Below are 72,089 nucleotides of genomic sequence, written 5' to 3'. Positions count from 1 at the left end.
TGTCATGATGAAATAAAGCAAGAATATATTATATAAACATGAAACTAGAAAAGGTTACTTACCAAATAAAACACAGCAAAAAAAGAGAAAGCTGAATGAGCAAGGATGTCTAGGAGTGGAAAAAACAATTTTAAATATTATATAAACATGCAAAACAAATATAGTTTTACTCACCAAAAAAGAGAATGTTGTAGAAAGAGCTGTAGTGATGGAGAGAAAATGAACGTTATATAAACATGATAATAAAGAAGGTTGTACTTACCAAAAAACTGAAGAACACAAACACTTAAGTGACTTTCAAAGGCTGGGAGGTGCCTTCTTATAGTAGAGTAATGAAGGGGGGCGTGGGGTGGGGCGTGACAAGGGGGAGGAGTGGGGAATGGGCGGAGTTAGAGTGGGGGTACTTTTTTTCTGGCTCTACTTTCCTGGCAACCGGGGGGGGGGGGGGAATTTTAGATTTCCCCCACTCCCATCCCCACTCTTCCATCTCCACTTTGGGAGGAGCCTGAGGAGGAGCATGGGAGGAGCATAGGAGGAGCTTCAATAAACAATCCTTTTCCCTTTTTCTTTTCTCTTTTTTTTTTTTTTTTTTTTTTTTCCTTCCTTTTTTCTTCCTTTTTTTCCCCTTTTTTTCTTCCAATTTAATACTTTTTCAATGTACAAGTCATACCCAATGCATACATACCATGTATTCATTTTGATTAACTATTTTTTCTTTTAAATTAAAACAACTTTTTACACTTTTTACAATCTTTTATTATTATTAATTTACAATCTATAACTGACAATGTTTATATACTAAACCATACATAAAGAACAATCCTTTCTTGCCGATGGTGGACCATCAATATGCGTTTCCCAATGAGGCAAATTATAATGTTCAAAACAGGGCAGCTTGCTTTGTAATCGCTCATCGTTTCTATACTTCAACGGTAATTTAAACCAAACCGCCGCCAAATCTAATGGCTTTACTTTATTGATATAATAATCGATTGGTAAATAACATAATTCGTAGTTTTTAATATTCGCAAAAGATAAATCAGATTCGTATCTTTCCATAATATCCCACACTTTATTAATTATAAAAGTTGAAAGTCCCAATCTGGTAACTAACCGCCAAAGACGTTCCATCTTGAACTGCTCTACCGCTACTACCCGTCTGCCTTTCTCAATTCGTTTACATATAGTTATAGATGTCTGAATACGTATGAAAATAAATAAAAAACATTCGATAAGGAGCACATACTTGGTCTCTTTTTATGATAGGGACACATCGGCGCACCAACCTCCAATTTGCATTCATTTTCCGGCAATTCTTTTACCGGTATTGTTAAAATTCTTCTTAAAAATGTAGCTTTCTCACGTCCTTTTACGTACGCTACTTTTGTCGAACGACACAAATAATAAACAATCTCATCGAAACGAGACGCAGGAACAAACCCGTCGTTCCAATCAATACAATGATGATGACTCATTAACCAATTCGCCGTATTGCGAAATTTGGTAGATAGTGAAGAAAAGCTTCGACTAGGTTGAAACACGTAATGACTTATACAATGATTACTGTCGTAAGAAGCCAGTTCCTTTGGGATAAATTCTTCATCGTTTATCGTGAAACCTTGAATGTCCAAAATAATAAAATCCCTTTGAAAAACCATAATATCCATAATATACCACTATATGCAAACGTTTCCTTCGATGTTTAGAGATACACTAAATGACGTTGCTTCAACAGTACCACTATATTAATTGCTTAACCATTTTCGTAAGAGGCGAATACACAAATGCTCTGTCATGCAGAATTAATGCGTAAGCTGTCGTACCTTCCGGAATTGGATTTTTCGTTGAATACTCGATTTTTATTTCTACTCCGCTTTTATGTATTGCTTCCTGTTGATACGTGCAATCGATTCCAATTAACGGCGCGTAAGTTTTAAATTCTTCCGGTGAAAACAAAGGTTCGCTTTCTTGATAGTAGTATGCTTGCTGAAATCTTGAATACATATCATACAAAATCGCATAGTGATTGTTATCAAAATCCACATTCAAATTATCGTACGGAAAACGTTCTCCATTCAAGAAAACGGTTACGTTCGTTAAGTTTATATTATCAAATAATGCCATGTTTCCTTTAAATATACCCTTTCGATTTGTTTGAAATCCGATGATTATAAATCTAGGCGTTTCCAATTGTGGAGCAGTTTTGACGGCCCAAGATTGCTTCGTAGTTTGAGGTAATTGAGGGTACTCGTGTATTTCCCACGATCGAAAAGGAACGTGAATGTCTACGTTTCTTTCTGATAGTTTTGTTAATGCCAACTGTTCGCGTAATCCCACCGCCACGTGAGGAACTCTCCATATAATTTTATTAATGATCAATTTCAATTTTTCGTCGTTCGGAGCGGCTGCTGGTTGAAAGATGACGTCCGTATCATCGTGTCCGCGAATTAGCACAAGTTCCTGTCGAACGTTCATCATGATCTTTCTGAAATCTTCTGCGAATCCTAGCAACGTTTTTAGCGGAACGCTAAGACCGAAATTTCCATTTTTATCTAAAGCCTTTGAAACACCCGCTATATCATCTTTCCAAGGTTTTATGTGCCAACCGGCGTTCTCTAATTTCACCACCTCGTTCTGCGTAGATGAGAAATAACCCTTCATGCATGAGCTTATACCGACGTTCCGCACACCATCAACATGTACTCCGTTAATAAGATATCGAATATCGCTAAACATAAATGCAACGGGATTGTTAACCAATTGCCCCGTTGCGCTGGCATCTTTTGTTATACTTCCGTCCGCGGCTAACTTACGAACGCTACCCTCGACGTATAGATAACTCTCGCTCGGTAAAGTATAATTATCTATTTCCGGAATTGAAATTCTAATTTCGTCATTGTTATCGAACGTGGTCGATCCAAACGGTTGATGCGAATGGAATTCATAACTTACGATAGAGTGATCTGTTTTTATCTTATCCGTTACTTTTAAAATGTCCATTACTTTAACACTTCGTATCCTAACTGAACTAAATACCTTCGATTGACTGGTGATAATCGATGAATGGATCGTCTTCTACTGCCGCTACGTTGACTGATGACGCGCGCTTTATAGTTTTCTCCATTAAACAATTTTCTCGCTCTGTCTCTTCTTGACCACCGCATTCTTTTGTTTTGATATAACACTGTCATAACGTTAGTCAAATTTAAATAATTCAATTTATCGATCTCAGGTGAACTCTCACTGTTATTTCTTCTTCTCTGAAGTCTACCAAGTTTCCGTCCTGATCAAGTATACGTACTGTTAAGCTACTAATCACGTTCGTTAAAACCGGTAAATAAATAGGTAGTTGTGGTGATTCGATTATTTTAAAACCTGCCGGAACGTTTGGGAAAAAATGATATAAAACGTGCACGGGAACTCCGTTATTATACGATCCCGTCACTAAATTACAATAAATTTGTAAGGCGTTCGTTTTATTTATGTTTACTACGAAATCGGATTCCACTTCCGTATCTCTAGGTAATATTTGAGGCTTGAAGCCAAGTAACGGCCCTATAGAATTATCGCATGCAAAATTAATTCGACGGGTACTTTTTATTAAAGAATGTTGTGTGTTATTATTCCCCTTAATCCTTATTACGACACTTTTAGCGTGTCTTTTGTCTAGCTGTTCATTCACGAACTCGGTAATATCATCAATATCGTACGTTCCAACAGGTACTATTATATTGTTTTTAAAATGTCCTGTCTTATCTTCGTATTGGATTACGTTGTTGTTTTTATTAACGTTTGCTAAACTATTAAACGTTTCGAAATTCAAAAGAGCCAACTCGTAACTACCAAATTCGTTCAAATAGATCGGAGGATTAAAATTACAAGTCAATTCAGATGACTTTCCAGTCAACGTAAATGTATATGTCGTGTGTATTGCTTCTTTCTCCATTACTTCTGAACGTCTAAACGTCTCTAGACTCTAATAGGTTCTTTTATTACTTAGAAACTTCAGACACAACTGTCCGCAATTTTGATCTATTTCTCTTTGATATCGACAGTAATTATACTTTACTTGACCACCCCTACCGTCTGACAGCAAATATTGTTCAATTTCTAATGGCGGTCTTAAATCACCGTAACTGTCAAAATAGTATATGTCCTTGTCGTCTTTCTTATAGGCGACCCAATGAGTCCCTCGTCCTTTCAAGTTATCCAAGTTAACAATACCTCTTTCCTTCTTTTTAATCTTACTCGGGAGATTGTCTCTCATAAATATACCCCGAAAATGTGGAATTTTTAGTACTTTCGCAAACTTTTCCAACTCGACGTTAGTTAACGCACGACGAGGTATTCGAACTAGTTTTTTGAACTAGTGGTTATACCGCAACCTTTCTTATAGGGCTTATTGAAGTAACCTGTGCCGCCAACATTATTCCCCTTTCCTTCAATAAACAAACCGCAACCTTTCTTATATGGTTTTATATAAAATCCGCTACCTACGGCCTTTGCTTCCATAGCCTTGTTATGTCTTCGTTCTTCATCTAATTGCTCTCTAGCTGTTTTCGCGTTGTTTATAGTTCTTGCAATAGCGGCAGCACCACCGCCGATACTACCTAGAGCACCTAAAGCTGCGAACAGGGGAATTAAAGGTAAAAATCCTCCCGTTTTCGGAATTCGAATAACTCGACCTCTAGGTTCGGAAATTCTTTTTCTTATCTTTTTCAAAGCTCCGTACGCCGCTTTAACGTTTGTCAACAAATTCTTAGCACCTGATCTCGATATTGCGTTGCGAGCGAATCGAAGTGCATCTACAAAAGATATAGCTCCACCACGCTTTACACGCGTTCGGACTTTTTTTAAAGGTCGTCGACCCGTACGATTTCTTTTTCTACCTACGCCCATACCGACCGCTACTTTTGTTTTCATTAAGGCGGCAACTGCGGACGATGCCACTTTTTCTCCAAGAGTAGACTCTTTATTTCGTATTCGTTCTTTCGCTGCTTTATATAATGCTCTGTCTGCGTCGTGTCTAAATTTTAAATTTGAACTGACCGTATATGCTATATCGTGTTTCTTACACGCTTCGTCTAATGGATTCACGCCTCGATCTCCTCTCGATAATCTCTTTTCCAACTTGGTACCCGGTCCACAAAAATTATATCCTGGCAAATGAAGTTCTATCGGAAGTTTATCTATCAACTTGTTAAAAAATCCTCGACCAATTCGTTTGCCTGTCAAACGATAACTGTTACGATTAGGTTCTAACAAATTCATTTTATAATTTCACTCCTTCTTCCTTTTCTTCACAGTTAAAAACTAGAAATGAAGCTCTGCTGTTGTGCTTTAAGCTTTTATTCCTTTTAAATATTTTACAAAAACAGTTTTGCTCTTAATTTATACTTAAATCTATTAATATTATTATTATTCAGCTACACTTAAATCTACTAATATCCTAAAAATTAATTGTTACTCAGTTAAAAACATTTCGATTACTCTACAATGCTAAAACGTTCTTGATATATATTTAATCTATAATCTACATCTAAATATTTTTCTAATAACTTATTTACGTTTCTTATCCTAGTCTTAAATCTAATTCCGTCCAACATCTTTTCTTCCCAGTCACTTATCCTTGATTGTCTGTAAGCAAACGTCCAAGTGTGCATTCGGTACACTCTATTTTTCGATTCGCAAAACGTCACTTTTTTTTCCATTTTATTCACTTCACATCTTCATTAATGCGTGCAAATCTAAATCCAGTAATACCTTATCCATACCGTATACGAGCAGTTCTTTAGTTACGCACAAATGTTCACTTGGTGCACCGTTTGAAGCAACCAATATATTCGATTTTATATCACCTTGCATTGTTGATACCACATCGATCACGCTATCGTAATAATTTTTATATTCCATACACTTTAATACTTCTACCCTACTCGAAACTAAATCGCTAAGTTTCCACAATTCGTGTAACGAGTCGTAAGCCAGGTAAAATATTTCTGACCCCCTTTCCATTTTCAACACTTTTCGTACATTTTCTATCCATTGGCTGCTGCAGGTCACGCCGCTTACAACGAAATGTGGTGGTGTCGATAAATCACCAACAAAACTATTCATAATCAATTGTCTGCTATTAATCACATTTTTCCATTCGTCTTCGGTAAAAGTTATGCATTGTCCTTTTCCCATTAATCTTATAACCGGATCAAAATGTAGATTGGCAGACATGCCAACCGATATCCATTTCGTTCGACTTTTATTTAAATAATATGTACTCTCGGAGAATAATGGCGCTTGATTACCTTTTTGGAGATTATTTTTCACTGCCTCATTTAATACTACGTTACTTGTGAAAGGTAACTTTCCACAATTTTCTACATAATGTTGTTGATTGCTAGGAAATACGTACTCCGCTAAGTCGGAAGCCAACAAATTAATTCCATCGAATACCACATCCTTTTTTCTTTGATTATCACTTCCTACCGACACATTTGTTGCAGTTGTCTCATTACAATTACCCTCCATTTTGATGTTTCGGGCAGGTTTTTTATTTTCACCCTTTTCAAATGAATTTACAGCAGCTCTCTTAGTTGGACATTTGGGGTTCGGTCTGGTTGCCACTAAACATCAATATTATTGTTTACATTAGTACATTATCTACTTGTATTACATTTGAATTACTTACTCGTTACGTTAAAAATCCTCTGTACTAAATGCACCAAAAATCTACACGATATTTTTAATATGTACTAAATACACAAAAACCTTACTCTGAAGCACAACACTCTGCGGTACAACTTCGACCAACGTTTGTATTTATAGCAATACATAAGGTTGCTGGTGGGGGGAGTAATATTTCACATCATTACCGAATATATCTATTATACATGTTCTAACACGTCATTATATCGTGAGACGTCAGACAAAACGCATGACAAATTTATTAAGAAGCTCTTAAAAAATATCTCGCAGGTGGATCATGACTCATCTACTAACAAGTTAGTTGACCTCCTCCTCAAACCTGTCCTCCCAAAAAATTTGCCGATTCAAGAACCTCCTCGCATATTCTTAAATACCCGTACACCTTTACATAATAAAATAAAAAATATCTCGCAGGTAAGTTATGACTCACTTATTTGTATACCTACATATCTCAAAACCGTATACCTTTGTGTATAATAATAAATTAAGAGATATATCGAAAACATTAACAGTTCATTGAGAAGCGTCGAAGGATAAACATAGTAATTGTTTTCATCTAGGTAAACAGGTTACATATAAAGATAAATTTTTAATAACATAACCTAAATAAAGATACATTTTTAATAAAGATAAATTTTTAATAAAGATAAATTTTTAATAATTTCGTCAAAATAACATGACCTTCTCAAGTTAATTGACCTCCTCCTCTCTTCATCGAATCTCCTCCGACCCTCAAAAGAATCGCCGATTCAAGAACCTCCTCTCCTCATCGAACCTCCTCTGACCCCCAAAAAATTTGCCGATTCAAGAACCTCCTCCTAGAACGCAGGTTCGAGGAGGAGGTTCTTGAATCGGCGAATCTATACTACTGGCACATTTTGTTTTTTATCTCCAACATGCTCCAACATGTCATTTGGCGCCTGAATATCACAAATATGGTCAACAGAATTATCGGAACCAAAAGTGATAGAAAGTTCAAACATGTCTCAGAACGGCGTATAACGTCATAATATCACGTTTTGGGCACATTTTGTTTTTTATCTCCAACATGCTCAAAGATGTCATTTGGCGTCTGAATATCACAAATATGGTCAACAGAATTATCGGAACCAAAAGTGACAGAAAGTTCAAACATGTCTCAGAACGGCGTATAACGTCATAATATAACGTTTTGGGCACATTTTGTTTTTTATCTCCAACATGCTCAAAGATGTCATTTGGCGTCTGAATATCACAAATATGGTCAACTGAATTATCGGAACCAAAAGTGATAGAAAGTTCAAACATGTCCCAGAACGGCGTATAACGTCATAATATCACGTTTTGGGCACATTTTGTTTTTTATCTCCAACATGCTCAAAGATGTCATTTGGCGTCTGAATATCACAAATATGGTCAACAGAATTATCGGAACCAAAAGTGATAGAAAGTTCAAACATGTCTCAGAACGACGTATAACGTCATAATATCACGTTTTGGGCACATTTTGTTTCTTATCTCCAACATGCTCAAAGATGTCATTTGGCGCCTGAATATCACAAATATGGTCAACAGAATTATCGGAACCAAGAGTGATAGAAAGTTCCAACATCTCTCAGAACGGCGTATAACGTCATAATATCACGTTTTGGGCACATTTTGTTTTTTATCTCCAACATGCTCAAAGATGTCATTTGGCGTCTGAATATCACAAATATGGTCAACTGAATTATCGGAACCAAAAGTGATAGAAAGTTCAAACATGTCTCAGAACGGCGTATAACGTCATAATATCACGTTTTGGGCACATTTTGTTTTTTATCTCCAACATGCTCAAAGATGTCATTTGGCGTCTGAATATCACAAATATGGTCAACAGAATTATCGGAACCAAAAGTGATAGAAAGTTCAAACATGTCTCAGAACGGCGTATAACGTCATAATATAACGTTTTGGGCACATTTTGTTTTTTATCTCCAACATGCTCAAAGATGTCATTTGGCGTCTGAATATCACAAATATGGTCAACAGAATTATCGGAACCAAGAGTGATAGAAAGTTCCAACATCTCTCAGAACGGCGTATAACGTCATAATATCACGTTTTGGGCACATTTTGTTTTTTATCTCCAACATGCTCAAAGATGTCATTTGGCGTCTGAATATCACAAATATGGTCAACTGAATTATCGGAACCAAAAGTGATAGAAAGTTCAAACATGTCCCAGAACGGCGTATAACGTCATAATATCACGTTTTGGGCACATTTTGTTTTTTATCTCCAACATGCTCAAAGATGTCATTTGGCGTCTGAATATCACAAATATGGTCAACAGAATTATCGGAACCAAAAGTGATAGAAAGTTCAAACATGTCTCAGAACGACGTATAACGTCATAATATCACGTTTTGGGCACATTTTGTTTTTTATCTCCAACATGCTCAAAGATGTCATTTGGCGCCTGAATATCACAAATATGGTCAACAGAATTATCGGAACCAAGAGTGATAGAAAGTTCCAACATCTCTCAGAACGGCGTATAACGTCATAATATCACGTTTTGGGCACATTTTGTTTTTTATCTCCAACATGCTCAAAGATGTCATTTGGCGTCTGAATATCACAAATATGGTCAACTGAATTATCGGAACCAAAAGTGATAGAAAGTTCAAACATGTCTCAGAACGGCGTATAACGTCATAATATCACGTTTTGGGCACATTTTGTTTTTTATCTCCAACATGCTCAAAGATGTCATTTGGCGTCTGAATATCACAAATATGGTCAACAGAATTATCGGAACCAAAAGTGATAGAAAGTTCAAACATGTCTCAGAACGGCGTATAACGTCATAATATAACGTTTTGGGCACATTTTGTTTTTTATCTCCAACATGCTCAAAGATGTCATTTGGCGTCTGAATATCACAAATATGGTCAACAGAATTATCGGAACCAAAAGTGATGGAAAGTTCAAACATGTCTCAGAACGGCGTATAACGTCATAATATAACGTTTTGGGCACATTTTGTTTTTTATCTCCAACATGCTCAAAGATGTCATTTGGCGTCTGAATAACACTAATACGGTCAACAGAATTATCGGAACCAAAAGTGATAGAAAGTTCAAACATGTCTCAGAACGGCGTATAACGTCATAATATCACGTTTTGGGCACATTTTGTTTTTTATCTCCAACATGCTCAAAGATGTCATTTGGCGTCTGAATATCACAAATATGGTCAACAGAATTATCGGAACCAAAAGTGATAGAAAGTTCAAACATGTCTCAGAACGGCGTATAACGTCATAATATCACGTTTTGGGCACATTTTGTTTTTTATCTCCAACATGCTCCAAGATGTCATTTGGCGCCTGAATATCACAAATATGGTCAACAGAATTATCGGAACCAAAAGCGACAGAAAGTTCAAACATGTCTCAGAACGGCGTATAACGTCATAATATCACGTTTTGGGCACATTTTGTTTTTTATCTCCAACATGCTCAAAGATGTCATTTGGCGTCTGAATATCACAAATATGGTCAACAGAATTATCGGAACCAAAAGTGATAGAAAGTTCAAACATGTCTCAGAACGGCGTATAACGTCATAATATAACGTTTTGGGCACATTTTGTTTTTTATCTCCAACATGCTCAAAGATGTCATTTGGCGTCTGAATATCACAAATATGGTCAACAGAATTATCGGAACCAAGAGTGATAGAAAGTTCCAACATCTCTCAGAACGGCGTATAACGTCATAATATCACGTTTTGGGCACATTTTGTTTTTTATCTCCAACATGCTCAAAGATGTCATTTGGCGTCTGAATATCACAAATATGGTCAACTGAATTATCGGAACCAAAAGTGATAGAAAGTTCAAACATGTCCCAGAACGGCGTATAACGTCATAATATCACGTTTTGGGCACATTTTGTTTTTTATCTCCAACATGCTCAAAGATGTCATTTGGCGTCTGAATATCACAAATATGGTCAACAGAATTATCGGAACCAAAAGTGATAGAAAGTTCAAACATGTCTCAGAACGACGTATAACGTCATAATATCACGTTTTGGGCACATTTTGTTTTTTATCTCCAACATGCTCAAAGATGTCATTTGGCGCCTGAATATCACAAATATGGTCAACAGAATTATCGGAACCAAGAGTGATAGAAAGTTCCAACATCTCTCAGAACGGCGTATAACGTCATAATATCACGTTTTGGGCACATTTTGTTTTTTATCTCCAACATGCTCAAAGATGTCATTTGGCGTCTGAATATCACAAATATGGTCAACTGAATTATCGGAACCAAAAGTGATAGAAAGTTCAAACATGTCTCAGAACGGCGTATAACGTCATAATATCACGTTTTGGGCACATTTTGTTTTTTATCTCCAACATGCTCAAAGATGTCATTTGGCGTCTGAATATCACAAATATGGTCAACAGAATTATCGGAACCAAAAGTGATAGAAAGTTCAAACATGTCTCAGAACGGCGTATAACGTCATAATATAACGTTTTGGGCACATTTTGTTTTTTATCTCCAACATGCTCAAAGATGTCATTTGGCGTCTGAATATCACAAATATGGTCAACAGAATTATCGGAACCAAAAGTGATGGAAAGTTCAAACATGTCTCAGAACGGCGTATAACGTCATAATATAACGTTTTGGGCACATTTTGTTTTTTATCTCCAACATGCTCAAAGATGTCATTTGGCGTCTGAATAACACTAATACGGTCAACAGAATTATCGGAACCAAAAGTGATAGAAAGTTCAAACATGTCTCAGAACGGCGTATAACGTCATAATATCACGTTTTGGGCACATTTTGTTTTTTATCTCCAACATGCTCAAAGATGTCATTTGGCGTCTGAATATCACAAATATGGTCAACAGAATTATCGGAACCAAAAGTGATAGAAAGTTCAAACATGTCTCAGAACGGCGTATAACGTCATAATATCACGTTTTGGGCACATTTTGTTTTTTATCTCCAACATGCTCCAAGATGTCATTTGGCGCCTGAATATCACAAATATGGTCAACAGAATTATCGGAACCAAAAGCGACAGAAAGTTCAAACATGTCTCAGAACGGCGTATAACGTCATAATATCACGTTTTGGGCACATTTTGTTTTTTATCTCCAACATGCTCAAAGATGTCATTTGGCGTCTGAATATCACAAATATGGTCAACTGAATTATCGGAACCAAAAGTGATAGAAAGTTCAAACATGTCCCAGAACGGCGTATAACGTCATAATATCACGTTTTGGGCACATTTTGTTTTTTATCTCCAACATGCTCAAAGATGTCATTTGGCGTCTGAATATCACAAATATGGTCAACAGAATTATCGGAACCAAAAGTGATAGAAAGTTCAAACATGTCTCAGAACGGCGTATAACGTCATAATACAACGTTTTGGGCACATTTTGTTTTTTATCTCCAACATGCTCAAAGATGTCATTTGGCGTCTGAATATCACAAATATGGTCAACTGAATTATCGGATCCAAAAGTGATAGAAAGTTCAAACATGTCTCAGAACGGCGTATAACGTCATAATATCACGTTTTGGGCACATTTTGTTTTTTATCTCCAACATGCTCAAAGATGTCATTTGGCGTCTGAATATCACAAATATGGTCAACAGAATTATCGGAACCAAAAGTGATAGAAAGTTCAAACATGTCTCAGAACGGCGTATAACGTCATAATATAACGTTTTGGGCACATTTTGTTTTTTATCTCCAACATGCTCCAACATGTCATTTGGCGCCTGAATATCACAAATATGGTCAACAGAATTATCGGAACCAAGAGTGATAGAAAGTTCAAACATGGCTCAGTACGGCGTATAACGTCATAATATAACGTTTTGGGCACATTTTGTTTTTTATCTCCAACATGCTCCAATGTGACATTTGGCATCTAAATATCATATATATGGTCGACAGAATTACCGGAACCAAAAGTGATAGAAAGTTCAAACATGTCTCAGAACGGCGTATAACGTCATAATATCACGTTTTGTGCACATTTTGTTTTTTATCTCCAACATGCTCCAAGATGTCATTTGGCGCCTGAATATCACAAATATTGTCAACAGAATTATCGGAACCAAAAGTGATAGAAAGTTCTAACATGTCTCAGAACGGCGTATAACGTCATAATATCACGTTTTGTGCACATTTTGTTTTTTATCTCCAACATGCTCCAAAATGTCATTTGGCGCCTGAATATCACAAATATGGTCAACAGAATTATCGGAACCAAAAGTGATAGAAAGTTCAAACATGTCCCAGAACGGCGTATAACGTCATAATATCACGTTTTGGGCACATTTTGTTTTTTATCTCCAACATGCTCAAAGATGTCATTTGGCGTCTGAATATCACAAATATGGTCAACTGAATTATCGGAACCAAAAGTGATAGAAAGTTCAAACATGTCTCAGAACGGCGTATAACGTCATAATATCACGTTTTGGGCACATTTTGTTTTTTATCTCCAACATGCTCAAAGATGTCATTTGGCGTCTGAATATCACAAATATGGTCAACAGAATTATCGGAACCAAAAGTGATAGAAAGTTCAAACATGTCTCAGAACGGCGTATAACGTCATAATATAACGTTTTGGGCACATTTTGTTTTTTATCTCCAACATGCTCAAAGATGTCATTTGGCGTCTGAATATCACAAATATGGTCAACAGAATTATCGGAACCAAAAGTGATGGAAAGTTCAAACATGTCTCAGAACGGCGTATAACGTCATAATATAACGTTTTGGGCACATTTTGTTTTTTATCTCCAACATGCTCAAAGATGTCATTTGGCGTCTGAATAACACTAATACGGTCAACAGAATTATCGGAACCAAAAGTGATAGAAAGTTCAAACATGTCTCAGAACGGCGTATAACGTCATAATATCACGTTTTGGGCACATTTTGTTTTTTATCTCCAACATGCTCAAAGATGTCATTTGGCGTCTGAATATCACAAATATGGTCAACAGAATTATCGGAACCAAAAGTGATAGAAAGTTCAAACATGTCTCAGAACGGCGTATAACGTCATAATATCACGTTTTGGGCACATTTTGTTTTTTATCTCCAACATGCTCCAAGATGTCATTTGGCGCCTGAATATCACAAATATGGTCAACAGAATTATCGGAACCAAAAGCGACAGAAAGTTCAAACATGTCTCAGAACGGCGTATAACGTCATAATATCACGTTTTGGGCACATTTTGTTTTTTATCTCCAACATGCTCAAAGATGTCATTTGGCGTCTGAATATCACAAATATGGTCAACTGAATTATCGGAACCAAAAGTGATAGAAAGTTCAAACATGTCCCAGAACGGCGTATAACGTCATAATATCACGTTTTGGGCACATTTTGTTTTTTATCTCCAACATGCTCAAAGATGTCATTTGGCGTCTGAATATCACAAATATGGTCAACAGAATTATCGGAACCAAAAGTGATAGAAAGTTCAAACATGTCTCAGAACGGCGTATAACGTCATAATACAACGTTTTGGGCACATTTTGTTTTTTATCTCCAACATGCTCAAAGATGTCATTTGGCGTCTGAATATCACAAATATGGTCAACTGAATTATCGGATCCAAAAGTGATAGAAAGTTCAAACATGTCTCAGAACGGCGTATAACGTCATAATATCACGTTTTGGGCACATTTTGTTTTTTATCTCCAACATGCTCAAAGATGTCATTTGGCGTCTGAATATCACAAATATGGTCAACAGAATTATCGGAACCAAAAGTGATAGAAAGTTCAAACATGTCTCAGAACGGCGTATAACGTCATAATATAACGTTTTGGGCACATTTTGTTTTTTATCTCCAACATGCTCCAACATGTCATTTGGCGCCTGAATATCACAAATATGGTCAACAGAATTATCGGAACCAAGAGTGATAGAAAGTTCAAACATGGCTCAGTACGGCGTATAACGTCATAATATAACGTTTTGGGCACATTTTGTTTTTTATCTCCAACATGCTCCAATGTGACATTTGGCATCTAAATATCATATATATGGTCGACAGAATTACCGGAACCAAAAGTGATAGAAAGTTCAAACATGTCTCAGAACGGCGTATAACGTCATAATATCACGTTTAGTGCACATTTTGTTTTTTATCTCCAACATGCTCCAAGATGTCATTTGGCGCCTGAATATCACAAATATTGTCAACAGAATTATCGGAACCAAAAGTGATAGAAAGTTCTAACATGTCTCAGAACGGCGTATAACGTCATAATATCACGTTTTGTGCACATTTTGTTTTTTATCTCCAACATGCTCCAAAATGTCATTTGGCGCCTGAATATCACAAATATGGTCAACAGAATTATCGGAACCAAAAGTGATAGAAAGTTCAAACATGTCCCAGAACGGCGTATAACGTCATAATATCACGTTTTGGGCACATTTTGTTTTTTATCTCCAACATGCTCAAAGATGTCATTTGGCGTCTGAATATCACAAATATGGTCAACTGAATTATCGGAACCAAAAGTGATAGAAAGTTCAAACATGTCTCAGAACGGCGTATAACGTCATAATATCACGTTTTGGGCACATTTTGTTTTTTATCTCCAACATGCTCAAAGATGTCATTTGGCGTCTGAATATCACAAATATGGTCAACAGAATTATCGGAACCAAAAGTGATAGAAAGTTCAAACATGTCTCAGAACGGCGTATAACGTCATAATATCACGTTTTGGGCACATTTTGTTTTTTATCTCCAACATGCTCAAAGATGTCATTTGGCGTCTGAATAACACTAATACGGTCAACAGCATTATCGGAACCAAAAGTGATAGAAAGTTCAAACATGTCTCAGAACGGCGTATAACGTCATAATATCACGTTTTGGGCACATTTTGTTTTTTATCTCCAACATGCTCAAAGATGTCATTTGGCGTCTGAATATCACAAATATGGTCAACAGAATTATCGGAACCAAAAGTGATAGAAAGTTCAAACATGTCTCAGAACGGCGTATAACGTCATAATATCACGTTTTGGGCACATTTTGTTTTTTATCTCCAACATGCTCCAAGATGTCATTTGGCGCCTGAATATCACAAATATGGTCAACAGAATTATCGGAACCAAAAGCGACAGAAAGTTCAAACATGTCTCAGAACGGCGTATAACGTCATAATATCACGTTTTGGGCACATTTTGTTTTTTATCTCCAACATGCTCAAAGATGTCATTTGGCGTCTGAATATCACAAATATGGTCAACTGAATTATCGGAACCAAAAGTGATAGAAAGTTCAAACATGTCCCAGAACGGCGTATAACGTCATAATATCACGTTTTGGGCACATTTTGTTTTTTATCTCCAACATGCTCAAAGATGTCATTTGGCGTCTGAATATCACAAATATGGTCAACAGAATTATCGGAACCAAAAGTGATAGAAAGTTCAAACATGTCTCAGAACGGCGTATAACGTCATAATACAACGTTTTGGGCACATTTTGTTTTTTATCTCCAACATGCTCAAAGATGTCATTTGGCGTCTGAATATCACAAATATGGTCAACTGAATTATCGGATCCAAAAGTGATAGAAAGTTCAAACATGTCTCAGAACGGCGTATAACGTCATAATATCACGTTTTGGGCACATTTTGTTTTTTATCTCCAACATGCTCAAAGATGTCATTTGGCGTCTGAATATCACAAATATGGTCAACAGAATTATCGGAACCAAAAGTGATAGAAAGTTCAAACATGTCTCAGAACGGCGTATAACGTCATAATATAACGTTTTGGGCACATTTTGTTTTTTATCTCCAACATGCTCCAACATGTCATTTGGCGCCTGAATATCACAAATATGGTCAACAGAATTATCGGAACCAAGAGTGATAGAAAGTTCAAACATGGCTCAGTACGGCGTATAACGTCATAATATAACGTTTTGGGCACATTTTGTTTTTTATCTCCAACATGCTCCAATGTGACATTTGGCATCTAAATATCATATATATGGTCGACAGAATTACCGGAACCAAAAGTGATAGAAAGTTCAAACATGTCTCAGAACGGCGTATAACGTCATAATATCACGTTTTGTGCACATTTTGTTTTTTATCTCCAACATGCTCCAAGATGTCATTTGGCGCCTGAATATCACAAATATTGTCAACAGAATTATCGGAACCAAAAGTGATAGAAAGTTCTAACATGTCTCAGAACGGCGTATAACGTCATAATATCACGTTTTGTGCACATTTTGTTTTTTATCTCCAACATGCTCCAAAATGTCATTTGGCGCCTGAATATCACAAATATGGTCAACAGAATTATCGGAACCAAAAGTGATAGAAAGTTCAAACATGTCCCAGAACGGCGTATAACGTCATAATATCACGTTTTGGGCACATTTTGTTTTTTATCTCCAACATGCTCAAAGATGTCATTTGGCGTCTGAATATCACAAATATGGTCAACTGAATTATCGGAACCAAAAGTGATAGAAAGTTCAAACATGTCCCAGAACGGCGTATAACGTCATAATATCACGTTTTGGGCACATTTTGTTTTTTATCTCCAACATGCTCAAAGATGTCATTTGGCGTCTGAATATCACAAATATGGTCAACAGAATTATCGGAACCAAAAGTGATAGAAAGTTCAAACATGTCTCAGAACGGCGTATAACGTCATAATACAACGTTTTGGGCACATTTTGTTTTTTATCTCCAACATGCTCAAAGATGTCATTTGGCGTCTGAATATCACAAATATGGTCAACTGAATTATCGGATCCAAAAGTGATAGAAAGTTCAAACATGTCTCAGAACGGCGTATAACGTCATAATATCACGTTTTGGGCACATTTTGTTTTTTATCTCCAACATGCTCAAAGATGTCATTTGGCGTCTGAATATCACAAATATGGTCAACAGAATTATCGGAACCAAAAGTGATAGAAAGTTCAAACATGTCTCAGAACGGCGTATAACGTCATAATATAACGTTTTGGGCACATTTTGTTTTTTATCTCCAACATGCTCCAACATGTCATTTGGCGCCTGAATATCACAAATATGGTCAACAGAATTATCGGAACCAAGAGTGATAGAAAGTTCAAACATGGCTCAGTACGGCGTATAACGTCATAATATAACGTTTTGGGCACATTTTGTTTTTTATCTCCAACATGCTCCAATGTGACATTTGGCATCTAAATATCATATATATGGTCGACAGAATTACCGGAACCAAAAGTGATAGAAAGTTCAAACATGTCTCAGAACGGCGTATAACGTCATAATATCACGTTTTGTGCACATTTTGTTTTTTATCTCCAACATGCTCCAAAATGTCATTTGGCGCCTGAATATCACAAATATGGTCAACAGAATTATCGGAACCAAAAGTGATAGAAAGTTCTAACATGTTTCAGAACGGCGTATAACGTCATAATATCACGTTTTGGGCACATTTTGTTTTTTATCTCCAACATGCTCCAAGATGTCATTTGGCGCCTGAATATCACAAATATGGTCAACAGAATTATCGGAACCAAAAGTGATAGAAAGTTCTAACATGTCTCAGAACGGCGTATAACGTCATAATATCACGTTTTGGGCACATTTTGTTTTTTATCTCCAACATGCTCAAAGATGTCATTTGGCGTCTGAATAACACTAATACGGTCAACAGAATTATCGGAACCAAAAGTGATAGAAAGTTCAAACATGTCTCAGAACGGCGTATAACGTCATAATATCACGTTTTGGGCACATTTTGTTTTTTATCTCCAACATGCTCAAAGATGTCATTTGGCGTCTGAATATCACAAATATGGTCAACAGAATTATCGGAACCAAAAGTGATAGAAAGTTCAAACATGTCTCAGAACGGCGTATAACGTCATAATATAACGTTTTGGGCACATTTTGTTTTTTATCTCCAACATGCTCCAAGATGTCATTTGGCGCCTGAATATCACAAATATGGTCAACAGAATTATCGGAACCAAAAGCGACAGAAAGTTCAAACATGTCTCAGAACGGCGTATAACGTCATAATATCACGTTTTGGGCACATTTTGTTTTTTATCTCCAACATGCTCAAAGATGTCATTTGGCGTCTGAATATCACAAATATGGTCAACAGAATTATCGGAACCAAAAGTGATAGAAAGTTCAAACATGTCTCAGAACGGCGTATAACGTCATAATATCACGTTTTGGGCACATTTTGTTTTTTATCTCCAACATGCTCCAAGATGTCATTTGGCGCCTGAATATCACAAATATGGTCAACAGAATTATCGGAACCAAAAGCGACAGAAAGTTCAAACATGTCTCAGAACGGCGTATAACGTCATAATATCACGTTTTGGGCACATTTTGTTTTTTATCTCCAACATGCTCAAAGATGTCATTTGGCGTCTGAATATCACAAATATGGTCAACAGAATTATCGGAACCAAAAGTGATAGAAAGTTCAAACATGTCTCAGAACGGCGTATAACGTCATAATATCACGTTTTGGGCACATTTTGTTTTTTATCTCCAACATGCTCCAAGATGTCATTTGGCGCCTGAATATCACAAATATGGTCAACAGAATTATCGGAACCAAAAGCGACAGAAAGTTCAAACATGTCTCAGAACGGCGTATAACGTCATAATACAACGTTTTGGGCACATTTTGTTTTTTATCTCCAACATGCTCCAACATGTCATTTGGCGCCTGAATATCACAAATATGGTCAACAGAATTATCGGAACCAAGAGTGATAGAAAGTTCAAACATGGCTCAGTACGGCGTATAACGTCATAATATAACGTTTTGGGCACATTTTGTTTTTTATCTCCAACATGCTCCAATGTGACATTTGGCATCTAAATATCATATATATGGTCGACAGAATTACCGGAACCAAAAGTGATAGAAAGTTCAAACATGTCTCAGAACGGCGTATAACGTCATAATATCACGTTTTGTGCACATTTTGTTTTTTATCTCCAACATGCTCCAAAATGTCATTTGGCACCTGAATATCACAAATATGGTCAACAGAATTATCGGAACCAAAAGTGATAGAAAGTTCTAACATGTTTCAGAACGGCGTATAACGTCATAATATCACGTTTTGGGCACATTTTGTTTTTTATCTCCAACATGCTCCAAGATGTCATTTGGCGCCTGAATATCACAAATATGGTCAACAGAATTATCGGAACCAAAAGTGATAGAAAGTTCTAACATGTCTCAGAACGGCGTATAACGTCATAATATCACGTTTTGGGCACATTTTGTTTTTTATCTCCAACATGCTCAAAGATGTCATTTGGCGTCTGAATAACACTAATACGGTCAACAGAATTATCGGAACCAAAAGTGATAGAAAGTTCAAACATGTCTCAGAACGGCGTATAACGTCATAATATCACGTTTTGGGCACATTTTGTTTTTTATCTCCAACATGCTCAAAGATGTCATTTGGCGTCTGAATATCACAAATATGGTCAACAGAATTATCGGAACCAAAAGTGATAGAAAGTTCAAACATGTCTCAGAACGGCGTATAACGTCATAATATCACGTTTTGGGCACATTTTGTTTTTTATCTCCAACATGCTCCAAGATGTCATTTGGCGCCTGAATATCACAAATATGGTCAACAGAATTATCGGAACCAAAAGCGACAGAAAGTTCAAACATGTCTCAGAACGGCGTATAACGTCATAATACAACGTTTTGGGCACATTTTGTTTTTTATCTCCAACATGCTCAAAGATGTCATTTGGCGTCTGAATATCACAAATATGGTCAACAGAATTATCGGAACCAAAAGTGATAGAAAGTTCAAACATGTCTCAGAACGGCGTATAACGTCATAATATAACGTTTTGGGCACATTTTGTTTTTTATCTCCAACATGCTCCAACATGTCATTTGGCGCCTGAATATCACAAATATGGTCAACAGAATTATCGGAACCAAGAGTGATAGAAAGTTCAAACATGGCTCAGTACGGCGTATAACGTCATAATATAACGTTTTGGGCACATTTTGTTTTTTATCTCCAACATGCTCCAATGTGACATTTGGCATCTAAATATCATATATATGGTCGACAGAATTACCGGAACCAAAAGTGATAGAAAGTTCAAACATGTCTCAGAACGGCGTATAACGTCATAATATCACGTTTTGTGCACATTTTGTTTTTTATCTCCAACATGCTCAAAGATGTCATTTGGCGTCTGAATAACACTAATACGGTCAACAGAATTATCGGAACCAAAAGTGATAGAAAGTTCAAACATGTCTCAGAACGGCGTATAACGTCATAATATCACGTTTTGGGCACATTTTGTTTTTTATCTCCAACATGCTCAAAGATGTCATTTGGCGTCTGAATATCACAAATATGGTCAACAGAATTATCGGAACCAAAAGTGATAGAAAGTTCAAACATGTCTCAGAACGGCGTATAACGTCATAATATCACGTTTTGGGCACATTTTGTTTTTTATCTCCAACATGCTCCAAGATGTCATTTGGCGCCTGAATATCACAAATATGGTCAACAGAATTATCGGAACCAAAAGCGACAGAAAGTTCAAACATGTCTCAGAACGGCGTATAACGTCATAATACAACGTTTTGGGCACATTTTGTTTTTTATCTCCAACATGCTCCAACATGTCATTTGGCGCCTGAATATCACAAATATGGTCAACAGAATTATCGGAACCAAGAGTGATAGAAAGTTCAAACATGGCTCAGTACGGCGTATAACGTCATAATATAACGTTTTGGGCACATTTTGTTTTTTATCTCCAACATGCTCCAATGTGACATTTGGCATCTAAATATCATATATATGGTCGACAGAATTACCGGAACCAAAAGTGATAGAAAGTTCAAACATGTCTCAGAACGGCGTATAACGTCATAATATCACGTTTTGGGCACATTTTGTTTTTTATCTCCAACATGCTCCAATGTGACAATTGGAATCTGAATATCACATGTATGGTCGACAGAATTACCGGAACCAAAAGTGATAGAAAGTTCAAACATGTCTCAGAACGGCGTATAACGTCATAATATCACGTTTTGTGCACATTTTGTTTTTTATCTCCAACATGCTCCAAGATGTCATTTGGCGCCTGAATATCACAAATATTGTCAACAGAATTATCGGAACCAAAAGTGATAGAAAGTTCTAACATGTCTCAGAACGGCGTATAACGTCATAATATCACGTTTTGTGCACATTTTATTTTTTATCTCCAACATGCTCCAAAATGTCATTTGGCGCCTGAATATCACAAATATGGTCAACAGAATTATCGGAACCAAAAGTGATAGAAAGTTCAAACATGTCCCAGAACGGCGTATAACGTCATAATATCACGTTTTGGGCACATTTTGTTTTTTATCTCCAACATGCTCAAAGATGTCATTTGGCGTCTGAATATCACAAATATGGTCAACAGAATTATCGGAAGCAAAAGTGATAGAAAGTTCAAACATGTCTCAGAACGGCGTATAACGTCATAATACAACGTTTTGGGCACATTTTGTTTTTTATCTCCAACATGCTCAAAGATGTCATTTGGCGTCTGAATATCACAAATATGGTCAACTGAATTATCGGATCCAAAAGTGATAGAAAGTTCAAACATGTCTCAGAACGGCGTATAACGTCATAATATCACGTTTTGGGCACATTTTGTTTTTTATCTCCAACATGCTCAAAGATGTCATTTGGCGTCTGAATATCACAAATATGGTCAACAGAATTATCGGAACCAAAAGTGATAGAAAGTTCAAACATGTCTCAGAACGGCGTATAACGTCATAATATAACGTTTTGGGCACATTTTGTTTTTTATCTCCAACATGCTCCAACATGTCATTTGGCGCCTGAATATCACAAATATGGTCAACAGAATTATCGGAACCAAGAGTGATAGAAAGTTCAAACATGGCTCAGTACGGCGTATAACGTCATAATATAACGTTTTGGGCACATTTTGTTTTTTATCTCCAACATGCTCCAATGTGACATTTGGCATCTAAATATCATATATATGGTCGACAGAATTACCGGAACCAAAAGTGATAGAAAGTTCAAACATGTCTCAGAACGGCGTATAACGTCATAATATCACGTTTTGGGCACATTTTGTTTTTTATCTCCAACATGCTCCAATGTGACAATTGGAATCTGAATATCACATGTATGGTCGACAGAATTACCGGAACCAAAAGTGATAGAAAGTTCAAACATGTCTCAGAACGGCGTATAACGTCATAATATCACGTTTTGTGCACATTTTGTTTTTTATCTCCAACATGCTCCAAGATGTCATTTGGCGCCTGAATATCACAAATATTGTCAACAGAATTATCGGAACCAAAAGTGATAGAAAGTTCTAACATGTCTCAGAACGGCGTATAACGTCATAATATCACGTTTTGTGCACATTTTATTTTTTATCTCCAACATGCTCCAAAATGTCATTTGGCGCCGGAATATCACAAATATGGTCAACAGAATTATCGGAACCAAAAGTGATAGAAAGTTCTAACATGTTTCAGAACGGCGTATAACGTCATAATATCACGTTTTGGGCACATTTTGTTTTTTATCTCCAACATGCTCCAAGATGTCATTTGGCGCCTGAATATCACAAATATGGTCAACAGAATTATCGGAACCAAAAGTGATAGAAAGTTCTAACATGTCTCAGAACGGCGTATAACGTCATAATATCACGTTTTGGGCACATTTTGTTTTTTATCTCCAACATGCTCAAAGATGTCATTTGGCGTCTGAATATCACAAATATGGTCAACTGAATTATCGGAACCAAAAGTGATAGAAAGTTCAAACATGTCTCAGAACGGCGTATAACGTCATAATATCACGTTTTGGGCACATTTTGTTTTTTATCTCCAACATGCTCAAAGATGTCATTTGGCGTCTGAATATCACAAATATGGTCAACAGAATTATCGGAAGCAAAAGTGATAGAAAGTTCAAACATGTCTCAGAACGGCGTATAACGTCATAATATCACGTTTTGGGCACATTTTGTTTTTTATCTCCAACATGCTCAAAGATGTCATTTGGCGTCTGAATATCACAAATATGGTCAACAGAATTATCGGAAGCAAAAGTGATAGAAAGTTCAAACATGTCTCAGAACGGCGTATAACGTCATAATATCACGTTTTGGGCACATTTTGTTTTTTATCTCCAACATGCTCCAACATGTCATTTGGCGCCTGAATATCACAAATATGGTCAACAGAATTATCGGAACCAAAAGTGATAGAAAGTTCAAACATGTCTCAGAACGGCGTATAACGTCATAATATCACGTTTTGGGCACATTTTGTTTTTTATCTCCAACATGCGCCAACATGTCATTTGGCGCCTGAATATCACAAATATGGTCAACAGAATTATCGGAACCAAAAGTGATAGAAAGTTCAAACATGTCTCAGAACGGCGTATAACGTCATAATATCACGTTTTGGGCACATTTTGTTTTTTATCTCCAACATGCTCCAACATGTCATTTGGCGCCTGAATATCACAAATATGGTCAACAGAATTATCGGAACCAAAAGTGATAGAAAGTTCAAACATGTCTCAGAACGGCGTATAGCGTCATAATATAACGTTTTGGGCACATTTTGTTTTTTATCTCCAACATGCTCCAATGTGACATTTGGCATCTAAATATCACATATATGGTCGACAGAATTACCGGAACCAAAAGTGATAGAAAGTTCAAACATGTCTCTGAACGGCGTATAACGTCATAATATCACGTTTTGGGCACATTTTGTTTTTTATCTCCAACATGCCCAAAGATGTCATTTGGCGTCTGAATAACACAAATACGGTCAACAGAATTATCGGAACCAAAAGTGATAGAAAGTTCAAACATGGCTCAGTACGACGTATAACGTCATAATATAACGTTTTGGGCACATTTTGTTTTTTATCTCCAACATGCTCCAATGTGACATTTGGAATCTGAATATCACATATATGGTCGACAGGATTACCGGAACCAAAAGTGATAGAAAGTTCAAACATGTCTCAGAACGGCGTATAACGTCATAATATCACGTTTTGGGCCCTTTTGTTTTTTATCTCCAACATGCTCCAACATGTCATTTGGCGCCTGAATATCACAAATATGGTCAACAGAATTATCGGAACCAAAAGTGATAGAAAGTTCAAACATGGCTCAGTACGGCGTATAACGTCATAATATAACGTTTTGGGCACATTTTGTTTTTTATCTCCAACATGCTCCAATGTGACATTTGGCATCTAAATATCATATATATGGTCGACAGAATTACCGGAACCAAAAGTGATAGAAAGTTCAAACATGTCTCAGAACGGCGTATAACGTCATAATATCACGTTTTGGGCACATTTTGTTTTTTATCTCCAACATGCTCCAATGTGACATTTGGAATCTGAATATCACATATATGGTCGACAGAATTACCGGAACCAAAAGTGATAGAAAGTTCAAACATGTCTCAGAACGGCGTATAACGTCATAATATCACGTTTTGTGCACATTTTGTTTCTTATCTCAGAACGGCGTATAACGTCATAATATCACGTTTTGGGCACATTTAGTTTTTTATCTCCAACATGCTCAAAGATGTCATTTGGCGTCTGAATATCACAAATATGGTCAACAGAATTATCGGAACCAAAAGTGATAGAAAGTTCTAACATGTCTCAGAACGGCGTAAAACGTCATAATATAACGTTTTGGGCACATTTTGTTTTTTATCTCCAACATGCTCCAAGATGTCATTTGGCGCCTGAATATCACAAATATGGTCAACAGAATTATCGGAACCAAAAGTGATAGAAAGTTCTAACATGTCTCAGAACGGCGTATAACGTCATAATATCACGTTTTGGGCACATTTTGTATTTTATCTCCAACATGCTCAAAGATGTCATTTGGCGTCTGAATATCACAAATATGGTCAACAGAATTATCGGAAGCAAAAGTGATAGAAAGTTCAAACATGTCTCAGAACGGCGTATAACGTCATAATATAACGTTTTGGGCACATTTTGTTTTTTATCTCCAACATGCTCAAAGATGTCATTTGGCGTCTGAATATCACAAATATGGTCAACTGAATTATCGGAACCAAAAGTGATAGAAAGTTCAAACATGTCTCAGAACGGCGTATAACGTCATAATATCACGTTTTGGGCACATTTTGTTTTTTATCTCAAACATGCTCCAACATGTCATTTGGCGCCTGAATATCACAAATATGGTCAACAGAATTATCGGAACCAAAAGTGATAGAAAGTTCAAACATATCTCCGAACGGCGTATAACGTCATAATATAACGTTTTGGGCACATTTTGTTTTTTATCTCCAACATGCTCAAAGATGTCATTTGGCGTCTGAATATCAAAAATATGGTCAACAGAATTATCGGAACCAAAAGTGATAGAAAGTTCAAACATGTCTCAGAACGGCGTATAACGTCATAATATCACGTTTTGGGCACATTTTGTATTTTATCTCCAACATGCTCCAACATGTCATTTGGCGCCTGATTATCACAAATATAGTCAACAGAATTATCGGAACCAAAAGTGATAGAAAGTTCAAACATGTCTCAGAACGGCGTATAACGTCATAATATCACGTTTTGGGCACATTTTGTTTTTTATCTCCAACATGCTCCAACATGTCATTTGGCGCCTGAATATCACAAATATGGTCAACAGAATTATCGGAACCAAAAGTGATAGAAAGTTCAAACATGTCTCAGAACGGCGTATAACGTCATAATATAACGTTTTGGGCACATTTTGTTTTTTATCTCCAACATGCTCAAAGATGTCATTTGGCGTCTGAATATCAAAAATATGGTCAACAGAATTATCGGAACCAAAAGTGATAGAAAGTTCAAACATGTCTCAGAACGGCGTATAACATCATAATATCACGTTTTGGGCACATTTTGTTTTTTATCTCCAACATGCTCAAAGATGTCAGTTGGCGTCTGAATATCACAAATATGGTCAACTGAATTATCGGAACCAAAAGTGATAGAAAGTTCAAACATGTCTCAGAACGGCGTATAACGTCATAATATCACGTTTTGGGCACATTTTGTTTTTTATCTCCAACATGCTCAAAGATGTCATTTGGCGTCTGAATATCACAAATATGGTCAACAGAATTATCGGAAGCAAAAGTGATAGAAAGTTCAAACATGTCTCAGAACGGCGTATAACGTCATAATATAACGTTTTGGGCACATTTTGTTTTTTATCTCCAACATGCTCAAAGATGTCATTTGGCGTCTGAATATCACAAATATGGTCAACTGAATTATCGGAACCAAAAGTGATCGAAAGTTCAAACATGTCTCAGAACGGCGTATAACGTCATAATATCACGTTTTGGGCACATTTTGTTTTTTATCTCCAACATGCTAGAACATGTCATTTGGCGCCTGAATATCACAAATATGGTCAACAGAATTATCGGAACCAAAAGTGATAGAAAGTTCAATCATGTCTCAGAACGGCGTATAACGTCATAATACCACGTTTTGGGCACATTTTGTTTTTTATCTCCAACATGCTCAAAGATGTCATTTGGCGTCTGAATATCACAAATATGGTCAACAGAATTATCGGAAGCAAAAGTGATAGAAAGTTCAAACATGTCTCAGAACGGCGTATAACGTCATAATATAACGTTTTGGGCACATTTTGTTTTTTATCTCCAACATGCTCAAAGATGTCATTTGGCGTCTGAATATCACAAATATGGTCAACTGAATTATCGGAACCAAAAGTGATAGAAAGTTCAAACATGTCTCAGAACGGCGTATAACGTCATAATATCACGTTTTGGGCACATTTTGTTTTTTATCTCAAACATGCTCCAACATGTCATTTGGCGCCTGAATATCACAAATATGGTCAACAGAATTATCGGAACCAAAAGTGATAGAAAGTTCAAACATATCTCCGAACGGCGTATAACGTCATAATATAACGTTTTGGGCACATTTTGTTTTTTATCTCCAACATGCTCAAAGATGTCATTTGGCGTCTGAATATCAAAAATATGGTCAACAGAATTATCGGAACCAAAAGTGATAGAAAGTTCAAACATGTCTCAGAACGGCGTATAACGTCATAATATCACGTTTTGGGCACATTTTGTATTTTATCTCCAACATGCTCCAACATGTCATTTGGCGCCTGATTATCACAAATATAGTCAACAGAATTATCGGAACCAAAAGTGATAGAAAGTTCAAACATGTCTCAGAACGGCGTATAACGTCATAATATCACGTTTTGGGCACATTTTGTTTTTTATCTCCAACATGCTCCAACATGTCATTTGGCGCCTGAATATCACAAATATGGTCAACAGAATTATCGGAACCAAAAGTGATAGAAAGTTCAAACATGTCTCAGAACGGCGTATAACGTCATAATATAACGTTTTGGGCACATTTTGTTTTTTATCTCCAACATGCTCAAAGATGTCAGTTGGCGTCTGAATATCACAAATATGGTCAACTGAATTATCGGAACCAAAAGTGATAGAAAGTTCAAACATGTCTCAGAACGGCGTATAACGTCATAATATCACGTTTTGGGCACATTTTGTTTTTTATCTCCAACATGCTCAAAGATGTCATTTGGCGTCTGAATATCACAAATATGGTCAACAGAATTATCGGAAGCAAAAGTGATAGAAAGTTCAAACATGTCTCAGAACGGCGTATAACGTCATAATATAACGTTTTGGGCACATTTTGTTTTTTATCTCCAACATGCTCAAAGATGTCATTTGGCGTCTGAATATCACAAATATGGTCAACTGAATTATCGGAACCAAAAGTGATCGAAAGTTCAAACATGTCTCAGAACGGCGTATAACGTCATAATATCACGTTTTGGGCACATTTTGTTTTTTATCTCCAACATGCTAGAACATGTCATTTGGCGCCTGAATATCACAAATATGGTCAACAGAATTATCGGAACCAAAAGTGATAGAAAGTTCAAACATATCTCCGAACGGCGTATAACGTCATAATATAACGTTTTGGGCACATTTTGTTTTTTATCTCCAACATGCTCAAAGATGTCATTTGGCGTCTGAATATCAAAAATATGGTCAACAGAATTATCGGAACCAAAAGTGATAGAAAGTTCAAACATGTCTCAGAACGGCGTATAACGTCATAATATCACGTTTTGGGCACATTTTGTTTTTTATCTCCAACATGCTCCAACATGTCATTTGGCGCCTGAATATCACAAATATGGTCAACAGAATTATCGGAACCAAAAGTGATAGAAAGTTCAAACATGTCTCAGAACGGCGTATAACGTCATAATATAACGTTTTGGGCACATTTTGTTTTTTATCTCCAACATGCTCAAAGATGTCATTTGGCGTCTGAATATCAAAAATATGGTCAACAGAATTATCGGAACCAAAAGTGATAGAAAGTTCAAACATGTCTCAGAACGGCGTATAACGTCATAATATCACGTTTTGGGCACATTTTGTTTTTTATCTCCAACATGCTCAAAGATGTCATTTGGCGTCTGAATATCACAAATATGGTCAACAGAATTATCGGAACCAAAAGTGATAGAAAGTTCAAACATGTCTCAGAACGGCGTATAACGTCATAATATCACGTTTTGGGCACATTTTGTTTTTTATCTCCAACATGCTCCAACATGTCATTTGGCGCCTGAATATCACAAATATGGTCAACAGAATTATCGGAACCAAAAGTGATAGAAAGTTCAAACATGTCTCAGAACGGCGTATAACGTCATAATATAACGTTTTGGGCACATTTTGTTTTTTATCTCCAACATGCTCAAAGATGTCATTTGGCGTCTGAATATCAAAAATATGGTCAACAGAATTATCGGAACCAAAAGTGATAGAAAGTTCAATCATGTCTCAGAACGGCGTATAACGTCATAATACCACGTTTTGGGCACATTTTGTTTTTTATCTCCAACATGCTCAAAGATGTCATTTGGCGTCTGAATATCACAAATATGGTCAACAGAATTATCGGAACCAAAAGTGATAGAAAGTTCAAACATGTCTCAGAACGGCGTATAACGTCATAATATAACGTTTTGGGCACATTTTGTATTTTATCTCCAACATGCTCCAACATGTCATTTGGCGCCTGAATATCACAAATATAGTCAACAGAATTATCGGAACCAAAAGTGATAGAAAGTTCAATCATGTCTCAGAACGGCGTATAACGTCATAATATCACGTTTTGGGCACATTTTGTTTTTTATCTCCAACATGCTCAAAGATGTCATTTGGCGTCTGAATATCACAAATATGGTCAACAGAATTATCGGAACCAAAAGTGATAGAAAGTTCAAACATGTCTCAGAACGGCGTATAACGTCATAATATCATGTTTTGGGCACATTTTGTTTTTTATCTCCAACATGCTCAAAGATGTCATTTGGCGTCTGAATATCACAAATATGGTCAACAGAATTATCGGAACCAAAAGTGATAGAAAGTTCAAACATGTCTCAGAACGGCGTATAACGTCATAATATCACGTTTTGGGCACATTTTGTTTTTTATCTCCAACATGCTCCAACATGTCATTTGGCGCCTGAATATCACAAATATGGTCAACAGAATTATCGGAACCAAAAGTGATAGAAAGTTCAATCATGTCTCAGAACGGCGTATAACGTCATAATATCACGTTTTGGGCACATTTTGTTTTTTATCTCCAACATGCTCAAAGATGTCATTTGGCGTCTGAATATCACAAATATGGTCAACAGAATTATCGGAACCAAAAGTGATAGAAAGTTCAAACATGTCTCAGAACGGCGTATAACGTCATAATATCACGTTTTGGGCACATTTTGTTTTTTATCTCCAACATGCTCAAAGATGTCATTTGGCGTCTGAATATCACAAATATGGTCAACAGAATTATCGGAACCAAAAGTGATAGAAAGTTCAAACATGTCTCAAAACGGCGTATAACGTCATAATATCACGTTTTGGGCACATTTTGTTTTTTATCTCCAACATGCTCAAAGATGTCATTTGGCGTCTGAATATCACAAATATGGTCAACAGAATTATCGGAACCAAAAGTGATAGAAAGTTCAAACATGTCTCAGAACGGCGTATAACGTCATAATATCACGTTTTGGGCACATTTTGTTTTTTATCTCCAACATGCTCCAACATGTCATTTGGCGCCTGAATATCACAAATATGGTCAACAGAATTATCGGAACCAAAAGTGATAGAAAGTTCAAACATGTCTCAGAACGGCGTATAACGTCATAATATAACGTTTTGGGCACATTTTGTTTTTTATCTCCAACATGCTCAAAGATGTCATTTGGCGTCTGAATATCAAAAATATGGTCAACAGAATTATCGGAACCAAAAGTGATAGAAAGTTCAATCATGTCTCAGAACGGCGTATAACGTCATAATATCACGTTTTGGGCACATTTTGTTTTTTATCTCCAACATGCTCAAAGATGTCATTTGGCGTCTGAATATCACAAATATGGTCAACAGAATTATCGGAACCAAAAGTGATAGAAAGTTCAAACATGTCTCAGAACGGCGTATAACGTCATAATATAACGTTTTGGGCACATTTTGTTTTTTATCTCCAACATGCTCCAACATGTCATTTGGCGCCTGAATATCACAAATATAGTCAACAGAATTATCGGAACCAAAAGTGATAGAAAGTTCAAACATGTCTCAGAACGGCGTATAACGTCATAATATCACGTTTTGGGCACATTTTGTTTTTTATCTCCAACATGCTCCAACATGTCATTTGGCGCCTGAATATCACAAATATGGTCAACAGAATTATCGGAACCAAAAGTGATAGAAAGTTCAAACATGTTTCAGAACGGCGTATAACGTCATAATATAACGTTTTGGGCACATTTTGTTTTTTATCTCCAACATGCTCAAAGATGTCATTTGGCGTCTGAATATCAAAAATATGGTCAACAGAATTATCGGAACCAAAAGTGATAGAAAGTTCAATCATGTCTCAGAACGGCGTATAACGTCATAATATCACGTTTTGGGCACATTTTGTTTTTTATCTCCAACATGCTCAAAGATGTCATTTGGCGTCTGAATATCACAAATATGGTCAACAGAATTATCGGAACCAAAAGTGATAGAAAGTTCAAACATGTCTCAGAACGGCGTATAACGTCATAATATCATGTTTTGGGCACATTTTGTTTTTTATCTCCAACATGCTCAAAGATGTCATTTGGCGTCTGAATATCACAAATATGGTCAACTGAATTATCGGAACCAAAAGTGATAGAAAGTTCAAACATGTCTCAGAACGGCGTATAACGTCATAATATCACGTTTTGGGCACATTTTGTTTTTTATCTCCAACATGCTCAAAGATGTCATTTGGCGTCTGAATATCACAAATATGGTCAACAGAATTATCGGAAGCAAAAGTGATAGAAAGTTCAAACATGTCTCAGAACGGCGTATAACGTCATAATATAACGTTTTCGGCACATTTTGTTTTTTATCTCCAACATGCTCAAAGATGTCATTTGGCGTCTGAATATCACAAATATGGTCAACTGAATTATCGGAACCAAAAGTGATAGAAAGTTCAAACATGTCTCAGAACGGCGTATAACGACATAATATCATGTTTTGGGCACATTTTGTTTTTTATCTCCAACATGTCATTTGGCGCCTGAATATCACAAATATGGTCAACAGAATTATCGGAACCAAAAGTGATAGAAAGTTCAAACATGTCTCAGAACGGCGTATAACGTCATAATATAACGTTTTGGGCACATTTTGTTTTTTATCTCCAACATGCTCCAACATGTCATTTGGCGCCTGATTATCACAAATATGGTCAGCAGAATTATCGGAACCAAAAGTGATAGAAAGTTCAAACATGTCTCAGAACGGCGTATAACGTCATAATATCACGTTTTGGGCACATTTTGTTTTTTATCTCCAACATGCTCAAAGATGTCATTTGGCGTCTGAATATCACAAATATGGTCAACAGAATTATCGGAACCAAAAGTGATAGAAAGTTCAAACATGTCTCAGAACGGCGTATAACGTCATAATATCACGTTTTGGGCACATTTTGTTTTTTTATCTCCAACATGCTCCAACATGTCATTTGGCGCCTGAATATCACAAATATGGTCAACAGAATTATCGGAACCAAAAGTGATAGAAAGTTCAAACATGTCTCAGAACGGCGTATAACGTCATAATATCACGTTTTGAGCACATTTTGTTTTTTATCTCCAACATGCTCCAACATGTCATTTGGCGCCTGAATATCACAAATATGGTCAACAGAATTATCGGAACCAAAAGTGATAGAAAGTTCAAACATGTCTCAGAACGGCGTATAACGTCATAATATAACGTTTTGGGCACATTTTGTTTTTTATCTCCAACATGCTCAAAGATGTCATTTGGCGCCTGAATATCACAAATATGGTCAACAGAATTATCGGAACCAAAAGTGATAGAAAGTTCAAACATGTCTCAGAACGGCGTATAACGTCATAATATCACGTTTTGGGCACATTTTGTTTTTTATCTCCAACATGCTCAAAGATGTCATTTGGCGTCTGAATATCGCAAATATGGTCAACAGAATTATCGGAACCAAAAGTGATAGAAAGTTCAAACATGTCTCAGAACGGCGTATAACTTCATAATATCACGTTTTGGACACATTTTGTTTTTTATCTCCAACATGCTCAAAGATGTCATTTGGCGTCTGAATATCACAAATATGGTCAATAGAATTATCGGAACCAAAAGTGATAGAAAGTTCAAACATGTCTCAGAACGGCGTATAACGTCATAATATAACGTTTTGGGCACATTTTGTTTTTTATCTCCAACATGCTCCAACATGTCATTTGGCGCCTGAATATCACAAATATGGTCAACAGAATTATCGGAACCAAAAGTGATAGAAAGTTCAAACATGTCTCAGAACGGCGTATAACGTCATAATATCACGTTTTGGGCACATTTTGTTTTTTATCTCCAACATGCTCCAACATGTCATTTGGCGCCTGAAGATCACAAATATGGTCAACAGAATTATCGGAACCAAAAGTGATAGAAAGTTCAAACATGTCTCAGAACGGCGTATAACGTCATAATATCACGTTTTGGGCACATTTTGTTTTTTATCTCCAACATGCTCAAAGATGTCATTTGGCGTCTGAATATCACAAATATGGTCAACTGAATTATCGGAACCAAAAGTGATAGAAAGTTCAAACATGTCTCAGAACGGCGTATAACGTCATAATATCACGTTTTGGGCACATTTTGTTTTTTATCTCCAACATGCTCAAAGATGTCATTTGGCGTCTGAATATCACAAATATGGTCAACAGAATTATCGGAAGCAAAAGTGATAGAAAGTTCAAACATGTCTCAGAACGGCGTATAACGTCATAATATAACGTTTTCGGCACATTTTGTTTTTTATCTCCAACATGCTCAAAGATGTCATTTGGCGTCTGAATATCACAAATATGGTCAACTGAATTATCGGAACCAAAAGTGATAGAAAGTTCAAACATGTCTCAGAACGGCAGTAGTAGATAAAAGCCGATTCTAGAACCTCCTCTCAGAACCTCAGGTCAAGGTCAAGGCCAAGGTCACGTTGAGTGACCATGACCTTGACCTTGCCCTGAGGTTCTGGGAGGAGGTTCCAGAATCGGCTATTGCAAAGGGGGTCGTTGACCAGTAACCTAGACCTAAACAATGACCTTTACTTTGAGCTCACCTCAGGTCAAGATCACGTTTAGTGACCATGACCTTGATCAGTAACCTTGACCTGAACAATGACCTTTACTTTGACCTCAACGGAGACCTTGAAGTCAACCTTAATTGTGACCATGGCATTGACCTTGTACGTGACCTGAAATGAAGGTTACACGACATGAGTTCATTGAAAACCCCACTTCGGAGGAGGTATGCTTTAAATAGCAGATAGAAAATCGTGTTCAACAGTATTGAAGTAAGAGTGTTGTGAACATGTTGACCTGCGACGTGTGTTACAAAGAGTTTACTAGACCAGATAATCTTGTGAGACATCAACGCACAGCATGTATTGGGAAACGTCGAAAGGTGGAAGAGGATCAACAAGGAGATGTTATAGTGTGTGAAATATGTGATGAACACGTAACCAGACAATGTTATTCCTCACATCTGCGTAGCAACAAACATAAACAGAAAGCCTTCGTAATAATAGATGATGGTGTAGAAAAAATAGATTCGATATTTGGAGATAAAATATGTAGTTTTAGAGTGAGCGATCATGAGCGGAAGTACGTAGACATGAAGGAATTCAGTAACCGAATTAGAAAAAAAGTTATCAGTTTGATACAGTCCGTGAGGAATGTAAATGGTAGTTTAAAAGTGAATACGGAAATTTTTGGATTGTATTTCATAAATACGAAGGAAGAAGTGGAAATCAAATCATTCAACACAAAAAATAAAATTATAACAGTAGCCGTAGACTTATACCAAACATACGAGGACTTTATGGACGAGATTATGGTGAAAATGTCGGAATTCCAAGAACGGGACTCAGGTAAGAGTATAAGAATAGAAAAGTAGTAAAATGCGAAACTAAAGGTGTTAATACTGCAGGTTGGACCTTGTTGGAAATATTATATCTTGAAGTGAACTGTAACAAGTTTAATCCTACAAGAGCATCGAGCTACATCGACTTACCGACATCCATAAAAGGGAAGAGAGCGGTAATAAACGTGCAAAATAACGATAATAAGTGCTTTGCTTGGGCACTGATGTCCGCACTGTACCAACCCACAGGTTTACCGCAAAGAATATCATCATACCCAGATTATAGGGAAACAGAATTAAAGTTTGACTGCGTAACATTCCCAGTACCCATCAGAGACATACCAAAATTTGAGGAAGAAAATAACATTTCAATTAACGTCTATGGTATAAATTCTTGGTATAATGGAGAGAAAATGGTAGATGATATTGTAACTGTATGTATATGTAAACAGAAACGGGAGCGTCATGTAAACTTATTAGTAGTCAGCGACAATTTCGGGAATAACCACTATTGTTGGATAAAAAACTTATCTCGACTGATAAATACACAATCATCGACTCATGAACATCAAAGATATATTTGTGAGGGTTGTTTGCAATACTTTTCAACTGAAGACAAGTTGGTACGACATCAGATGGATGACTGTAAAAAAGTGAAAGCAACAGTACCAAGCGAACAAATAAAAGTGAATAAGTTCGGACATCTAGAAAAGGAAAATGTTTTACAATTTGAAGGATTTGAAAAAAAAATGAAAGTTCCGTTTGTGGTGTACGCCGATTTCGAGGCGATTCTGAAACCCTTAACGCCCGAAGAAGGAAAAGTTTACGATGATAATAAACCATATACGGCCCGATGTTTTGAACACGAACCATACGCGTTTGCGTACTACATTAAGTGTGCTTACGATGATAACTTATCGAAATTCCGAATATACCGAGGGCGAAACGCTGCTCTGGAATTTATTATAAGATTGGAGAAGGATGTAATAGAGATCTATAAACAACATTTGAGGCAAACAAAGGATATGATACCGCTAAGCTGTCTGGACCAATTTGTACATGAACTGAGTTCCGTATGTCACATTTGTGATAAACCAATAAACAAAGAAGAGAAAGTGTGTGATCACGATCACTTGACAGGGTCCTGCGCATTCCGTCTGCAATATAAATTATAAATTACCGATGTTTATCCCTGTGTTTTTCCACAACCTGTCGAATTACGATGCCCACATGTTTGTGAAAAGTATTGCCCTAAACAAGGAGGAAGTAGAGGTGATAGCACAAAACAAAGAAAAATATATTTCTTTTTCCAAAAAAATAGTTGTCGGAGAAACAACCGATAACAAGGGAAAGAAACGCAAAGTGTTTATGAAAATAAGATTCGTCGACTCGTTTAGATTTATGGCGAGTTCTTTGGAAAAGTTGGTTTCATATTTGGATGATAAGGATTGTGTGGAAGTGAAAAAAAAATTCAAAGACTCTGAAGAATTTAGATTGATGCGCCAGAAAGGTGTATTTCCATATTCGTTCGTAGATTCGTTTGAAAAGTTGGAGTATAGTAAATTGCCTGATCATACACAGTTTTACGACATATTGAGTTCAAGTAATATTTCAAAGGAACAATACTCTAGAGCACAGACTGTATGGAATAAATTTAAGTGTACAACGTTGGGAGAATACAGTGACCTGTATTTGACGTCAGATGTGTTAATGTTGACTGACGTCTTTGAAAATTTCAGGACAATATCTTTGGAGAATTACAATCTGGATCCTTGCCATTATTATACTGCGCCCGGGTTTGGGTGGGATGCTCTGTTAAAAATGACAGGTGTAAAATTAGAATTGTTATCAGACATTGACATGTTACACTTTTTTAAGAAAGGAATTAGAGGCGGTCTCTGTATGTGTGTAAAACGATCTGCAATAGCAAACAACAAGTTCCTTGACGATTTTAACCCGGAAAAACCATCATCATATATTCTATACTTGGACGCTACCAATTTGTATGGGTATGCAATGAGTTGTAAATTACCAACAGGCGGTTTTCGATGGTTGTCGAACCAGGAAATAGCAGATATAGATGTGGAGTGTTTAGATGATGAACACCTTGGTTATGTCTTTGAAGTGGATTTGGAGTATCCCGAAAGGTTACACAACCAGCATGATGATCTACCGTTTTGTCCCGAAAACATAATCGCTCCCGGATCGAAGCATCCTAAGTTGATTGCGAACTTACAAAATAAATCGAAATACATAATTCACTATGTAAACCTACGTGAATGTGTGAAAAAAGGTCTTAAGCTAACCAAAATACACCGTGCATTGCAATTTCAACAATCGCCGTGGATGAAACCATATATCGATTTTAACTCTGAGAAACGAATGAATGCTACGAATGAATTTGGGAAAAATCATTATAAACAAATGAATAATATCGTGTATGGGAAAACGATGGAAAATGTTGAAAATAGAGTCGATATACGATTAGTGTCACATTGGGAGAATCGTTACAGGAGACCCGGTGCAGAAGCTCTTATCGCAAAGCCGACTTTCAAGTCATCGAAAATTTTCTGCCATAATTTGGCAGCCATTGAAATGCAGAAGGTGGAGGTCAAATATAACAAACCTCTGTATGTAGGGTTTAGCGTACTGGAATTGTCGAAAGCGGTCATTTATAACTTTTTTTATAATTTATTAAAAGAGAAATATGGTGAAAACGTATTATTGTTATATACAGATACGGATTCGTTAATTCTCGAAATATTTACTGAGAATGTATACCAGGATATCAAAGAAAATATAGAGATGTTCGATACCTCTAATTACAAGTTAAACAACAGACATAATATTCCTCCAGGGCCGCCGATAGTTGGAAAAATGAAAGATGAGTACCCAAATACGATATTAACATCGTTTTATGGTACAGGAGCTAAAGCTTATTGTATTAACACTTTGGAAGGAGTTGTCAAGCGTGCCAAGGGTGTGAAAAAGTATGTTATCGATAAAAACTTAAGTGTTTCAGAATATAAACGGATTATCGAAGATGGAGGTTCTGTGCGAAAAAAGATGTATGTCTTTCGCTCCTCCTATCACACGATGTATACAGAACTAAAGAATAAAGTGGCGCTCTCTGCACATGACGATAAACGTTACGTGATGGAGGATGGATGTCATACTTTAGCTTGGGGAAACTATCTTATTGAAGATCTACGCAGGGAAGATCTTTTGGACAACTTATTGGAGTTGTTAAACGTAAACATGTATGGCTAGTTAAATTGCGATCAGTTAATTTGTAAAAAAAAAAAAAAAAAAAAAAATACTTGCTTGTATCACAAAACTTGTATATAAAGTAGAAAGTAGGTTGTTAAAAAGGTTACTTGAAATAAAATCAACGAAATTAAAAAAAGTTTTTTATTTTCTTAGTGTAAAAATTATAATACATCTTTTTTTGCAATCCAAGAATTATGAGAGCTATCCATTCCCAACCATTTCACTCGGACTTTATTTCCTTTTCGACGAAGAACTTTTTCAATTAAAAATACATCCGGGTGTTTCACACGTTGTAATTCTTCGTCGTAAAATGCTCCAAGAATGGGTTCTCCTCTACCATCTTTAATAAGGTAAGTCCTGGGATTAGTATTTTGAACTGTCGCTATGGTGAAAATTTCATTGGACCAAGTTGGTTGGTAACCTTTAGCAAAAGCGTGTCTGTACTTGCTAATTCGCACGTGTTCCCCCACATTAAATTTACGGTGGTTGGGGTCGACAACTTTAATGGAATTGTATACAGTATTTAACAGAGCAGATTCATTTCGTCGATTAACAGCTGAAGGTTTCATGTGAATGGTGCGATGTATTGTGTTGTTGTAAGATTTTAGTAATTTGGGTAGTAAGTCTAACCAGCGATAATTTCCTTGCATACTAAATTCTTTCCACATTTTATTTTTTAGGGTTCTATTAAACCGTTCGATAATCGAGCTTTTTAAAGTGGAATAGGTGCTGTAATGATTAATGTTAAGTTGTTCCATTAATTTTTGAAAATCGCTATTGTAAAACTCTTTCCCATTATCGGTTTGTAAGTTGCTCGGAGTAATATTCTTTTTACTATGCAAAATGTCCTTCATAGCTTGAGTAACCTCTTTCCCAGTTTTGGTTTTGAGTGGTAAGGCCCATGCGTATTTTGAAAAAGCGTTGATAACAGTCAGTATATACTTGTAACCTTTATTGACCGACGCATATGGGATCATTTCAACCAAATCCGCTTGATAAAGATCCAATAGTCCGTGAAGCAGAACGCGGCGTCGCCGATAATGTCGTCTCGCAGGTGCATGTAGTTCGTTAACGAGATCTCGCTTAACACTAACCATTACTCTACAACCCCTTCAATCAACAACTCTATAAGAAAAGGTAGTCCTCCTATCGGTGCATTATTTTTACACTTAATGGTATCTCCGCGTTTGAGTTGGACTCCCTGGAGCGGATAGGTAAAGGTGGTGGGAACACCACATTTTGTGGTGGGATAGTTGTGATAGTTGGCGGGCTGTCACGGATGTCGATGGTCACCTCTGGTGGAGATGTAACCACCGTTGCAGGTCTGGTTACTGTAGCGAGTGTAGGTACTCTTCGTGTGTTACGGGGAGGTTTGGCTAATGCGTTGCGCAGCAATCTACAGGAGTCTTGTGAAGCAGGAGAAGGGTTTGGGCGGGTAGTTTGTTTCACGCAACCCCTTGACAACAAGTTGACGCGTTTTTTTATACGGCGGGATGTGTACCGTATGGGTCCACTCGAGAAGACAGGCGAAACACATATCCTATCGGAGGGTTGGGATACGTCTTCCGTCGCTGGTACAGACGGTGCCGCAAGCACCTGGTTTTCAGCAGGTGCTTGACTTGTGACATCCGTATGTACAATATCTGGAAGTGGTTGTACCACGTCGGCCTGATCGGTAGCAGGTTCAGGTGGCACAACAACTTCCTGATATGTTCCTTCTTCTCGTATCTCCATACTGATGCGAGTTAAGCCGTAGGACGACAAGGTTGGACTGGTGGTAACAATCGCACCATTGTCGTTCCCTGGCTGTGACCGGAGCTCATTCATTATTTGCTCGTACAGTGGTGGGTCTGTAGTGAAATCCTGCATGGTACGACTCAAACCGTCAAAGTTGCCGCTGCAATATAATGGTAACGACGGTAGGCTTGACTCAACAACATTCGTACTGTCGTTATTGCGTGGCAGCACGGCAACCAGTGGGTCGGTCATACCATCGGTATTATCGCTTGCACGAGCGTGGCTGTTACCAATTAAGTGAAGCATAATGGGAAAGACTTCAAGGAATCAAAAGGGTTACAAAAAATTTGGATTATTTTATTAAAATTATACGTTCGCTCACGTCTGACAAGTTTGCAATGCGCTGAAGAACCACTTTTCTCAGCGTATAACAATTAATGTCTGAAATCATCATAAACATACATGAAGAAAACCGATAAAAATTGTATTGATGTAACTTACTTTTCAAATGGTTTTCTATCACGTCTGACAGGTTTGCAATGCGCTGAAGAACCACTTTTCTCAGCGTATAACAATTAATACCTGAAATCATCACAAACATACATGAAGAAAACCGATAAAAATTGTATTGATGTAACTTACTTTTCAAATGGTTTTCTAGCAGAAAGCGATTTCTTCGTGGTCGGAAAAACAGGGGGAGGGGAGGGGGGAGGGGGAGGGGGAAGGGGAGGTGAAGAGGTTTCTTTAAATAAAACTCATCAATATGGATAAAAAAATAACATTTATTTCTTTTCTAACGTACATTTAATACAATGCATTTTAGGTGGTGGTGGTCCATCGAAATGAGTTTCCGCACAATCATTATTATAATGTTCAAGACACGGTAACTTCATTTGTAACATTTTCGATTGCTGGTAGGCGAACGGTAGTTGGGTCCAAATTCTTCGTAATTCCATAGATGGTACTTTATCGAAATAATACTGTGTTGGTAAATATTTTAAATCACGAGCTGGAATGTTCGCAAATGAGGCATCTTGTTCATATTTTTTCATTACGCTGTACACTTTCTTGGCAGATGTAAGTGGCCAACACCCAAACACAGTGAACACTTGTTCCATCGCAACCAGCTCTTAACTATCCCCCATTACGACTTGTCTCTGCTTTATAGTCACCGACTGTCTTTCGCATCCTTGTTTTGCACCCCCTCTTCGACAACTTCTTGTAAGTGGCGTACATTGGAAAGAGCACACATACTTCTTCGTCGCGAGTGAAAAGCACAGCTCGGTATACCCATCTCAAGTTTATAGATACTACCTTCCAACGCAAATATCGGCGCGGAAATAATATGTCTTAAAAATTTAATTTTTTCAGGTCCTTTAACATACACTTTCTTGACATTCCGACACAGATATTTGACTATGGCGTCGAATTCCATTGGATGGATAAAACCAACTTTCCAGTCGATGCAATGATGATGTGTCATTAACCAGTTTGCAGTATTCCTATATTTAGATGGTAATGAAGCTATACTGCTACTCGGTTGAAAAACGTGGTGGGTTATGCATTTGTTACTATCACATGATGCTAATTCTTTAGGTACGAACTGATCTTCGTTGACCATGAAACCTTGTATATCGAGAATTATGTATTGAGTTTTATTTGAATACATCTTGCTTCCGTACATCAACACGATTATCCATACAACGTACAACGTCGTACTATGCAGCCGTAGAAATCTGTCGCACAACTTATACTCTACGACTTTTTTTTGTTTACGCTGAATATAGAAGTCTCACATTTCGGATGATGAGCTACGGGTGCGATGCGGCTCAGGATCCGATCCAACTACACACTACCAACCCTTCTTTCCCCATACTCAAGTCATTTGTTTGACGATTTTTGTTAGTGGAGAATATTGAAACGCCTTATCATGTAAAACTAAACAGTATGCTGTGGTACCATCAGGAATCGGATTTTTTGTCGTAAATTCTATCCGTATTTCTACCCCACTTTTGTGTAGCGCTTCTGCTTGATATGTACAATCAATTCCAATCAGTGGATAATTTTCAATAAATTGTTTCGGAGTGAGTAATGGTTCTCCTTCCTTCCCATAGTAGGACTTTTGAAAGCGTGTATACATGTCATATAACACTGCGACACGATTACTATCAAAGTCCACGTTCAGATTATCGTATGGGTAGCGTTCACCGTTTAGGAATACCGTCAAATTGGTGAGTTTTACATTATCAAAGGTTGCCATGTTCGCCAACTGTTTTCCTTTCTTCTTTGTTTGAAACCCAATTATTATAAATCTAGGTGTTTCCAACTGCGGAGCTGTTTTCACAGCCCATGAATGCTTTGTTGTTTGAGGTAAGGAAGGATATTCATGTACTTCCCAACTGCGAAAAGGTATTTGCAGATCAATATTTCGTCCTGCTATTTTTGTTAGAGCTAATTGTTCTCGTAAGCCTACGGCTAGATGGGGCATTCTCCACACAACTTTATCGATTTTTAACTGTAACGGTTCTTCTACCGTATTCACAAGCACATCATTATCATCATTATTACGAATTAACACTAGCTCTTGTCTCACATTCATCACAATTGTTTTAAAATCTTCAGCAAACCCTATTAATGTCTTTAGCGGTACACTCAATCCAAAATTTCCATTTTTATCCATTATTGCATCCGTTACAGGGGATGTTGGGACCACTTGACCTAGCAGATCCTCGCCCATGTTCCAACCTGCGTTCGCCAACTTTATTATATCGTGAGGGGTATACGAAAAGTATCCTTTCATACATGATGTTAACCCCACGTTTCTCACTCCATCTATTTGAACACCATTTATAAGATAGCGAATATCACTGAACATAAACGCTACAGGATTATTTATCAATTTTGCAGTTGCACTAGCATCTTTTGTTGCTTTACCACTCGCATCCAGTTTACGTACGCTCCCTTCCACATACAAAAAACTTTCATGAGGCAATGTGTAATTGTCTATTTCGGGTATGCCTATACGAATTTCATCATTGTTACCGAAGCTAGTAGAACCAAACGGTTGATGGGAATGATATTCGTAACTTACAATCGAGTTATCTACTTTTATTTTCTCCGTGACGTTTAAGGACTCCATTTATAGTAGTTGAAAACCTAAGTTGCTTAAATACTGACGATTGACGCGTGTTAACTGGGTAGTTGATTTTCGCTTACTGTTAGGTTTTACATCCTTTCGTACCGTTTTATACATTACTCTATCACCCAGATTTTCCTGTGCTTTTCTTCGAACGTCGTACACTATACCCATATTAAATACCCTACTACTCACACCGATTTCAAGTGCACTCTCACGGTCACTTCTTCGTCTCTGAAGTTTACCAACTGACCGTCCTGATCAAGTATGCGTACTATTAATGTACTAATCACGTTCGTTGTAACAGGTAAGTAAATCGGTTGTTGCGGAGCTTCTATTATTTTAAAACCAGCCGGTACGTTCGGGAAGAAATGATACAACACGTGCATGGGTTGTCCATTCGTATACGATCCGGAGCTCAAATTACAATAAATTTGTAATGCATTCGTTTTATTTATATTCACGATATGATCCGATTCTGTTATCGTGTTTTTAGGTATAACTTTAGGGTTAAAACCAAGTAAGGAACCGATTGAATTATCGCTAGCAAAATTTATTCGCCGGTTTGTTTTTATCTCAGCAGGTTGCGTATTATTATTACCTCTTATGCGTATCTGTGTACCCGGTGTAGTCACGCTGAGAATATTCCTCGCTGTTAATGTTTTTTTAACGTATTCGTTAATATCGTTAATATCGTATGTTCCTAGCGGTATTTCAATATTCTCTGTAAAATTTCCCATATGATCTTCATATTGTAAAATATTGTTTGTTGAATCGATATTAGGTAACGTATTGAACGTTTCGAAATTTAAAAGAGCTAACTCGTATGTACCGAGTTCATTCAAATAAATCGGTGGGTTAAAGTTACAAGACAACTCCGACCCCCTTCCGGTGAGCGTAAATGTATAACTTGTATGTATTGTATCTTGTTCCATTGTTGTTCTCAAGACTAATCTTACACGGATACTTCCTTGGTATTTAAACTATCTAAGAAATGCAGACACAATTGTCCACAATTTGTTTGATCTTCTTTTTGATATCGTCGATAATTATACCTCACAATATTTCTCCCCCCATCCGATATAAAATACTTCTCCACTTCAATCGGTGGTCGTAAATCTCCATAACTGTCAAAGTAGTTAACATTTACACCATCCTTGTTGTAAGCTGTCCAGTGAGTACCGGGACCCGTACGATTATCAAGATTTATTATCCCACTCTCTCGTTTTCGGATTTTCTTCGGTAAATTGTTTCTCATGTACACCCCACGAAAGTTTAACAGATCAAGCGCTCGTGCATATCGCCTTAACTCTACATCCGTTAAAGAATGTTGGGGTATTTTTATTAGTTTTTTGCTACAGTTTTATAACCACAACCCTTTTTATATGGATTAATAAACATTCCTGTACCAATTTTGTTCGCCCTCTTGGGGCGTTTTAGTCGCTTTGATTTTCGTGATACCGTTTTCATGACTAGTCCGCAACCTTGCTTATATGGTTTAATATACAAACCGCTGCCGATCGCTTTTGGTTCCATAGCCCGATTGTGACGTTGGGCTTCTTGTAACTGCTCCCTTGCTATTTTTGCTTCGTTTACGGTTTTTGCAATAGCTGCTGCACCTCCGCCTAAAGAACCGAGAGCACCCAAAGCTGCAAGTATTAAGGGTAAAAAACCTCCCGTCTTGGGAATCTTGATTATTTTTCCGCGCGGTTTAAGTATTCTACCTTGATAAGGTTTCAACAGATTGTAACCCACTTGTACATCTCCCTTTGTATTCGTACTGTTGGTCTGTGCAATCGCTCGCCGCACTAAGTTCATTGCCTGCGTAAACGACAACTTACCGCCACGTTTCAACTTCTGACGAGTTGTCCCTCTACGTCTTAGGGCACGAATTTGCATTCCCATACCCATTATTGTTTTTCCTTTCATTATCGTTGACACTAACGTCGACGATAGTCGCTCTCCTAAGCTTGCGTCTTTACTTCTCAACCGCTCTTTCGCCGTCTTATACAACTCTTTATCGGCTATGTGTCGCTCAGCTAAATTCGATGTCGCTGCGTAGGCAATATCATGCGTTTTACAGGCGTCGTCTAATTTATTCACTCCCTGATCTCCACGAACTAATCTCTTTACCAATTTGGTTCCCGGACCGCAATAATTATAACCTGGCAAATGTAGTTCTATCGGAAGCTTATTGATTAATGTATTCACAATACCTCGACCAGACCGTTTGCTTGATCGATGCATACTGTTTCACTGTCCTAACATTCATACCATTATATTTAATAGCTTTCGCACATTATTCGGTGAATATTGGATGGTTAATAATACGCTCACATTTGAAAAAAATTTTTATTTATTTTAAGTCATTACATATTTAAATCTTTCATGAAAAATCTTATTTCTAAATTCGCTGCTTAAGTACAGGTGTAACATATCATTTACATAACTTATTCTATTCTTAAATCTAAGACGATCTAAATACATTTCCTCCCAATTACACTTTCGTGATTGTCTATACGCATAAGTCCATGCATACATTCTATGCATCTCATTTTTACTCTCATCAATCCGCACCTTACCCATGTCTTTATTGATTGTGAAATAATTTAAACAAATCTACATCCAACAAGATTTTATCGAAATTGTACAACATCACTTCCTTACTTATACATATTTGTTCAGAACACGATTCATTGAGCATCGTTAACATATTACGTTTCACATCTCCATCCCGTGCAGCTAACGCGTTTATAACACTATCATAATATGCTTTGTAATTCACAGTTCTCAATAATTTCAGTCGAGTTGCTACTAAATCTGCTACGTTCCAAAGCTCATGCAACGATTCATATGCAATATATACATATTCTCCACCCCTCTCCAACTTTAAAATCTTGCAAACGTTTTCCATCCAATCGCACGATATACTGACACCACACAACACTATCTGCGACGGAGACTGATTAGCAAAACTGTTTGTGATTGTTGACTTATACATAATAATGTTGTGCCAATCATTGACCTTTTCCCATTAACCTTACCACTGGTTCAAAATGTAAGTCAGCACTTAATCCTATTGCCACACATTTCGTGCGGCTCTTATTTAGTGCATACACTGTTTCCGAAAATAGAGGACCTCTACTTGCTCTTACTGTACTGTCCGACATGTTGGTTAAGCTCTCCATGTTATCTATTCTCGAAACTACTTCATTATTACCGTTAACACTTTGCGTCATAATAAAAGGGCTTAAGTCTGCAAACGAATCTTTTCCATCAGCGACCGCTTGCATATTGTTACCACACTCTATAACTGTATTAAACTTTTCTTGTTTTAACACCTCTTCAGATGCCACGGGTGTCAACGAGGGTTTTATCACCTTTGGACTTATGCTCGCTTTTTTGGATACCGCCTGTTGAACCTCGAGACTTCTCTTCGGTGCTTTTATATATTGTTGTCTGGAACCCACTAAGTATATATAACATTAATACTTCTGCTGTAAGACAAGTGTTTATGGACTTACTTGTTCTGCGTTGTTATGTCACCACTACGTCGGATGATTTCAATGAAACTAATCTTTTATGAACCTGACTTGCTATTTATGCACATCATTTTAGGTGGGGACGTCACGGTCACAATTAAGGTTGACTTCAAGTTCTCCGTTGAGGTCAAAGTAAAGGTCATTGTTCAGGTCAAGGTTACTGATCAATGTCATAGTCACTCAACGTGATCTTGACCTGAGGTGAGCTCAAAGTAAATCCAACCCGGTCATGCTCCACTCCTCCGGGAACACCCGAGAAGAGTCATCACTCGACTTGAGTACACCAAAAAAAAAACATCATGAACTGCTAACTCGGGGGCGTCGAGTTGACACCATAAATAATACGTTAAAAAGATATGCAATTGTTTATCATTTATTAAAGACGAGTTCAATAAATTAAATGAAATTTAATTCGGTTGTTTTTCTTTTCCATTTTATATATTAGGATTAGGAATGTGATACATTTAAATTGAATAAAAAAAAAGTCAGTACAATAAAAATTTATTTATTTAAATTTTAAATTTTAACACTAATCTAAATCCATTTTTAAAAATTTTAAAATTAATTTAACATTTTCAATTGCACAACTGCTTTCCGATTTATAATGATATGCGCAAGAATTTTGACTCAACGAAAGCAAAGGGCAATATATATTATCTTGTAAATTAATAATCACTGGCTTTACCGATGATAATAGGTCTCTCAATACCTTTTCTTTTTGAGATCCCTTTACAAACACCACCTCCACTCCGCATGTATGCTGTTCCAGAATGTCTTTCAGTTGATTATAGGGCACATATCCATTCTCGTAATGCAAATGGTGTAAGTTATTCTACTCCCAACGCACTTGTCGACATTCTCGCTTATTGAGTCTTTCATAACTTATATCAGGTTGAAATATGAAATGGGAAATCGACTCACCATCACCGATAGCCAATTCTTTAACTCGAAATCCCGAAGATAAAGTAAACCCTTGCATATCGATGACTTTAATTGGATTTCTCGATGCCATTATATTTAAGCGATGTAAACTGCTTAAAATAGGAGCTACAAGTTCCTCAATTTCTTTATGTTCACAACACTCTTACTTCAATACTGTTGAACACGATTTTCTATCTGCTATTTAAAGCATACCTCCTCCGAAGTGGGGTTTTCAATGAACTCATGTCGTGTAACCTTCATTTCAGGTCACGTACAAGGTCAATGTCATGGTCACAATTAAGGTTGACTTCAAGGTCTCCGTTGAGGTCAAAGTAAAGGTCATTGTTCAGGTCAAGGTTACTGATCAAGGTCATGGTCACTAAACGTGATCTTGACCTGAGGTGAGCTCAAAGTAAAGGTCATTGTTTAGGTCTAGGTTACTGGTCAACGACCCCCTTTGCAATAGCCGATTCTGGAACCTCCTCCCAGAACCTCAGGGCAAGGTCAAGGTCATGGTCACTCAACGTGACCTTGGCCTTGACCTTGACCTGAGGTTCTGAGAGGAGGTTCTAGAATCGGCTTTTATCTACTACTAACGGCGTATAACGTCATAATATCACGTTTTGGGCACATTTTGTTTTTTATCTCCAACATGCTCCAACATGTCATTTGGCGCCTGAATATCACAAATATGGTCAACAGAATTATCGGAACCAAAAGTGATAGAAAGTTCAAACATGTCTCAGAACGGCGTATAACGTCATAATATAACGTTTTGGGCACATTTTGTTTTTTATCTCCAACATGCTCAAAGATGTCATTTGGCGTCTGAATATCACAAATATGGTCAACAGAATTATCGGAACCAAAAGTGATAGAAAGTTCAAACATGTCTCAGAACGGCGTATAACGTCATAATATCACGTTTTGGGCACATTTTGTTTTTTATCTCCAACATGCTCAAAGATGTCATTTGGCGTCTGAATATCACAAATATGGTCAACAGAATTATCGGAACCAAAAGTGATAGAAAGTTCAAACATGTCTCAGAACGGCGTATAACGTCATAATATCACGTTTTGGGCACATTTTGTTTTTATCTCCAACATGCTCCAACATGTCATTTGGCGCCTGAATATCACAAATATGGTCAACAGAATTATCGGAACCAAAAGTGATAGAAAGTTCAAACATGTCTCAGAACGGCGTATAACGTCATAATATAACGTTTTGGGCACATTTTGTTTTTTATCTCCAACATGCTCCAGCATGTCATTTGGCGTCTGAATATCACAAATATGGTCAACAGAATTATCGGAACCAAAAGTGATAGAAAGTTCAAACATGTCTCAGAACGGCGTAAAACGTCATAATATAACGTTTTGGGCACATTTTGTTTTTTATCTCCAACATGCTCAAAGATGTCATTTGGCGTCTGAATATCAAAAATATGGTCAACAGAATTATCGGAACCAAAAGTGATAGAAAGTTCAAACATGTCTCAGAACGGCGTATAACGTCATAATATCACGTTTTGGGCACATTTTGTTTTTTATCTCCAACATGCTCAAAGATGTCATTTGGCGTCTGAATATCACAAATATGGTCAACAGAATTATCGGAACCAAAAGTGATAGAAAGTTCAAACATGTCTCAGAACGGCGTATAACGGCATAATATAACGTTTTTCGCACATTTTGTTTTTTATCTCCAACATGCTCCAACATGTCATTTGGCGCCTGATTATCACAAATATGGTCAACAGAATTATAGGAACCAAAAGTGATAGAAAGTTCAAACATGTCTCAGAACGGCGTATAACGTCATAATATCACGTTTTGGGCACATTTTGTTTTTTATCTCCAACATGCTCAAAGATGTCATTTGGCGTCTGAATATCAAAAATATGGTCAACAGAATTATCGGAACCAAAAGTGATAGAAAGTTCAAACATGTCTCAGAACGGCGTATAACGTCATAATATCACGTTTTGGGCACATTTTGTTTTTATCTCCAACATGCTCCAACATGTCATTTGGCGCCTGAATATCACAAATATGGTCAACAGAATTATCGGAACCAAAAGTGATAGAAAGTTCAAACATGTCTCAGAACGGCGTATAACGTCATAATATAACGTTTTGGGCACATTTTGTTTTTTATCTCCAACATGCTCCAGCATGTCATTTGGCGTCTGAATATCACAAATATGGTCAACAGAATTATCGGAACCAAAAGTGATAGAAAGTTCAAACATGTCTCAGAACGGCGTATAACGTCATAATATAACGTTTTGGGCACATTTTGTTTTTTATCTCCAACATGCTCCAGCATGTCATTTGGCGTCTGAATATCACAAATATGGTCAACAGAATTATCGGAACCAAAAGTGATAGAAAGTTCAAACATGTCTCAGAACGGCGTATAACGTCATAATATCACGTTTTGGGCACATTTTGTTTTTTATCTCCAACATGCTCCAACATGTCATTTGGCGCCTGAATATCACAAATATGGTCAACAGAATTATCGGAACCAAAAGTGATAGAAAGTTCAAACATGTCTCAGAACGGCGTATAACGTCATAATATAACGTTTTGGGCACATTTTGTTTTTTATCTCCAACATGCTCAAAGATGTCATTTGGCGTCTGAATATCAAAAATATGGTCAACAGAATTATCGGAACCAAAACTGATAGAAAGTTCAATCATGTCTCAGAACGGCGTATAACGTCATAATATAACGTTTTGGGCACATTTTGTTTTTTATCTCCAACATGCTCCAACATGTCATTTGGCGCCTGAATATCACAAATATGGTCAACAGAATTATCGGAACCAAAAGTGATAGAAAGTTCAAACATGTCTCAGAACGGCGTATAACGTCATAATATAACGTTTTGGGCACATTTTGTTTTTTATCTCCAACATGCTCAAAGATGTCATTTGGCGTCTGAATATCAAAAATATGGTCAACAGAATTATCGGAACCAAAAGTGATAGAAAGTTCAAACATGTCTCAGAACGGCGTATAACGTCATAATATCACGTTTTGGGCACATTTTGTTTTTATCTCCAACATGCTCCAACATGTCATTTGGCGTCTGAATAGCACAAATATGGTCAACAGAATTATCGGAACCAAAAGTGATAGAAAGTTCAAACTTGTCTCAGAACGGCGTATAATGTCATAATATCACGTTTTGGGCACATTTTGTTTTTTATCTCCAACATGCTCCAACATGTCATTTGGCGCCTGAATATCACAAATATGGTCAACAGAATTATCGGAACCAAAAGTGATAGAAAGTTCAAACATGTCTCAGAACGGCGTATAACGTCATAATATCACGTTTTGGGCACATTTTGTTTTTATCTCCAACATGCTCCAACATGTCATTTGGCGCCTGAATATCACAAATATGGTCAACAGAATTATCGGAACCAAAAGTGATAGAAAGTTCAAACATGTCTCAGAACGGCGTATAACGTCATAATATAACGTTTTGGGCACATTTTGTTTTTTATCTCCAACATGCTCCAGCATGTCATTTGGCGTCTGAATATCACAAATATGGTCAACAGAATTATCGGAACCAAAAGTGATAGAAAGTTCAAACATGTCTCAGAACGGCGTATAACGTCATAATATCACGTTTTGGGCACATTTTGTTTTTTATCTCCAACATGCTCCAACATGTCATTTGGCGCCTGAATATCACAAATATGGTCAACAGAATTATCGGAACCAAAAGTGATAGAAAGTTCAAACATGTCTCAGAACGGCGTATAACGTCATAATATAACGTTTTGGGCACATTTTGTTTTTTATCTCCAACATGCTCAAAGATGTCATTTGGCGTCTGAATATCAAAAATATGGTCAACAGAATTATCGGAACCAAAAGTGATAGAAAGTTCAATCATGTCTCAGAACGGCGTATAACGTCATAATATCACGTTTTGGGCACATTTTGTTTTTTATCTCCAACATGCTCAAAGATGTCATTTGGCGTCTGAATATCACAAATATGGTCAACAGAATTATCGGAACCAAAAGTGATAGAAAGTTCAAACATGTCTCAGAACGGCGTATAACGTCATAATATAACGTTTTGGGCACATTTTGTTTTTTATCTCCAACATGCTCCAACATGTCATTTGGCGCCTGAATATCACAAATATGGTCAACAGAATTATCGGAACCAAAAGTGATAGAAAGTTCAAACATGTCTCAGAACGGCGTATAACGTCATAATATAACGTTTTGGGCACATTTTGTTTTTTATCTCCAACATGCTCAAAGATGTCATTTGGCGTCTGAATATCAAAAATATGGTCAACAGAATTATCGGAACCAAAAGTGATAGAAAGTTCAAACATGTCTCAGAACGGCGTATAACGTCATAATATCACGTTTTGGGCACATTTTGTTTTTTATCTCCAACATGCTCAAAGATGTCATTTGGCGTCTGAATATCACAAATATGGTCAACAGAATTATCGGAACCAAAAGTGATAGAAAGTTCAAACATGTCTCAGAACGGCGTATAACGTCATAATATAACGTTTTGGGCACATTTTGTTTTTTATCTCCAACATGCTCAAAGATGTCATTTGGCGTCTGAATATCAAAAATATGGTCAACAGAATTATCGGAACCAAAAGTGATAGAAAGTTCAATCATGTCTCAGAACGGCGTATAACGTCATAATATCACGTTTTGGGCACATTTTGTTTTTTATCTCCAACATGCTCAAAGATGTCATTTGGCGTCTGAATATCACAAATATGGTCAACAGAATTATCGGAACCAAAAGTGATAGAAAGTTCAAACATGTCTCAGAACGGCGTATAACGTCATAATATAACGTTTTGGGCACATTTTGTTTTTTATCTCCAACATGCTCCAACATGTCATTTGGCGCCTGAATATCACAAATATGGTCAACAGAATTATCGGAACCAAAAGTGATAGAAAGTTCAAACATGTCTCAGAACGGCGTATAACGTCATAATATAACGTTTTGGGCACATTTTGTTTTTTATCTCCAACATGCTCAAAGATGTCATTTGGCGTCTGAATATCAAAAATATGGTCAACAGAATTATCGGAACCAAAAGTGATAGAAAGTTCAAACATGTCTCAGAACGGCGTATAACGTCATAATATCACGTTTTGGGCACATTTTGTTTTTTATCTCCAACATGCTCAAAGATGTCATTTGGCGTCTGAATATCACAAATATGGTCAACAGAATTATCGGAACCAAAAGTGATAGAAAGTTCAAACATGTCTCAGAACGGCGTATAACGGCATAATATAACGTTTTTCGCACATTTTGTTTTTTATCTCCAACATGCTCCAACATGTCATTTGGCGCCTGATTATCACAAATATGGTCAACAGAATTATCGGAACCAAAAGTGATAGAAAGTTCAAACATGTCTCAGAACGGCGTATAACGTCATAATATCACGTTTTGGGCACATTTTGTTTTTTATCTCCAACATGCTCAAAGATGTCATTTGGCGTCTGAATATCAAAAATATGGTCAACAGAATTATCGGAACCAAAAGTGATAGAAAGTTCAAACATGTCTCAGAACGGCGTATAACGTCATAATATCACGTTTTGGGCACATTTTGTTTTTATCTCCAACATGCTCCAACATGTCATTTGGCGTCTGAATATCACAAATATGGTCAACAGAATTATCGGAACCAAAAGTGATAGAAAGTTCAAACTTGTCTCAGAACGGCGTATAATGTCATAATATCACGTTTTGGGCACATTTTGTTTTTTATCTCCAACATGCTCCAACATGTCATTTGGCGCCTGAATATCACAAATATGGTCAACAGAATTATCGGAACCAAAAGTGATAGAAAGTTCAAACATGTCTCAGAACGGCGTATAACGTCATAATATCACGTTTTGGGCACATTTTGTTTTTTATCTCCAACATGCTCCAACATGTCATTTGGCGCTTGAATATCACAAATATGGTCAACAGAATTATCGGAACCAAAAGTGATAGAAAGTTCAAACATGTCTCAGAACGGCGTATAACGTCATAATATCACGTTTTGGGCACATTTTGTTTTTTATCACCAACATGCTCCAACATGTCATTTGGCGCCTGAATATCACAAATATGGTCAACAGAATTATCGGAACCGAAAGTGATAGAAAGTTCAAACATGTCTCAGAACGGCGTATAACGTCATAATATCACGTTTTGGGCACATTTTGTTTTTTATCTCCAACATGCTCCAACATGTCATTTGGCGCCTGAATATCACAAATATGGTCAACAGAATTATCGGAACCAAAAGTGATAGAAAGTTCAAACATGTCTCAGAACGGCGTATAACGTCATAATATCACGTTTTGGGCACATTTTGTTTTTTATCTCCAACATGCTCCAACATGTCATTTGGCGCCTGAATATCACAAATATGGTCAACAGAATTATCGGAACCAAAAGTGATAGAAAGTTCAAACTTGTCTCAGAACGGCGTATAACGTCATAATATCACGTTTTGGGCACATTTTGTTTTTTATCTCCAACATGCTCAAAGATGTCATTTGGCGTCTGAATATCACAAATATGGTCAACAGAATTATCGGAACCAAAAGTGATAGAAAGTTCAAACTTGTCTCAGAACGGCGTATAACGTCATAATATCACGTTTTGGGCACATTTTGTTTTTTATCACCAACATGCTCCAACATGTCATTTGGCGCCTGAATATCACAAATATGGTCAACAGAATTATCGGAACCGAAAGTGATAGAAAGTTCAAACATGTCTCAGAACGGCGTATAACGTCATAATATCACGTTTTGGGCACATTTTGTTTTTTATCTCCAACATGCTCCAACATGTCATTTGGCGCCTGAATATCACAAATATGGTCAACAGAATTATCGGAACCAAAAGTGATAGAAAGTTCAAACATGTCTCAGAACGGCGTATAACGTCATAATATCACGTTTTGGGCACATTTTGTTTTTTATCTCCAACATGCTCCAACATGTCATTTGGCGCCTGAATATCACAAATATGGTCAACAGAATTATCGGAACCAAAAGTGATAGAAAGTTCAAACTTGTCTCAGAACGGCGTATAACGTCATAATATCACGTTTTGGGCACATTTTGTTTTTTATCTCCAACATGCTCAAAGATGTCATTTGGCGTCTGAATATCACAAATATGGTCAACAGAATTATCGGAACCAAAAGTGATAGAAAGTTCAAACTTGTCTCAGAACGGCGTATAACGTCATAATATCACGTTTTGGGCACATTTTGTTTTTTATCTCCAACATGCTCCAACATGTCATTTGGCGCCTGAATATCACAAATATGGTCAACAGAATTATCGGAACCAAAAGTGATAGAAAGTTCAAACATGTCTCAGAACGGCGTATAACGTCATAATATAACGTTTTGGGCACATTTTGTTTTTTATCTCCAACATGCTCCAACATGTCATTTGGCGCTTGAATATCACAAATATGGTCAACAGAATTATCGGAACCAAAAGTGATAGAAAGTTCAAACATGTCTCAGAACGGCGTATAACGTCATAATATCACGTTTTGGGCACATTTTGTTTTTATCTCCAACATGCTCCAACATGTCATTTGGCGTCTGAATATCACAAATATGGTCAACAGAATTATCGGAACCAAAAGTGATAGAAAGTTCAAACTTGTCTCAGAACGGCGTATAATGTCATAATATCACGTTTTGGGCACATTTTGTTTTTTATCTCCAACATGCTCCAACATGTCATTTGGCGCCTGAATATCACAAATATGGTCAACAGAATTATCGGAACCAAAAGTGATAGAAAGTTCAAACATGTCTCAGAACGGCGTATAACGTCATAATATCACGTTTTGGGCACATTTTGTTTTTATCTCCAACATGCTCCAACATGTCATTTGGCGCCTGAATATCACAAATATGGTCAACAGAATTATCGGAACCAAAAGTGATAGAAAGTTCAAACATGTCTCAGAACGGCGTATAACGTCATAATATAACGTTTTGGGCACATTTTGTTTTTTATCTCCAACATGCTCCAGCATGTCATTTGGCGTCTGAATATCACAAATATGGTCAACAGAATTATCGGAACCAAAAGTGATAGAAAGTTCAAACATGTCTCAGAACGGCGTATAACGTCATAATATCACGTTTTGGGCACATTTTGTTTTTTATCTCCAACATGCTCCAACATGTCATTTGGCGCCTGAATATCACAAATATGGTCAACAGAATTATCGGAACCAAAAGTGATAGAAAGTTCAAACATGTCTCAGAACGGCGTATAACGTCATAATATAACGTTTTGGGCACATTTTGTTTTTTATCTCCAACATGCTCAAAGATGTCATTTGGCGTCTGAATATCAAAAATATGGTCAACAGAATTATCGGAACCAAAAGTGATAGAAAGTTCAATCATGTCTCAGAACGGCGTATAACGTCATAATATCACGTTTTGGGCACATTTTGTTTTTTATCTCCAACATGCTCAAAGATGTCATTTGGCGTCTGAATATCACAAATATGGTCAACAGAATTATCGGAACCAAAAGTGATAGAAAGTTCAAACATGTCTCAGAACGGCGTATAACGTCATAATATAACGTTTTGGGCACATTTTGTTTTTTATCTCCAACATGCTCCAACATGTCATTTGGCGCCTGAATATCACAAATATGGTCAACAGAATTATCGGAACCAAAAGTGATAGAAAGTTCAAACATGTCTCAGAACGGCGTATAACGTCATAATATAACGTTTTGGGCACATTTTGTTTTTTATCTCCTACATGCTCAAAGATGTCATTTGGCGTCTGAATATCAAAAATATGGTCAACAGAATTATCGGAACCAAAAGTGATAGAAAGTTCAAACATGTCTCAGAACGGCGTATAACGTCATAATATCACGTTTTGGGCACATTTTGTTTTTTATCTCCAACATGCTCAAAGATGTCATTTGGCGTCTGAATATCACAAATATGGTCAACAGAATTATCGGAACCAAAAGTGATAGAAAGTTCAAACATGTCTCAGAACGGCGTATAACGTCATAATATAACGTTTTGGGCACATTTTGTTTTTTATCTCCAACATGCTCAAAGATGTCATTTGGCGTCTGAATATCAAAAATATGGTCAACAGAATTATCGGCACCAAAAGTGATAGAAAGTTCAATCATGTCTCAGAACGGCGTATAACGTCATAATATCACGTTTTGGGCACATTTTGTTTTTTATCTCCAACATGCTCAAAGATGTCATTTGGCGTCTGAATATCACAAATATGGTCAACAGAATTATCGGAACCAAAAGTGATAGAAAGTTCAAACATGTCTCAGAACGGCGTATAACGTCATAATATAACGTTTTGGGCACATTTTGTTTTTTATCTCCAACATGCTCCAACATGTCATTTGGCGCCTGAATATCACAAATATGGTCAACAGAATTATCGGAACCAAAAGTGATAGAAAGTTCAAACATGTCTCAGAACGGCGTATAACGTCATAATATAACGTTTTGGGCACATTTTGTTTTTTATCTCCAACATGCTCAAAGATGTCATTTGGCGTCTGAATATCAAAAATATGGTCAACAGAATTATCGGAACCAAAAGTGATAGAAAGTTCAAACATGTCTCAGAACGGCGTATAACGTCATAATATCACGTTTTGGGCACATTTTGTTTTTTATCTCCAACATGCTCAAAGATGTCATTTGGCGTCTGAATATCACAAATATGGTCAACAGAATTATCGGAACCAAAAGTGATAGAAAGTTCAAACATGTCTCAGAACGGCGTATAACGGCATAATATAACGTTTTTCGCACATTTTGTTTTTTATCTCCAACATGCTCCAACATGTCATTTGGCGCCTGATTATCACAAATATGGTCAACAGAATTATCGGAACCAAAAGTGATAGAAAGTTCAAACATGTCTCAGAACGGCGTATAACGTCATAATATCACGTTTTGGGCACATTTTGTTTTTTATCTCCAACATGCTCAAAGATGTCATTTGGCGTCTGAATATCAAAAATATGGTCAACAGAATTATCGGAACCAAAAGTGATAGAAAGTTCAAACATGTCTCAGAACGGCGTATAACGTCATAATATCACGTTTTGGGCACATTTTGTTTTTATCTCCAACATGCTCCAACATGTCATTTGGCGTCTGAATATCACAAATATGGTCAACAGAATTATCGGAACCAAAAGTGATAGAAAGTTCAAACTTGTCTCAGAACGGCGTATAATGTCATAATATCACGTTTTGGGCACATTTTGTTTTTTATCTCCAACATGCTCCAACATGTCATTTGGCGCCTGAATATCACAAATATGGTCAACAGAATTATCGGAACCAAAAGTGATAGAAAGTTCAAACATGTCTCAGAACGGCGTATAACGTCATAATATAACGTTTTGGGCACATTTTGTTTTTTATCTCCAACATGCTCCAACATGTCATTTGGCGCTTGAATATCACAAATATGGTCAACAGAATTATCGGAACCAAAAGTGATAGAAAGTTCAAACATGTCTCAGAACGGCGTATAACGTCATAATATCACGTTTTGGGCACATTTTGTTTTTTATCACCAACATGCTCCAACATGTCATTTGGCGCCTGAATATCACAAATATGGTCAACAGAATTATCGGAACCAAAAGTGATAGAAAGTTCAAACATGTCTCAGAACGGCGTATAACGTCATAATATCACGTTTTGGGCACATTTTGTTTTTTATCACCAACATGCTCCAACATGTCATTTGGCGCCTGAATATCACAAATATGGTCAACAGAATTATCGGAACCAAAAGTGATAGAAAGTTCAAACTTGTCTCAGAACGGCGTATAACGTCATAATATCACGTTTTGGGCACATTTTGTTTTTTATCTCCAACATGCTCCAACATGTCATTTGGCGCCTGAATATCACAAATATGGTCAACAGAATTATCGGAACCAAAAGTGATAGAAAGTTCAAACATGTCTCAGAACGGCGTATAACGTCATAATATAACGTTTTGGGCACATTTTGTTTTTTATCTCCAACATGCTCCAACATGTCATTTGGCGCTTGAATATCACAAATATGGTCAACAGAATTATCGGAACCAAAAGTGATAGAAAGTTCAAACATGTCTCAGAACGGCGTATAACGTCATAATATCACGTTTTGGGCACATTTTGTTTTTTATCTCCAACATGCTCCAACATGTCATTTGGCGCCTGAATATCACAAATATGGTCAACAGAATTATCGGAACCGAAAGTGATAGAAAGTTCAAACATGTCTCAGAACGGCGTATAACGTCATAATATCACGTTTTGGGCACATTTTGTTTTTTATCTCCAACATGCTCCAACATGTCATTTGGCGCCTGAATATCACAAATATGGTCAACAGAATTATCGGAACCAAAAGTGATAGAAAGTTCAAACATGTCTCAGAACGGCGTATAACGTCATAATATCACGTTTTGGGCACATTTTGTTTTTTATCTCCAACATGCTCCAACATGTCATTTGGCGCCTGAATATCACAAATATGGTCAACAGAATTATCGGAACCGAAAGTGATAGAAAGTTCAAACATGTCTCAGAACGGCGTATAACGTCATAATATCACGTTTTGGGCACATTTTGTTTTTTATCTCCAACATGCTCCAACATGTCATTTGGCGCCTGAATATCACAAATATGGTCAACAGAATTATCGGAACCAAAAGTGATAGAAAGTTCAAACATGTCTCAGAACGGCGTATAACGTCATAATATAACGTTTTGGGCACATTTTGTTTTTTATCTCCAACATGCTCAAAGATGTCATTTGGCGTCTGAATATCAAAAATATGGTCAACAGAATTATCGGAACCAAAAGTGATAGAAAGTTCAAACATGTCTCAGAACGGCGTATAACGTCATAATATCACGTTTTGGGCACATTTTGTTTTTTATCTCCAACATGCTCAAAGATGTCATTTGGCGTCTGAATATCACAAATATGGTCAACAGAATTATCGGAACCAAAAGTGATAGAAAGTTCAAACATGTCTCAGAACGGCGTATAACGTCATAATATCACGTTTTGGGCACATTTTGTTTTTTATCTCCAACATGCTCCAACATGTCATTTGGCGCCTGATTATCACAAATATGGTCAACAGAATTATCGGAACCAAAAGTGATAGAAAGTTCAAACATGTCTCAGAACGGCGTATAACGTCATAATATCACGTTTTGGGCACATTTTGTTTTTTATCTCCAACATGCTCAAAGATGTCATTTGGCGTCTGAATATCAAAAATATGGTCAACAGAATTATCGGAACCAAAAGTGATAGAAAGTTCAAACATGTCTCAGAACGGCGTATAACGTCATAATATCACGTTTTGGGCACATTTTGTTTTTATCTCCAACATGCTCCAACATGTCATTTGGCGTCTGAATATCACAAATATGGTCAACAGAATTATCGGAACCAAAAGTGATAGAAAGTTCAAACTTGTCTCAGAACGGCGTATAACGTCATAATATCACGTTTTGGGCACATTTTGTTTTTTATCTCCAACATGCTCCAACATGTCATTTGGCGCCTGAATATCACAAATATGGTCAACAGAATTATCGGAACCAAAAGTGATAGAAAGTTCAAACATGTCTCAGAACGGCGTATAACGTCATAATATAACGTTTTGGGCACATTTTGTTTTTTATCTCCAACATGCTCCAACATGTCATTTGGCGCTTGAATATCACAAATATGGTCAACAGAATTATCGGAACCAAAAGTGATAGAAAGTTCAAACATGTCTCAGAACGGCGTATAACGTCATAATATCACGTTTTGGGCACATTTTGTTTTTTATCTCCAACATGCTCCAACATGTCATTTGGCGCCTGAATATCACAAATATGGTCAACAGAATTATCGGAACCGAAAGTGATAGAAAGTTCAAACATGTCTCAGAACGGCGTATAACGTCATAATATCACGTTTTGGGCACATTTTGTTTTTTATCTCCAACATGCTCCAACATGTCATTTGGCGCCTGAATATCACAAATATGGTCAACAGAATTATCGGAACCAAAAGTTATAGAAAGTTCAAACATGTCTCAGAACGGCGTATAACGTCATAATATCACGTTTTGGGCACATTTTGTTTTTTATCTCCAACATGCTCCAACATGTCATTTGGCGCCTGAATATCACAAATATGGTCAACAGAATTATCGGAACCAAAAGTGATAGAAAGTTCAAACTTGTCTCAGAACGGCGTATAACGTCATAATATCACGTTTTGGGCACATTTTGTTTTTTATCTCCAACATGCTCAAAGATGTCATTTGGCGTCTGAATATCACAAATATGGTCAACAGAATTATCGGAACCAAAAGTGATAGAAAGTTCAAACTTGTCTCAGAACGGCGTATAACGTCATAATATCACGTTTTGGGCACATTTTGTTTTTTATCTCCAACATGCTCCAACATGTCATTTGGCGCCTGAATATCACAAATATGGTCAACAGAATTATCGGAACCAAAAGTGATAGAAAGTTCAAACATGTCTCAGAACGGCGTATAACGTCATAATATAACGTTTTGGGCACATTTTGTTTTTTATCTCCAACATGCTCCAACATGTCATTTGGCGCTTGAATATCACAAATATGGTCAACAGAATTATCGGAACCAAAAGTGATAGAAAGTTCAAACATGTCTCAGAACGGCGTATAACGTCATAATATCACGTTTTGGGCACATTTTGTTTTTTATCTCCAACATGCTCCAACATGTCATTTGGCGCCTGAATATCACAAATATGGTCAACAGAATTATCGGAACCAAAAGTGATAGAAAGTTCAAACATGTCTCAGAACGGCGTATAACGTCATAATATCACGTTTTGGGCACATTTTGTTTTTTATCTCCAACATGCTCCAACATGTCATTTGGCGCCTGAATATCACAAATATGGTCAACAGAATTATCGGAACCGAAAGTGATAGAAAGTTCAAACATGTCTCAGAACGGCGTATAACGTCATAATATCACGTTTTGGGCACATTTTGTTTTTTATCTCCAACATGCTCCAACATGTCATTTGGCGCCTGAATATCACAAATATGGTCAACAGAATTATCGGAACCAAAAGTGATAGAAAGTTCAAACATGTCTCAGAACGGCGTATAACGTCATAATATAACGTTTTGGGCACATTTTGTTTTTTATCTCCAACATGCTCAAAGATGTCATTTGGCGTCTGAATATCAAAAATATGGTCAACAGAATTATCGGAACCAAAAGTGATAGAAAGTTCAAACATGTCTCAGAACGGCGTATAACGTCATAATATCACGTTTTGGGCACATTTTGTTTTTTATCTCCAACATGCTCAAAGATGTCATTTGGCGTCTGAATATCACAAATATGGTCAACAGAATTATCGGAACCAAAAGTGATAGAAAGTTCAAACATGTCTCAGAACGGCGTATAACGTCATAATATCACGTTTTGGGCACATTTTGTTTTTTATCTCCAACATGCTCAAAGATGTCATTTGGCGTCTGAATATCACAAATATGGTCAACAAAATTATCGGAACCAAAAGTGATAGAAAGTTCAAACTTGTCTCAGAACGGCGTATAACGTCATAATATCACGTTTTGGGCACATTTTGTTTTTTATCTCCAACATGCTCAAAGATGTCATTTGGCGTCTGAATATCAAAAATATGGTCAACAGAATTATCGGAACCAAAAGTGATAGAAAGTTCAAACATGTCTCAGAACGGCGTATAACGTCATAATATCACGTTTTGGGCACATTTTGTTTTTTATCTCCAACATGCTCCAACATGTCATTTGGCGCCTGAATATCACAAATATGGTCAACAGAATTATCGGAACCAAAAGTGATAGAAAGTTCAAACATGTCTCAGAACGGCGTATAACGTCATAATATAACGTTTTGGGCACATTTTGTTTTTTATCTCCAACATGCTCAAAGATGTCATTTGGCGTCTGAATATCAAAAATATGGTCAACAGAATTATCGGAACCAAAAGTGATAGAAAGTTCAAACATGTCTCAGAACGGCGTATAACGTCATAATATCACGTTTTGGGCACATTTTGTTTTTTATCTCCAACATGCTCAAAGATGTCATTTGGCGTCTGAATATCACAAATATGGTCAACAGAATTATCGGAACCAAAAGTGATAGAATGTTCAAACATGTCTCAGAACGGCGTATAACGTCATAATATCACGTTTTGGGCACATTTTGTTTTTTATCTCCAACATGCTCAAAGATGTCATTTGGCGTCTGAATATCACAAATATGGTCAACAAAATTATCGGAACCAAAAGTGATAGAAAGTTCAAACTTGTCTCAGAACGGCGTATAACGTCATAATATCACGTTTTGGGCACATTTTGTTTTTTATCTCCAACATGCTCAAAGATGTCATTTGGCGTCTGAATATCAAAAATATGGTCAACAGAATTATCGGAACCAAAAGTGATAGAAAGTTCAAACATGTCTCAGAACGGCGTATAACGTCATAATATCACGTTTTGTGCACATTTTGTTTCTTATCTCCAACATGCTCCAAGATGTCATTTGGCGCCTGAATATCACAAATATGGTCAACAGAATTATCGGAACCAAAAGTGATAGAAAGTTCAAACATGGCTCAGAACGGCGTATAACGTCATAATATCATGTTTTGTGCACATTTTGTTTTTTATCTCCAACATGCTCAAAGATGTCATTTGGCGTCTGAATATCAAAAATATGGTCAACAGAATTATCGGAACCAAAAGTGATAGAAAGTTCAAACATGTCTCAGAACGGCGTATAACGTCATAATATCACGTTTTGTGCACATTTTGTTTCTTATCTCCAACATGCTCCAAGATGTCATTTGGCGCCTGAATATCACAAATATGGTCAACAGAATTATCGGAACCAAAAGTGATAGAAAGTTCAAACATGGCTCAGAACGGCGTATAACGTCATAATATCATGTTTTGTGCACATTTTGTTTTTTATCTCCAACATGCTCCAAGATGTCATTTGGCGCCTGAATATCACAAATATGGTCAACAGAATTATCGGAACCAAAAGTGATAGAAAGTTCTAACATGTCTCAGAACGGCGTAAAACGTCATAATATAACGTTTTGGGCACATTTTGTTTTTTATCTCCAACATGCTCCAACATGTCATTTGGCGCCTGAATATCACAAATATGTTCAACAGAATTATCGGAACCAAAAGTGATAGAAAGTTCAAACATGGCTCAGTACGGCGTATAACGTCATAATATAACGTTTTGGGCACATTTTGTTTTTTATCTCCAACATGCTCCAATGTGACATTTGGCATCTAAATATCATATATATGGTCGACAGAATTACCGGAACCAAAAGTGATAGAAAGTTCAAACATGTCTCAGAACGGCGTATAACGTCATAATATAACGTTTTGGGCACATTTTGTTTTTTATCTCCAACATGCTCCAACATGTCATTTGGCGCCTGAATATCACAAATATGGTCAACAGAATTATCGGAACCAAAAGTGATAGAAAGTTCAAACATGTCTCAGAACGGCGTATAACGTCATAATATCACGTTTTGGGCACATTTTGTTTTTTATCTCCAACATGCTCCAACATGTCATTTGGCGCCTGAATATCACAAATATGGTCAACAGAATTATCGGAACCAAAAGTGATAGAAAGTTCAAACATGTCTCAGAACGGCGTATAACGTCATAATATCACGTTTTGGGCACATTTTGTTTTTTATCTTCAACATGCTCCAACATGTCATTTGGCGCCTGAATATCACAAATATGGTCAACAGAATTATCGGAACCAAAAGTGATAGAAAGTTCAAATATGTCTCAGAACGGCGTATAACGTCATAATATCACGTTTTGGGCACATTTTGTTTTTTATCTCCAACATGCTCCAACATGTCATTTGGCGCCTGAATATCACAAATATGGTCAACAGAATTATCGGAACCAAAAGTGATAGAAAGTTCAAACATGTCTCAGAACGGCGTATAACGTCATAATATAACGTTTTGGGCACATTTTGTTTTTTATCTCCAACATGCTCAAAGATGTCATTTGGCGTCTGAATATCAAAAATATGGTCAACAGAATTATCGGAACCAAAAGTGATAGAAAGTTCAAACATGTCTCAGAACGGCGTATAACGTCATAATATCACGTTTTGGGCACATTTTGTTATTTATCTCCAACATGCTCCAACATGTCATTTGGCGCCTGAATATCACAAATTTAGTCAACAGAATTATCGGAACCAAAAGTGATAGAAAGTTCAAACATGTCTCAGAACGGCGTATAACGTCATAATATCACGTTTTGGGCACATTTTGTTTTTTATCTCCAACATGCTCCAACATGTCATTTGGCGCCTGAATATCACAAATATGGTCAACAGAATTATCGGAACCAAAAGTGATAGAAAGTTCAAACATGTCTCAGAACGGCGTATAACGTCATAATATCACGTTTTGGGCACATTTTGTTTTTATCTCCAACATGCTCCAACATGTCATTTGGCGCCTGAATATCACAAATATGATCAACAGAATTATCGGAACCAAAAGTGATAGAAAGTTCAAACATGTCTCAGAACGGCGTATAACGTCATAATATAACGTTTTGGGCACATTTTGTTTTTTATCTCCAACATGCTCAAAGATGTCATTTGGCGTCTGAATATCAAAAATATGGTCAACAGAATTATCAGAACCAAAAGTGATAGAAAGTTCAAACATGTCTCAGAACGGCGTATAACGCCATAATATCACGTTTTGGGCACATTTTGTTTTTTATCTCCAACATGCTCAAAGATGTCATTTGGCGTCTGAATATCACAAATATGGTCAACAGAATTATCGGAACCAAAAGTGATAGAAAGTTCAAACATGTCTCAGAACGGCGTATAACGTCATAATATCACGTTTTGGGCACATTTTGTTATTTATCTCCAACATGCTCCAACATGTCATTTGGCGCCTGAATATCACAAATTTAGTCAACAGAATTATCGGAACCAAAAGTGATAGAAAGTTCAAACATGTCTCAGAACGGCGTATAACGTCATAATATCACGTTTTGGGCACATTTTGTTTTTTATCTCCAACATGCTCCAACATGTCATTTGGCGCCTGAATATCACAAATATGGTCAACAGAATTATCGGAACCAAAAGTGATAGAAAGTTCAAACATGTCTCAGAACGGCGTATAACGTCATAATATCACGTTTTGGGCACATTTTGTTTTTATCTCCAACATGCTCCAACATGTCATTTGGCGCCTGAATATCACAAATATGATCAACAGAATTATCGGAACCAAAAGTGATAGAAAGTTCAAACATGTCTCAGAACGGCGTATAACGTCATAATATAACGTTTTGGGCACATTTTGTTTTTTATCTCCAACATGCTCAAAGATGTCATTTGGCGTCTGAATATCAAAAATATGGTCAACAGAATTATCAGAACCAAAAGTGATAGAAAGTTCAAACATGTCTCAGAACGGCGTATAACGCCATAATATCACGTTTTGGGCACATTTTGTTTTTTATCTCCAACATGCTCAAAGATGTCATTTGGCGTCTGAATATCACAAATATGGTCAACAGAATTATCGGAACCAAAAGTGATAGAAAGTTCAAACATGTCTCAGAACGGCGTATAACGTCATAATATCACGTTTTGGGCACATTTTGTTATTTATCTCCAACATGCTCCAACATGTCATTTGGCGCCTGAATATCACAAATTTAGTCAACAGAATTATCGGAACCAAAAGTGATAGAAAGTTCAAACATGTCTCAGAACGGCGTATAACGTCATAATATCACGTTTTGGGCACATTTTGTTTTTTATCTCCAACATGCTCCAACATGTCATTTGGCGCCTGAATATCACAAATATGGTCAACAGAATTATCGGAACCAAAAGTGATAGAAAGTTCAAACATGTCTCAGAACGGCGTATAACGTCATAATATCACGTTTTGGGCACATTTTGTTTTTATCTCCAACATGCTCCAACATGTCATTTGGCGCCTGAATATCACAAATATGATCAACAGAATTATCGGAACCAAAAGTGATAGAAAGTTCAAACATGTCTCAGAACGGCGTATAACGTCATAATATAACGTTTTGGGCACATTTTGTTTTTTATCTCCAACATGCTCAAAGATGTCATTTGGCGTCTGAATATCAAAAATATGGTCAACAGAATTATCGGAACCAAAAGTGATAGAAAGTTCAAACATGTCTCAGAACGGCGTATAACGTCATAATATCACGTTTTGGGCACATTTTGTTTTTTATCTCCAACATGCTCAAAGATGTCATTTGTCGTCTGAATATCACAAATATGGTCAACAGAATTATCGGAACGAAAAGTGATAGAAAGTTCAAACATGTCTCAGAACGGCGTATAACGTCATAATATCACGTTTTAGGCACATTTTGTTTTTTATCTCCAACATGCTCAAAGATGTCATTTGGCGCCTGAATATCACAAATATGGTCAACAGAATTATCGGAACCAAAAGTGATAGAAAGTTCAAACATGTCTCAGAACGGCGTATAACGCCATAATATCACGTTTTGGGCACATTTTGTTTTTTATCTCCAACATGCTCAAAGATGTCATTTGGCGTCTGAATATCACAAATATGGTCAACAGAATTATCGGAACCAAAAGTGATAGAAAGTTCAAACATGTCTCAGAACGGCGTATAACGTCATAATATCACGTTTTGGGCACATTTTGTTTTTTATCTCCAACATGCTCAAAGATGTCATTTGGCGTCTGAATATCAAAAATATGGTCAACAGAATTATCGGAACCAAAAGTGATAGAAAGTTCAAACATGTCTCAGAACGGCGTATAACGTCACAATACACGTTTTGTGCACATTTTGTTTCTTATCTCCAACATGCTCCAAGATGTCATTTGGCGCCTGAATATCACAAATATGGTCAACAGAATTATCGGAACCAAAAGTGATAGAAAGTTCAAACATGTCTCAGAACGGCGTATAACGTCATAATATCACGTTTTGGGCACATTTTGTTTTTTATCTCCAACATGCTCAAAGATGTCATTTGGCGTCTGAATATCAAAAATATGGTCAACAGAATTATCGGAACCAAAAGTGATAGAAAGTTCAAACATGTCTCAGAACGGCGTATAACGTCACAATACACGTTTTGTGCACATTTTGTTTCTTATCTCCAACATGCTCCAAGATGTCATTTGGCGCCTGAATATCACAAATATGGTCAACAGAATTATCGGAACCAAAAGTGATAGAAAGTTCAAACATGTCTCAGAACGGCGTATAACGTCACAATACACGTTTTGTGCACATTTTGTTTCTTATCTCCAACATGCTCCAAGATGTCATTTGGCGCCTGAATATCACAAATATGGTCAACAGAATTATCGGAACCAAAAGTGATAGAAAGTTCAAACATGTCTCAGAACGGCGTATAACGTCATAATATAACGTTTTGGGCACATTTTGTTTTTTATCTCCAACATGCTCCAACATGTCATTTGGCGTCTGAATATCACAAATATGGTCAACAGAACTATCGGAACCAAAAGTGATAGAAAGTTCAAACATGTCTCAGAACGGCGTATAACGTCATAATATCACGTTTTGGGCACATTTTGTTTTTTATCTCCAACATGCTCAAAGATGTCATTTGGCGTCTGAATAACACAAATACGGTCAACAGAATTATCGGAACCAAAAGTGATAGAAAGTTCAAACATGTCTCAGAACGGCGTATAACGTCATAATATCACGTTTTGGGCACATTTTGTTTTTTATCTCCAACATGCTCCAACATGTCATTTGGCGCCTGAATATCACAAATATGGTCAACAGAATTATCGGAACCAAAAGTGATAGAAAGTTCAAACATGTCTCAGAACGGCGTATAACGTCATAATATAACGTTTTGGGCACATTTTGTTTTTTATCTCCAACATGCTCCAACATGTCATTTGGCGTCAGAATATCACAAATATGGTCAACAGAACTATCGGAACCAAAAGTGATAGAAAGTTCAAACATGTCTCAGAACGGCGTGTAACGTCATAATATCACGTTTTGGGCACATTTTGTTTTTTATCTCCAACATGCTCAAAGATGTCATTTGGCGTCTGAATAACACAAATACGGTCAACAGAATTATCGGAACCAAAAGTGATAGAAAGTTCAAACATGTCTCAGAACGGCGTATAACGTCATAATATCACGTTTTGGGCACATTTTGCTTTTATCTCCAACATGCTCCAACATGTCATTTGGCGCCTGAATATCACAAATATGGTCAACAGAATTATCGGAACCAAAAGTGATAGAAAGTTCAAACATGTCTCAGAACGGCGTATAACGTCATAATATAACGTTTTGGGCACATTTTGTTTTTTATCTCCCACATGCTCAAAGATGTCATTTGGCGTCTGAATATCAAAAATATGGTCAACAGAATTACCGGAACCAAAAGTGATAGAAAGTTCAAACATGTCTCAGAACGGCGTATAACGTCATAATATCACGTTTTGGACACATTTTGTTTTTTATCTCCAACATGCTCAAAGATGTCATTTGGCGTCTGAATATCACAAATATGGTCAACAGAATTATCGGAACCAAAAGTGATAGAAAGTTCAAACATGTCTCAGAACGGCGTATAATGTCATAATATAACGTTTTGGGCACATTTTGTTTTTTATCTCCAACAGGCTCCAACATGTCATTTGGCGCCTGAATATCACAAATATGGTCAACAGAATTATCGGAACCAAAAGTGATAGAAAGTTCAAACATATCTCAGAACGGCGTATAACGTCATAATATCACGTTTTGGGCACATTTTGTTTTTTATCTCCAACATTATCCAACATGTCATTTGGCGCCTGAATATCACAAATATGGTCAACAGAATTATCGGAACCAAAAGTGATAGAAAGTTCAAACATGTCTCAGAACGGCGTATAACGTCATAATATCACGTTTTGGGCACATTTTGTTTTTTATCTCCAACATGCTCCAACATGTCATTTGGCGCCTGAATATCACAAATATGGTCAACAGAATTATCGGAACCAAAAGTGATAGAAAGTTCAAACATGTCTCAGAACGGCGTATAACGTCATAATATAACGTTTTGGGCACATTTTGTTTTTTATCTCCAACATGCTCCAACATGTCATTTGGCGCCTGAATATCACAAATATGGTCAACACAATTATCGGAACCAAAAGTGATAGAAAGTTCAAACATGTCTCAGAACGGCGTATAACGTCATAATATCACGTTTTGGGCACATTTTGTTTTTTATCTCCAACCTGCTCAAAGATGTCATTTGGCGTCTGAATATCACAAATATGGTCAACAGAATTATCGGAACCAAAAGTGATAGAAAGTTCAAACATGTCCCAGAACGGCGTATAACGTCATAATATCACGTTTTGGGCACATTTTGTTTTTTATCTACAACATGCTCAAAGATGTCATTTGGCGTCTGAATATCACAAATATGGTCAACAGAATTATCGGAACCAAAAGTGATAGAAAGTTCAAACATGTCTCAGAACGGCGTATAACGTCATAATATAACGTTTTGGGCACATTTTGTTTTTTATCTCCAACATGCTCCAACATGTCATTTGGCGCCTGAATATCACAAATATGGTCAACAGAATTATCGGAACCAAAAGTGATAGAAAGTTCAAACATGTCTCAGAACGGCGTATAACGTCATAATATCACGTTTTGGGCACATTTTGTTTTTTATCTCCAACCTGCTCAAAGATGTCATTTGGCGTCTGAATATCACAAATATGGTCAACAGAATTATCGGAACCAAAAGTGATAGAACGTTCAAACATGTCTCAGAACGGCGTATAACGTCATAATATCACGTTTTGGGCACATTTTGTTTTTTATCTCCAACGTGCTCAAAGATGTCATTTGGCGTCTGAATATCACAAATATGGTCAACTGAATTATCGGAACCAAAAGTGATAGAAAGTTCAAACATGTCTCAGAACGGCGTATAACGTCATAATATCACGTTTTGGGCACATTTTGTTTTTTATCTCCAACCTGCTCAAAGATGTCATTTGGCGTCTGAATATCACAAATATGGTTAACAGAATTATCGGAACCAAAAGTGATAGAAAGTTCAAACATGTCCCAGAACGGCGTATAACCTCATAATATCACGTTTTGGGCACATTTTGTTTTTTATCTACAACATGTTCAAAGATGTCATTTGGCGTCTGAATATCACAAATATGGTCAACAGAATTATCGGAACCAAAAGTGATAGAAAGTTCAAACATGTCTCAGAACGGCGTATAACGTCATAATATAACGTTTTGGGCACATTTTGTTTTTTATCTCCAACATGCTCCAACATGTCATTTGGCGCCTGAATATCACAAATATGGTCAACAGAATTATCGGAACCAAAAGTGATAGAAAGTTCAAACATGTCTCAGAACGGCGTATAACGTCATAATATCACGTTTTGGGCACATTTTGTTTTTTATCTCCAACCTGCTCAAAGATGTCATTTGGCGTCTGAATATCACAAATATGGTCAACAGAATTATCGGAACCAAAAGTGATAGAACGTTCAAACATGTCTCAGAACGGCGTATAACGTCATAATATCACGTTTTGGGCACATTTTGTTTTTTATCTCCAACGTGCTCAAAGATGTCATTTGGCGTCTGAATATCACAAATATGGTCAACTGAATTATCGGAACCAAAAGTGATAGAAAGTTCAAACATGTCTCAGAACGG

General features: G+C 36.9%; 4 protein-coding genes and 1 long non-coding RNA gene across 5 annotated transcripts; 2 read left to right on the top strand and 3 right to left on the bottom strand.

The window, feature by feature from the left end:
* Positions 1–5,634: 5,634 nt before the first annotated feature.
* LOC111421292 (uncharacterized) lies at positions 5,635–6,790 on the bottom strand. Its single transcript, XM_071200736.1, has 2 exons — positions 6,686–6,790; positions 5,635–6,620 (listed from the first exon to the last, which is right to left on the bottom strand). Coding segments are annotated over exons 1-2 (900 nt in total). The 5' UTR covers positions 6,687–6,790; the 3' UTR covers positions 5,635–5,721.
* A 28,028-nt stretch (positions 6,791–34,818) lies between these two features.
* Positions 34,819–36,667, top strand: LOC139432265 (uncharacterized). Its single transcript, XM_071200745.1, has 2 exons — positions 34,819–35,499; positions 35,559–36,667. Exons 1-2 carry the CDS (start codon positions 34,941–34,943, stop codon positions 36,665–36,667), a joined length of 1,668 nt encoding a protein of 555 aa, XP_071056846.1. The 5' UTR covers positions 34,819–34,940.
* Positions 36,668–36,722: 55 nt separating this feature from the next.
* LOC139432264 (uncharacterized) lies at positions 36,723–38,762 on the top strand. The gene has a single exon (XM_071200744.1). It carries the CDS (start codon positions 36,723–36,725, stop codon positions 38,760–38,762), a length of 2,040 nt encoding a protein of 679 aa, XP_071056845.1.
* A 2,073-nt stretch (positions 38,763–40,835) lies between these two features.
* On the bottom strand, positions 40,836–41,177 carry LOC139432256 (uncharacterized). Its single transcript, XR_011642113.1, has 3 exons — positions 41,142–41,177; positions 41,001–41,081; positions 40,836–40,940 (listed from the first exon to the last, which is right to left on the bottom strand). It is a non-coding gene; the product is annotated as an uncharacterized lncRNA (long non-coding RNA).
* A 1,198-nt stretch (positions 41,178–42,375) lies between these two features.
* LOC139432263 (uncharacterized) lies at positions 42,376–43,638 on the bottom strand. Its single transcript, XM_071200743.1, has one exon. It carries the CDS (start codon positions 43,636–43,638, stop codon positions 42,376–42,378), a length of 1,263 nt encoding a protein of 420 aa, XP_071056844.1.
* Positions 43,639–72,089: the final 28,451 nt, after the last annotated feature.

Source organism: Onthophagus taurus, unplaced genomic scaffold, assembly GCF_036711975.1.
Source record: "Onthophagus taurus isolate NC unplaced genomic scaffold, IU_Otau_3.0 ScKx7SY_12, whole genome shotgun sequence".
Classification (NCBI taxonomy): domain Eukaryota; kingdom Metazoa; phylum Arthropoda; class Insecta; order Coleoptera; family Scarabaeidae; genus Onthophagus; species Onthophagus taurus.
Note: the sequence above shows the minus strand (reverse complement) of the source record. Positions and strands in the feature narration are given on the sequence as shown.

Coding starts and splice junctions, on each gene's coding strand:
- LOC139432265 (XM_071200745.1), top strand. CDS start 34,941: ATGTTGACCTGCGACGTGTGTTACAAAGAGTTTACTAGACCAGATAAT. Junction 35,500..35,558: donor ATTCCAAGAACGGGACTCAG/GTAAGAGTATAA, acceptor TTAATACTGCAG/GTTGGACCTTGTTGGAAATA.
- LOC139432264 (XM_071200744.1), top strand. CDS start 36,723: ATGTTTGTGAAAAGTATTGCCCTAAACAAGGAGGAAGTAGAGGTGATA.
- LOC139432263 (XM_071200743.1), bottom strand. CDS start 43,638: ATGGAGTCCTTAAACGTCACGGAGAAAATAAAAGTAGATAACTCGATT.